This window comes from Mirounga leonina, unplaced genomic scaffold (assembly GCF_011800145.1).
Source record: "Mirounga leonina isolate KUSES-001 unplaced genomic scaffold, KU_Mleo_1.0 Mir_173, whole genome shotgun sequence".
NCBI classification, from domain to species: Eukaryota; Metazoa; Chordata; class Mammalia; order Carnivora; family Phocidae; genus Mirounga; species Mirounga leonina.
In genome coordinates, this window is record NW_023270447.1 from 48,900,281 (window position 1) to 48,971,881 (window position 71,601).

At 46.8% G+C, this 71,601-nt stretch overlaps 2 protein-coding genes across 2 annotated transcripts in view; one reads left to right on the forward strand and one right to left on the reverse strand.

Annotated features, from left to right (window-relative positions):
* Nucleotides 1-17,269: 17,269 nt before the first annotated feature.
* Nucleotides 17,270-55,337, forward strand: C8B (complement C8 beta chain). The gene is made up of 13 exons (XM_035018461.1): nucleotides 17,270-17,664; nucleotides 17,755-17,923; nucleotides 23,842-23,998; nucleotides 27,148-27,289; nucleotides 29,089-29,230; nucleotides 31,848-31,980; nucleotides 32,944-33,141; nucleotides 37,231-37,471; nucleotides 39,373-39,501; nucleotides 42,189-42,352; nucleotides 50,389-50,542; nucleotides 52,643-52,711; nucleotides 54,893-55,337. Exons 2-13 carry the CDS (start codon nucleotides 17,832-17,834, stop codon nucleotides 55,042-55,044), a joined length of 1,773 nt encoding a protein of 590 aa, XP_034874352.1. The 5' UTR covers nucleotides 17,270-17,664; nucleotides 17,755-17,831; the 3' UTR covers nucleotides 55,045-55,337.
* Nucleotides 55,338-64,908: 9,571 nt separating this feature from the next.
* The window catches only part of C8A (complement C8 alpha chain), a 62,427-nt gene continuing 55,734 nt past the window's right edge, over nucleotides 64,909-71,601 (reverse strand). Inside the window, exons 10-11 of the mRNA XM_035020157.1 lie at nucleotides 69,419-69,641; nucleotides 64,909-65,739 (exon numbers count right to left, since the gene is read on the reverse strand). Of these exons, the coding sequence (XP_034876048.1) occupies nucleotides 65,588-65,739; nucleotides 69,419-69,641 (375 nt within the window). The 3' untranslated portion in view covers nucleotides 64,909-65,587. The remainder of the gene's footprint in view (nucleotides 65,740-69,418; nucleotides 69,642-71,601) is intronic.

Here is a 71,601-nt window from a genome sequence, read left to right on the forward strand (position 1 = left end):
GGCAGCAGTGGGTGAGTTGGAAGAGGGCCCAGAGGTTCCTATTCCCAAGCAGCCACCATCTGCCTTTCCTCTCATGGCTATCCTAGTCCCACCACCACCCGCCTCCCCCCACCTCAAAAAGCCATACTATGATCAAGGGAAGCCATCTAAGTCAATCTTTGGAACCCATAAGTTATGATTTACAGTTTCTATCAACATTCTCTTTCTTTAGCATGTACTTATTTTAGTAAATATAAAAATTAAAAACACAGTAAAGATACAACATATAAATATAAAGCTTGCCTAAGTTTGCTTCTAACCCTGCACTCGCTGCTACCCTGTTTTGCCATTAGTTTTTTTAATATGACAATAATTTTAACATTATGGAGAAAACTAACTCTTGACCATGCCCTTCCGTCCTTGTTCCTTTCCCAGAGAAAACTAATTATCCATTCAGCCTACTCCTCTAGAGTCTTCTAGGTATTTATACTCACAAATGTTGACTACAGAAATACATAGTTTTATCTCATAGGTGTTTGCTTTTTAAATATGTAAACAGAATGCTATGCCTGTAACTTGTTTTTCTTCCGTGAGCCTGGATTTGGAATATCATGTAATTTCATGTGCACGTTGCTGAATATCGGTAAATGCGTATGTATGTGTGTGTATGAAGCAGAGGCACGGCGTTCCTACAGTAAAGTACGCAAGTCTTCAGTATATGAATCAAGTCCCAGCTGCTCAGTTCTGTCACCTAGTAGCTCTGTGACATTGGGTGAGTTAACTTCTCTGAGCTACCATATGGTCATCTGTAAAATAGAGATGGGAATATCCTTCTCATGAGGAATAAATGAGCTGCCATCTGTAAAGTGCCTACCATATGCAAACTCTGCATTCATGTCTGTTAAGTATTAACCAAGTGGCTGAGGTCCACAGCTGGTGAGGAGCAGAGGTAGATTTTCTCTTGCAAGCTTACCTGGCTGCTGGTGCTCCTTGGGCTCCATGAAAATCCTCTCTTGGAAGCTGGAGTGGTCACCAAGCCCACCCTTCCGATGGGAGGCAGAGAAGTGGCTTGAAAGTCAGCTATGGAGTCAGCCAGTGTGACCTCTTCTTCCCTCCTTCTGAGGCTCTGCCTGGACCACCCCACGTGGCTGGCTTCTCAGCCTCACCGTTTCTTACAACCCCAGTGGGCTTCTCCATTGCAAGGAAGAGTGAGGTGCATGTAGCAGCCCAGCCTTTCTCCTGTAGAGTCGGGTATCCTCAGCTGGCAAGGGAAGAAGTGCTACATGATCCACCATCCAACCCTCCTTCCCCAGCCTTTACAAGAGAATTCTGACAATTCCACCTTGATCACATATGTCCTTCTAACTCTTCTCCCTCCCACTACCACTGCACGATATGCCTTCTAAGTGGTCACCTTGTCTTTCCTTCTAAACAACATCTGATAAATATTAAGCACAGCTCTGCCCATTTACTCCATTCTTCTAAGAGCTTCCATGGTTCCACAGTATCTGTAGATGTAAGTCCAGATGAGTCAAATATTTCCATCCAGGATTTCAAAGAGACAGGGAAGAATTAAAATTACAATAAGTGGCAAGGTTTCTGGAATTTCACCATGAAGTTATACCCTGAGCAGTTGCTGAGTCTCCTCCTTAGATGTCCCAGAAGCCTCCTCAAAGTCAGCACCACCCTGCTCGGCACTGAGCCAGTTCTGACCACAGAGGCAGTTTATTAGCAGTCACGTGCCCGCCAGCGGGTGGGGTTTGGAGCTGGCTTTGCTGTCCTGGTCAGAATGGATCTCCTCAACCCCTTCCTGGTTAGACCCTGGCAGTGAGCCCCCAGTGCCAGCAGTCAGGTTTTAGTTCCAATATTTGATGCCTGTCCCAGTGCTGCAAGGAGACTGGGGTCCTGCCAGGGCGCCAACAAGCCTGCTTGGGGTTCTGACATACTTACCTGAGCCAAGCCTCTGATCCCCCTGTCTGTTAGTATGGAGGGCTGCTTCAGGTCTCTCCTCAGTCTCCCAGAAATCTCCCTCTGACTCATTACTGAGCTAGGGCAGACCCAGTTGTCCACATCCCCTAGACATGGTAATTTGACCTCGGCCACCAGCCCCTTCCAGTTCTTCACCCTCAAATGTCTAGCCCAGGAGTCTGTTCCTTGGCCAGCTCATTAGTCATCTCCACCATTCATGTTTCCCCCTTTACCCCAGCCCTTCTTCCCCACTACTCCTTACGATTGTGTCTTTTGCATAGACCCTGATATTTGGGATGGGGGTTAGTCTATCCACATTTTTGTTTTGTTTCCACCCAACCCTATGAGATGAGTATTCTTCACTAGCATTTTATAAAGGCAGAAACGAAATTCAGAGGCAGGAAACACCTCTCCAGATAAATAGTGCAGCCAGGATTTGGACACTGACCCACAGATTCCAGATCCTTTGCTCTTTATGCTTCCTGGGGAAAGTGAGAGTGAGGTGACTGTCTTCCCCCTTCACCCACCTGGCTTTCAGGAGGCTCTTTGGCCATGGTTGGCTATGATGCCTTTCTTCAGTTCTTTCTCATTTACCTGAACAGAGGATGGGAAGAGCTTAGCTAGTATCTGTTACAGTCATATGTGAGATTCACGACTAACAATGCCAGGTTCTCTCAGTGGAAACATCTGGCTTATGGATCATGAGGAAAAGGTTTTATCAAACTGCACATGAGCTTACTGAAAAAATAATATTCTACAAAGCCATCCATGCTCTGCACTGATGGCTTGCTTAGGTAGAGCAAGGATTGCATTTTGCAAATGGTGCTGTAATTTGCAAACCAAGTGCTGCACTGGAAACCATCATCTCAAGAAAAATGTGCTTTAGCAGATCTGTTTAGCAGAATCCTCGCAGATTTGTTCTCCAATAAAAGAAAACTGACATTGCCAGAGGCACAAAGAAAGTGGCCAATGGAAATATCTCTGTAATTGTGCCAAATTCAGGTTAATTTCATTGTGGATGCCAGCGCTAGCCCAAGGGATAGCGAGGAGTGTGGCAGTGAGGATTTGTGGGGCTGAAGACTGGGGTAGGGAGCCTTTATCAAGAAAGTGAGAGGCAGATTGAGAAGAGTCTCACGATCACACAAGAAGGCTTGGGTACAAAATGTCAGGAGGAAGAGTCAGACTCCAAAACAGGGGTGAGCAGGGGGCAGAATGTGGACAGAAGCAGCAAAGTCTGAGTACAGAGTGTTGGGTTCAGAATCAGGGGCATAAGGCAGCAGAGCACACGTGAGTTCAGAGCAGTGTTCCTGAAGGAACATCAGCCGGCATCTGTGACCCACTTTCAGGAGATGGTCAGTACATTAGTGGATCAGTGGGGCATATATTTTCATGGGTAGTTTAAACGGTGTGGGGAGATGTCTTTGCCCTTCTACTAGACTGTAAACCTAGTCTAGTGAGCCTGGGAGTGGGAACCATGGCATGTTAATTTCATTTTCCTATACATAGCACAGTGCCCAGCACGTAATGAGTGAGCAGCAAAGGATTACCGAAGAAGTGGGGCTGAGAGAAAGGCACAGGACCAAAGTAGGAGTCCTGGAGTTGGTGTGCAACTCTGTGTCTGCCTAGCTGGCTAGCCTCGGGTAAATCACTTTCCCTCCCTGAGCCCCAGGTTCTAAGTTAAGCGAAGAGGTTGAATGATAAATGTAATGTCTTTCCATGTTATACAATATTCTGAGTCTATGAATAAATCAATCAGTGAATGACAAAGGCTCTTTGACAGGTTATTACCATTCTTAACAACAAGGCAGTATCCAAACAGGACTTCGCCACAAGTGCGCAGGGTATCAAGTGAACAAAGACATGGCCCTCCCCTTGAAAGAGCGCACAGGTGGAGGAAGATGAAGGAACAGATAGCTAAGGAATTCCAATCCAGTGTCACAAATACTGTCCTAGAGATAGTGCTATGGGGCCAGAAGAGGAAGTGGTTTCTTTTCTTGGGATAGTCAGGGAAGGCTTTGCAAAGGAGGTCACCTTGGAGGTGGATCTTGAAAAAATGGACATGAGCTCTGCAGACAGAGAATGAAGGTCTGAATAGAAAGTCCATCCAGACAGAATGAATGACATGTACCAAGTAGCACCAGTCAGGACCTTTAGGGTTTATCAGTGGAGACCCAGGATTCAACCCAGAAGATAATGCATTTTCTCATAGAAGGAAAGGAAGGGAGGGGCAAGAAAATGTCCTTTGATGCTGGGGATACATTTGTTTCTGTCTTACCTACATTGCTGAGTGACCTTCAGAGCTGATACGGAAAGCTCTGAAAGAGCATGGCAGTGGATTTCAGTTCTGGAGCACTAAAGCCATAGAATGTGAGTTCCAGAAGAAACTTAGAAATCAGCCAAACTAACATTTCCTAACATGAGCATTTCTTCTTTCTTTTGTGCATCCTCTCCTGCTGCCTCCTTCTTCCCCACCCTCATCTCTGAGATTGGAAATGGGAGGCTGGGATTTAAACAGGTTTTTTTTTAGTTTCCAGCTAAATTTGGGCTGGGAAACACCAATTACAAGTGAATGCTCTCATTTTAAACATGAGAAAGCTGACGCCCAGGTAAAGGAAATTACTTTCTCAAGGCCTCAGAACAAGTGAATGGCAGGACTGGGAAGAAAGTCTCAGTCCCTCCACTTTCGTGGCTCAAGGCAATGATCCTCATAACTTCTTCAAGCTACAGTGAGAACCTCTGCATGCCCCATCAGCCTTTCACGAAGGAGGACACAGACATGGGTAAGATGTGTCTAAGGTCTGGAACCATACCATTGTGTGCCAATATCCAGACCATTGCTGGAATCCTGCTCTAGAAAGATTCAAGGGTGTTGCTGCCTATCACATGGCTCTTGTCCTTTACCCTTTGTTCTTTACCCAGCACTAACAGAAACTATCCAGGTGTTCACCTGAAGAGCCTTTGGTTTATCGTCATTCCCTGTTTTAAAAGTTAGGGAAAGAAATGAGAGAGAGGGAAAGAAAAGCCAGACTCTAATTTCCCTCCAGCAGAGGAGAACTGAGGTTTGGCATAAAGCCCTTGGCTAAAATCCTACCTTTGTTATATAATTAATATTACTATTATTTTAATGGTAATAGCTAACATTTATTGATCCTCTGCTTGGTGTCAGGTGCTATGCAGGTGGTTTACCCACATCATCTTTAATCCTTACAAAATCCCAGGAAGGTTTCATTATCTCTATTTTGTTTGTGAAGAAATAAATGGACCATAGGTTGCTTAAACCCCTCACCCAAAGTTACCCAGTGAACAACTTGGCCGCCTCAGGATTTGAGTACAGATGCCCCTGACTCCAAACCTTATTTTTAAGAGTGGTGTGACCTTGAGCGATGCAGGTTCCTCATCTGTGACACAGCGGGTAATAATAAAAATTCATGCTGTGGAAAGACTCACAGAATAAATAAAATAAATAAAATAACTCTTACCTATCAGGATTGCTGTCGGAATTAAATGAGTTGATATGGGAAAGTGCTTTGTAAACTGCCATACACCATACAAGTTTTATCGTTATTATTATTTCAAAGAAATCTGGCTGCTCCCATATGATAAAGCAGTCCGTGGCATATATTTATGACACATGCCCGAGAAACAATTTCCATTCTGATGGGTTGCCTCCCTATCATGTTATTAAAAGGTTAAGGAAAATGAACAACGGAGGATTAAGATTAGATCTTTCACACATGAAACCACAAAATCAGTAGAGCCCCAGTAATCCATCCGGTGATCAGAAGAAATATACCCGAGGCGCCTGGAACAATTACTCAGAGAAATGTCAACAGGTATCGACAAGAAATCTGGCAAGACAGTCTTGCCTCCCTCACTCTAGCGCCCTCCTGGCAAGGGGAGAATCAGACTCGAATTCCAGAAGGTGGAGCGGTGAGGGAGCTGGGGGAGAGGGGTGTTTTCCTTCTCCCAAAGTTTTGCAGAGTTGGTTTTTCTGCAACTGGGTCAGAGCTGCTTGGGGAAAATGACAACCTGAGAAGCACCGTGGGAACCCTGTGATTACACCTTTTTGTGGTCAATGTGAAGCCTAGTGTTTGAAACCTGCTGTGATTATCCTTATGCTTTGATGGTCATGATCACTATCATTCTTAGTATTTAGAGGACACCAGCGCTCTTCCCAGACACCTGTAGGATTGGGGGCCACGGCTGGAACCTCAAAGCAGGGAGTTGTCCTCAGAGGGTTTCTTCTTCTTGCTGAGCTGGAAAGGGATGCCTGGAGATCTCAGGAGAAGACTCTGGTGAGTGTTGTGGTCAGGCTTTCTGTCTACAGTCTGAGCTTTGGCTAAGTGGCCGATCCAAGTCTGGCCCTGGGGTGCCCTAGAGTAGAATGACCTGTTGACTGACCTGCATGGTTGTATGATTCCACATCCGTGTGAGCCCCCTCACACTGTCCTGGCCGTGGATAGGGCATCGTAGACAGTCATTTAGTAATAGTTGTATATGCAACAACATATACCGAATGCATCCCGTGTGTCAGACGCAGCATAGGAAATTTACGTATGTTGCCTCTAATCCTTTCAACACCCACACAAGTACTGTCCTCTCTACTTTATAATGGAGAGGGTCAGAGAGGCAAAGAAAGCTCCCCACAGTCGCATAACTAATGAGTAACATCTGAGATTCTCGTTCCTCCGACGCCCACCCTCTGCCCACCCTTTGGCACTGACTCTCAAAAGTACAAATCCTCCAAAGAGGAGCAAGTGCTGTGATTGGGCTTCAAACATAGGGCAGAACTGACCTCTCAGCAAAGGGACAGCGAAGTGTATGTGCTCATGGGTGGTGGAAGTAACAGGAGAAGATGCCAAAAAGAGCAGAGGTCCAGAGCAGGTTGGAGAGACCTGGGATGATTCTCGAGGGCTTGGAAAGAAGCCCCGCCAGCAAAGACTGCATGGGAAGGACAGGGCAGACTTGGAGGCCCACTTACTATCCCTTAGAGCCCACTTTCAGGCTGTCCTCCCAGGCTCTGAGAACACAGGCTGTTGGATATAGGGATACAAGACAACCCAGCCACTCTCTCTGCAAACCTCTGAACACGAGATAGCTGGTGGCCAGCCTCTTTACATCTTTGTGACCCCTGTGCCCCATTTCTAGTAGCTGGGCTCCAGGCCTTACTTACTTTCAGGTTTCTAGGGGAATCCAGCTGACTCTGGCTCGAATGCTGGACCCTGAGGCTTGCCCCACTTCAGTGAGTCTACCTGGATCCAAGAAGCCCAGGTGTCCTGTCCATAGAACCTGTCGTACATATTGTGCAGGTGAAAATCTGAGACTCAGAAGGGACACACACAGGTGACATGCAGGTGGCAGGAATGAGTCCTGAGCCCCATCCTCTAGTGTGAATCACAGGACTTTCCCTCCCACTCTGCTCTGCCTCATAGAAGAATCTCAAAGCTGAGGCCGGCCTCTAGGCATCGAGTGGAACTCCACCTTTGGAAAGGGCCCCCCTCTCTGTCCCTTTCACACGTCTCCGGGGAAGTCCTTGGAGTTCAAGGTCAGGGTCCAGACAGGGGAGGCTTGGGTCCTGGAATGAACCCCTACACTTGATGTAGAAGCTGAATAATAATTATGACTAATGCGTATAAAAGGTACTCATCACGTGCCATGAATTATTCTAGATGTTTTATGTAATGTTAACTCATTCACCCTCAGAAGGGCCCTACGAGGGAGACACAATTAGCCCCATTTTCCAGACAGGAAAACTGAATGTCAAAAGCATAGCTAGTAGGTGCAGAAGCCCACTGCCATAGACTGAATGTTCGGACCCCCAACCCCCAAAAGGTCATATGCTGAAAGTTAATCCTCAGGTGATGGTATTTGGAGCTGGAAGCTTTGGGGTGTGATTAGGTCATGAAGGTGGAGCCTTCAGGAGTGAGATTAGTGCCCTTATAAAGGAGACCCCAGAGTGTTCCCTCATCCTTCCATCGTGTGAGGACCCATGAAGCTAGAATAGGGCAGTGTAGGATCCAAGAAGGGGGCCCTCATCAGACGCTGAGCCTGCTGACACTTGATCTCAGACTTCCAGCCTCCAGAACTGGAAGAAATAAATTTCTGGTTTTTATTAGCCACCCAGCCTGTGGTATCTTAGTTTTAGCAGCCCGAAAAGACCAAGACCCCTGCCCCCCACTTTTGCCCCATGTAGCACTCTTGCAGAGTCTGTACATCCCACTGCCCCGTGGTTGCCCCTCTCAGGAGACAGCCAATGCCCCCATACCTGGCTCATGTGTGGAGACGGTGACGTCAGTGGCCAGGGTTCTGGGAGCCTCTCTGAGGAGGAGCAATTGCACAACTCAGTGAGTGTAGTTATTCAAATGTGGGTCCAGAGCTAATAGACTAATGTACTCAGGATACGTAGAAACTTGCTAAGTAGTATCTTGAATCGTAATCAAAACCGTCTATCTACATTCACATAGGACTCCTAAAAGATCTTGTTTGTACATCAAACCAACACAAAAAAAATGTCTTGGGTTAGTCAGTCCGTATGACTTAGATACCCAGATGATTCAGCCTTGACATCGACTCCGCTGTTTATCAACCCTGTGCAGGAAGCCAAGCTCATGAGGCCAGGCTTTTTCTCTTCAGTAAATGCTGCAAGGTTGCATACTGGCTGCACGTTGGCAGATATTAATGGTCCCTTCTGAAAAGAGGGCTATTATCCTGCTTTTGCCCCTCTGGGTGCCAAAATTTTCACATCAGTAGGCAGATAGAGTAGCCCATCCAAGTCAAATATCTAGCTGGAAAGATGTATAAATTGGAAATTATGACATTAACAATATGAGCAATAGCAATAATGATACTAATAGTTAACATTTATCAAAACCCTGTTATATATGGCGCTGTGCTAAGCACCTTGGCAATCCTGAACAGAAAAGGGAAGTAACTCGACACAAGTCCACTTATCCAGGGAGCAGAAGAGGCAGACTTCACCACCAGACATTCTGGCTGCAGAACCTGTGCTCTTAACATGAATAGAAGGGGAGCCTAGTGCCCCATTTTTTTTCTACCACACAGTTAAGCAAAAATAAGTAGAACCAACTATGGGGCTGCGGTGCTGGGGTTCTGATGTCAGAGCTGACATCTTCCTCAGCTAGGGGTACAGTCTCTGTCCAGGGAGGACCAGATCTCCTGCTTTGATTTGCTTTTAATCTGTTGATCCACTTCTGAATGTCCCTGCTCCTCTCTCCCATGCTCTGTCTCAGAATTGGCATCATTTCCATGGATTGGGGTCTTGAAACCCTTTGAAGAAATATCTTTACCTTCACACCTGCCAATTCTGAAAGTCCATTGTAAGTCCTGATCCCAAATGAGGCGAGAAACGGTGTTTCCCTGTGGGTAGTGTTACAGTGGTGTATCTAAATCTTGGTTCAAAAAGGTCTGCCTATCTCTGTGAGCTATATTTTTTTAGCAGCAAGATTTAAAGAAAGATACTTTCAGACTCTTTTGGGGAGAAAGAGGCTCTTCCTAATTAAGACTGTTGTTTAAAAAAAAACCCACCTCATTTTTTAAAGATTTTATTTATTTGAGAGAGAGAGAGAAGCAGAGGGAGAGGGAGAAGCAGACTCTTCGCTGAACAGGGAGCCCGATGTGGGACTTGATCCCAGGACCCCGGGATCATGACCTGAGCTGAAGGCAGATGCTTAACCGACTGAACCACCCAGATGCCCCAAAAGCCCACCTCATTAAACAGTGTCACTTCCTGAATATGGTAGCTGGTCTCCAAAATGGTTCCCAATGAGCCACACCTCCCTGTATTCATACCCTTGTACAGCTCCCCAACACTGAATCTGGGCTAGCCCTGTGGCTTACTTTAACCAGTAGATTAGGATGGACGCAGTGACACACCCAGCACCAGGCTACAGCCTCAAGAGGGTCTGTAGGCTTCTGCTGTTAAGCTCTTGAGAGCCCTGAGCTGTCATGGAGGAAGTCCAGGCAGGCTGTGGAGAGGCCTAGCCGAGCGGCCGCCTGGGAAAGCAGAGGCCCTGAGAAGGACCAAGGCCGCAGTCGCCCTGACCCAGCCAGCCCTGAGCTGTCCAGCTTCCCAGCTGAGTCAACAAACATCTGAGTGGTCATCTCGACCACTCCTGTTGTGCCCCTTCAACTTCTTGCCCTACAGAATTGTGAGTAATCGTACAGCAATTGATGTTTTCAGCCACAAGTGTTGGGGGTGTTCTTTGTGGCAACACCGGATAGCAGAAATGCTGTGTCACACTGTGGAGCATCAGCAACTCAAAAGCTTGACAGCCCAATCCACCCTTTGGTTTGGGGCTTCCAAGCGCAGGGCAGTTTGGTTTGGGGCTTCCAAGTGAAGCGTTCCTTCCCTCCACCCCAGCCACCACCCCCACCCTGTCATCTGGAAAGTCTACTACTTAAAGTTACTCAAGCCATCATTATAGGTAGAGGCGTAATTCCTTGTGCGTATTTCCTCTACGAAACCAGAAGCTGCATGTGAGCAGGGAGCCAGGAGTTGTATTTACCTCTGCATCTCCCACTTTGGCACACTCGGCAATGAAAATCTATATATTCAAATGAATACATGAATTGGTGTGAAGTTCAGAGTAGCCAAAGCATACAGATTTAGAAATCATTCATTTGCCAGGCTGAGGAGTTTGCACGTGATCCGCTAGTGAGTGAAGGAACAGATGAACAGGGTGGCTTAAATGTCCTATTTGCCGCAGTTAATCCACAATATCAATGCAACTACATAATCCATCGAGTTGTCGAAAGTCCCCAGGTAATTAGTTGCCTGGCACATTGCCAGGTGGAATCCCATTTCCCCTCCTCACACATTTCTAGCATTCCTGGAAACATCTGATGCAGAAAATGAGCACTCAACATTTTATTTTTAAAGAACTGCCTGCACTTTAATATCACAACATTTACAAAAATGGGCCGCTGTGAGTTGAACTCGAGATGTTTCCTTGCCTGTGCCAATGAGGTCGATGGGCGACGTGAGGTCAGTAAAAGATCCTAAGACACTGGGAACCAAAAGGTGTTTAATAGAAAATGCAATGTGCTGGGCTCCAGTATTAAACAGGTAGTTATGTATAGACCTGAGAACCACAGGTGACCTGTGACTGATCCACCTTGCCCACTGCAGCTTCATGGTCCATGTCTGAAAGTTTTCCCCAGTTTGGCAACTCCACTAAGAGTATGATTTTTGCCACTGTCATGGCCCACCTGTCTTCTACTGTGTCTTCTTTACCCCTCTCCTCACATATACTGTGGGGTCCTCTCTGATCAGCACTCTGGTCAGTGACCAACAGCCAAGCGACATGCATACTCTAGGTCCTCAGTCACTAGCACCAAAGCAAATGGCACCTAAAGAGCTCTCTTCCTGGTCTTCCCAATTGTATTTGGCAACTGCATCCCAAATGGTGGAGGCAAAGCCTTCAAAATCCCTTCCCTCAGCATGCTGGCCAACCCTCACCTCAGAGCACGCTGCTGGCCTCTTCTGCCTACCTCTTTACAGTGCTGGCCATCATCATCGGCGCTGCTCAGCTGTTCTTGGTACACTTCCTTGTTTTCCCTAACTGCGTGGTACATACTTAGTATCCTGTATCTATCTACTCCTCCCTACTTACAGCCAGAGAGAAGTTTGTATCTACACCATATACTGTATACATATATATATACAACAGGAGAAACAGGGCACCTGCCATATCTCCATGGAGAAATACATATCCATCCTTCCGTAGAAAGACATACATAATAGAGGACACAGAATTCCCATATCTGTCAACACAAAGGACAGACAAAACCCTGGAACAGACAGTGAGCCTCCTCCGCTAAGTAGATGCCGTCTTCCTGCTCCCACCAGCACTGCGTCATAACGTTGGCTGCTTGGATGGCAGCCTGGAACCCGCGACCCCTCCAGGGTATGCTTGCCTCTTCCTTGGGGTAGGCAGTGGTGCCCATACGCCACCCTGGGGAAGGAGGGCCAGTGCACGTAACCTCCTCCAGCGAAGAGGTCACCACAGCAATCCTGCCATGGGCTCTTTGAAATCAGGCCCCCAGGCCTAAGGAAAACCCCGGAGATCAGGGGATCCCAGACACTGACCAGGACTCTGGAACAGTAGGACCCCTCCAGGGGTCTAGGGAAGGTGAGCCTGGAAGACAAGGCACTTTAATCCACAGGACCCTGAGTGAGGAAGAAGGAAATGGGTGGCATGGGAGCAGTGTCGCCCTGAGCAGCCACCAAGCTCAGGCCTGGGGACTTCATACACCTTCCTTAACACAGAACCATAATCTCAGTCATTACGACCCCACCTTGTGCTGAGCAGCACCGTCTACAAAGCCCTTTACAAACAGTGTGTTATTTACTTCTCTGGACAACAGAACGCAGACATTAGATGCATGCCCTCCTCCCTGACTCTGTTCCCACTGCCCCAGTGGCTCCGGACCCCAGCTCCCTCGGTGGACTGTCAGAACCGCCTCCCAGCTGGGCTCTGTGCTCTAGCTCCCTCCCTCCAATCCATCCTCTGCACTGCAGCACGAGTAGTCTCCCTCCCAAAGAGAGCTGTCCCCTTGCCTCCCCTCCCGGACCCCTTCAGTAGCTGCCTGGGGCACTTAGGATACAAATCCCTATCATTAGCACAGCCCAACAGGCCCTCGGTGCCCTGACTCCTGCCGGCCTCCAGTCTCAGGTCCTCCTGCCACTTAGGCTGAGCTCTGTGCTTCTGCAACCCCGAGTGGCGGATGGTTCCCCAAACCCTTGTATCTTGAATCTGCTGGCCCCTCTCCCTGTGAGCGCACGTGCCCTCCCCCAGGTCCCTTGGTTTGCTGACTCCTCCTCACGCCTGAAGGCCCAGCTCAAACATCACTTCCGAGAAGCCTTTCTCACTGACCACACACATGCACGCACCCACACTCACGTGCACACACTCATGCGCACACCCTGTCCCACTCCCATGCCTGCATGCGTTTGTGCCCACGTTAGACACGCAGGGCTCTGGCACCGCCCCCATCACACTCGACCGCCCTGGTGAATTACTGTGTCTCTTTCTCTCGCCACATTGTCAGCTCTTATGGGGAAGGTTTATTACATACTCATCTCTCTACCCGGGCACCTAGCATTGTGCCTGACGTGTAGTAGGCTTGCAATAAGTGATTATTGAAGCATTATTTCAACAGGCCTGCATTTTAAACTAGGGAAACTACTGCTCGGAGGGCTTAAGGGATTTGTCCAGGATATAAACTCATAAGTGGGAGAAATGAAATGCTAATCTAGGTCTGGCTGATGCTTCCGACACTTCCAACTGCTCCACACTGGCTCCAAAGGGAACGCAGGATTCTGTGGGCTGAAAAAGTTGTCTCTTGGGGGAAGTTTGCCTTTTTGTTTTGTTTTGTTTTGTTTTTACTCCTTTTGAATCTCGGATTTGTTTTTTTAATCTGAGGAGACCTATGGACCTTTTCCCCAGAAAAATGTACATACACACCAAATTTGGAGTGAAATGTGGGCGTACAATCAGTCAGAATAGGGTAGCTGTTGCTGCAGTAACATACAATCTACACAATGTCATTGACGTAACACAACACAACTTTAATCCTCAGTCCTAAAGTTCTCTCTGAGTCAGCAGGGGCTCTTCTCCATCCAGCGAATCAGGGCTGTAGGCTCCCTCCACCGTAAGACGCTTGCTTCCAAATCACAAGGACAGGAGAAGAGAGAGAAAAAGGCACACTGGCTTTTAACTGCTTTAAGTTTGAAAGTGGCACCTATCTGTGGTAGACTGCAAAATACCCACAAATTCCTTCCAACCTTGTCTGCACATCCCTTTGCAAAGTGACTCTGCTCTTCCTCCTATCAACAGGTATGGTCTATGTCTCTGGCTCTTGAATGTGGATTTGGCCATTGCTTTGGCAAGTGGGACATTAAGAAACATAATTCAAGCAGAAGCTTACAAGGTCCTGTGCCTTGGATCTGTCCTTTCTTGCTGCTCTTTGGAACTATGAGATCACCATGGAGAAGCCTGAGTTAGTCTATTTGGAGACCTGTGGGCCATTGACCCCATCACTTCAGTCAACAGCCAGCACCGGGAAACAGAATAATCCTCAAGCAGGTAAGACCATTCCTATGTCAGCCAGCCCCTGCCAACGCACCAGCTGGCTGAGGTTGCATGAGTGAACCCAGCAAGACCAACAGAACCACCCAGCTTAACCCAGACCTACTTGATGACCCAAAGAATTTTAAGCTAGTAAATTACCATTGTTTTAAGGTACTAAGTGTTGGATTATTTGTTATGCAGCAAAGCTAATTAATATAAAAATGGGTACCAAGGGTGGAGTACACTACCATGCCCATGTGCCATGACGAAACCTAAAACACATGGAATTGATTATGGAAATGGAGGATAGGAAATTAGGTATCAAAGACTGAAAAAAGCAATGATCTGTTAGTGGATCCATAGACCTAAAACTTTGGGTTTCTTCATACAATTTAAGGGCCTGGAGATACATAATCATTTTTGAGAGCTCTCTCTTGGTCAAAGAAGAGAGCTGTGGCCAGAGAGTGGTGAGGTGTGGTCATTGTGCTGGACCTAATTCCATCCTGGAACTTCCTAAGAGGTGGGTAAAGCCTTGGAATTACAAACAGAAGAGTTTGGGAGTCAGGGAAAAAATTGTATCTGACCATAGATTTGCTACTTAGCAACCTTGGAATCAGTTATGGAACCCCATCTCAGAGGCATGAAAGGTGACACTTAGTTTTTAGCTTAGTGTCAAGATCAAACAAGATGATGTATGAGAAAAACTGTTAGATTCTAAGAACTGCCCGTGACAAATGTGTTTTATCACTGCAATCTGAGGCCATCATCCTCCTGGCCTGACTGCAGGTGAGTGGCACCTGAACCACCAGGGGGCGCCATGAGGTTGGACTTCCAGGAGACCTGTTGGACCTGTTGGAGCCAGCCAAGAACCAAAGAACCCCAGGGGGGTCACTGGGGAAGGCTTTCTTGAGAAAGTGGGCATGAGTATGAAACATAAGTAATGAGTCGTATTTAGCCAGGTGGCACCTATTCTGGGCAGAAGGAACAGCATGCACAAAAAAGTCTGGCAGGAGAGCGCACAAGTCATTCAAGTAACAGCTCTCCTCAGGGTGCAGGTTCCTCTATGAGCCCATCAGGTCAAGGAAGTGGAAGGGGAGCCTTATCGTGTAAGGACATGGCTTCTCTTAAATGCAGGCAGGCATGGGAGAGGACATGGATCTTTCTTGAAATGCAATTTTCTGCTTGTTTGCAAATGATTAACTACCACAATCAATTGTGGCAAAGTTCAGGTCACTGCAACCTTTGGGACAACAGCGAGATAGTGCCTTGCGCTTGGGGTAATGATAACTGGGATGCACACAGGAGGGTCTGACAGCAGAGTTTGTGTTCGGTGTTCCGGACCCAATTAATGGAAAGGCATGGCCACCCTCTGTGGCTTTGCATCCTTCCCCTCCCTGCTCTTCCTCAGCTGCATCCCAGCCCCAGCCGGGCTCCTCTGGCAGATGTGGCAGGAGGGGGGAAGCAGGCTGGCACTTGAGAGTAGTCCAGCCTGTGTCAGGAGGTAGGTTAAAGGCGTAATGCTCTACACGCTCAAAGCTCAAAACCTTATGAAGCAGATATTCATGAATTCTTATCCCTGTTTTTCAGATTAGAAGATGGTGTAAGGCTGTTGAATCACAGACCTGTACCTCTGAAACAAATAATACATTATATGTTAAAAAAAAAAAAAAAAAAGATAGTAGGAAGGTAAAAATGAAGGGGGGGGGGAATTGGAGGGGGAGATGAACCATGAGAGACTATGGACTCTGAGAAACAAACTGAGGGTTTTAGAGGGGGGGGTGATGGGTCAGACTGGTGATGGATATTAAAGAGGGCACATACTGAATGGAGCACTGGGTGTTATATGCAAACAATGAATCATGGAACACTACATCAAAAACTAATGATGTAATGTATGGTGACTAACATAGCATAATAAAATTAGATAAATAAATAACATTCTCTCTTTTTTTTTAAAAAAAAAAGAAGACAGTCTTAGAGAAATTGGGTAGCTGTGTAAGGAAATCAAATGCAGTCTTTCTCCCAGCCCATCCTCAAGCTGCCCGCTGCCTCCCCCGACCCTGAGTCCCCTCGTCTACACCTGCAAATATTAACAGCAACAGGAGGGTCATCCACCATGTTTATCCAGCCCTTTATGGGCTGCAGATTGGTTTCATAAATGCCAGGTCAGTCCAGTCTGGACTTGAAATTGTTGATTCTGAGGAGTCAGTGATGGTTATCAGGGAGCTATGTTTGAGAGCGTGGCCATTTGCACATTGCCTCCGAGTTTGGGCTGCGCTGCTCCCAACCCCACTCCCCCACGCCAGTGCGCCTCACCACCGGCAGGGCAGATGCCCAGCTGAGAGGTGGGGCTGACACTGTGTCCGCACTGGAACTGAAAATGTGAAGACATCCATCCAACATCGGGTCACAGGTCCTCTGGGAATCATTTGTAGAGGTATTGAGATGCACTTTTGCTTGGGTTAGACCATGGCAAGAGAGGCTTGGGTGACATTTTCCTTTAATCCCATTTAAGGGGAAGGAAGGCCACATAGAAATGACAGGGCAATTGGTGTCCTATTCAGAATAATGACAAGTCGAAGGCGAAACACTCGTCTAGGCTCAAATCAAACAGGTTGGTTCACCATACAGGAATGGCACCTGCCTTTGCTGTGTTCAGCCCTGACCTGTAACGCGTGAGAGGTGATCGGTGAAGAGGGGTGGTGTTTATGGAACTCTTTTCAGGTTGCTACTGCTTGTGCATGGGTGAAGTCTACCGGTACACTAGTCATCTACCACACTTCGCAGAGAGCTCGGGGAAGCTCTCTGTTTCCCCCTAATTACAGTGAAGTTCCACGTAGGTTATATAGTAACAATACCACGTGTTTGGTATTATCCTCTTCCAGTTATCATTTTTATAATGCCTACTGTGAAACATTTTCACATTTAGTATCCCATCTGACTCCCCCAACTCTGACCAGTAAGCATGGCCCTCCAAATTTTACGGGTGAGGAAAAAGAATCAGAGAGAGTCAATAAAAATGCCAGTTCACTCATAGAGAAGGCACGGAGAATGTGCCAGGCACTATCCAAAGTGTTGTAAATACTAAGATTTATTGAGTCTTAGCAACAACCTTGTGAGTTGGGTACTATTATTATTGTTTTCTCATAGATGAGGTTAAGTCAGGCTCAGAGAGGTTAAAGATTTGCCATGCATGGGTCACCCAGTTAGTGAAACACACAGAGAGAATAGGAACAGAGGTAGACAGGTTCTAGAGCTCTACAGCCTCTTGTCGGCTTGTGCCAAGTCCCAGAGCTGGGAAGAGGCAAAACTGCAGAGCTTGGCTGCCCTTCCAACCCTGCCCTCCACTTTGTAGTAATAGCTCACATATCTGAGGGTTTAACATGGGCCCCTTCTACTCACTTTACTTCTGTTACTTTACTTAAACCTCCCCACTTTGCAAGTCAGAAAACTGAAGCATAGAGGTAAAGTGACTTGCCCGTGGTGACAAAGGGAGTGGCAGAGAAAGGATTTGAACCCAGGCAGTCTGGACCTCAAGCCCATAACCCCCACTAACAGCCTGTCTCTTGGGTACTCCCCCCGCCATAAAGTTTTCCATTGTTCTCCCTGGTGTCCAGAGTCATGGGTAAGTTTCCGTCCGTGCAAAGTCTAAGGAGTTTCCGGTCACTGCTGGCTTTCTGTTGACTTTGCTGAACTGTTTGCTGTATGGGGACAGAAGCTGCCCGCCGTGCTCCTTGTGCAGACCTTTCATGGACCTAGTATCCCAGCAGAAAACTCCGTCACAGACTGAAAATGAAGACATCTGGGCTGCCGGCTTGGAGGGCCTCAGCAGAGCTGATTCTTCTCTGTGCTGCTCTGGGTTCTCTCGGTTTGCCTGGCTCCAGGTAAGTGACGGTTACAAATGATTCCCCAATCAATAATGTGACAGGGACTATAAAGCCACATAATGCTGACCGCCTCTTTGTTGTGCGCCTATTGAATAAGAAACATCTCTCGAAGCAATTTGCATGCATTTGATAAAATAATATCAACAACTGTCTTCAAATTATTGTGGAACCAAGCATATGACTTCAGCAAAAGTTCCCAGAAGAAACTGACATGTTTAAATGTATTTTGTCACGCTGAGAAGAATAGGATACTTGTTCTGTGTTCTGAACAAAGGCCCGGTGTGATTCTTTATGCAAAAGAAGGTTTGTTATGTATGGAAAAAAAGAGCCAATTCATGTCAATGATTTTAATTTATGAGAGGGACCCACTGTACCTGCTCATCAACCCAAATTCTTTGGGTTCTCAGGTGCTCTTGCTCGCTCACTGGCTCTCCCCCCGCTTCCACACACAATCAGTATGCTGCCAGCAGATAAATGCTAACTGATTTATTTCATCATGTTTCATATTGTTAATAAGATATAAAACAGGTGAAAGAAAATATCTTGAGTGGAAGCTCAAACTTGGGCTCCAGTGAAGGAAGTGCCAGTGACTTGGCAATGGGGGGATCCTCCCTGTATATGATCCTCACCAACCACAAATGCTGAAACAGTCAGGTATCCCAGCAACCCTCTGGGAAGCAACCTTGTGAGCAACCCCCTGAGAAGGACTATTAGTGCCATTCCTTTTGTTCATTCCATAAATGCTGTCTGAGCACAACCTCCCACTTAATGTGAGGAGCACTAATACCCATTGGACATGCGCCTTGGTCTCAGCTCTGCTGAGCACTCAGCTGCCATTGGGCACCGCCCCTAAGACCAGGAGGGTGAGTATTCACTACACACTGGGCACTCAACAAATAATAGCTATTATGATTATCAAGAATCTCAACTTGGCCCCAAGCTGCCAAGTCCTTCTCTATCTCTTACTCACGCTATGTAGAATAGCAAAATGATCCTCAAAGAGCAGAAGAGATTCACTAATGTTTCATCAGTCTCAAAACCCATACCTGGATCCAGGTTTGGTGCTCTGGCCTCTCCCCATGATTTCCAGTCCTGAACACAGCATGGATTTGAATTCCATGCTTGGAGTGGAAGAACAGTCTTCGGTTCTGAAACAGGAGAAGCTGAGACCTCCCTCCTGTTAGCTGAGAAGGGTTTTTGTCTTTAGTTCTTCTTATAATCAAGTCAGATGAAATCATCACATTTTCATAAGACTTGTTGTCATAAGACTGTTATTTATTGCCCCTCTGGGCCAGGCACTTAGATACATTAGCTCTAATCCCTCACAGCTATTTGAGGTAAGTGCTACTGTTTACAGTTTTACAGAGAGGGAAACTAAGATTGAGAGATAATGGAACTCACAAGGCTACTCACTTCATCTGGAAGAGAATATGGATTCAAATCCAAGTTTTTCTCTGGTTCCAGAGCTCCTGAGTATCCCTGCACCATCCTGCCTCTCACATGCCTAATCCCCTCTCGGGCTGCATGGTGTATCTGACTTGCTGGGCCCCTGTGCTGTTTTTCTATCTCTGGGCCACACATTTGCTACCTTGAGATGTTGCTTTAAATTTCATGTCTATAACCGCCGCTGCCAGAGAGAGGAGAAATTGAAAATCTGCCACCCAGAAGCTGCCCCTTCTAGCAAAGAGGAAGGATGCTGGTTGCGGAGGGGATGTAGCTGCGTAACAAATTGTGTGTGACAAGAAAGTTGTTGTGTCAGGGCATTTCTACAGAAAGCCAAAATATATTGACACACCCCATCTATATAAGCTGATAGCTTGCAATTTACTACTGACCTAAACCTGCCTTACTTGATGGATCCACCTTTATTTTGATCAGAGACTCCTGTTAGAAAGAGAGGAGACAGGGACCCTGTGAAATATGTCCGGATGTTGGCTGCAGCGTTCTATACACCTTGAGGAAAGGTGCATCCCTGCCATTCCTTCTGTAGAGGGATATGTTCCAAGGGCTTCTAGAAGGGTGTTTATTGTAACATTATTTGCAATTGCCAAACACTGGGCAAATGTAAATGTCCTTCAAAAAAAAAAAAAAAAGAATAAATCTAATGCAATTTATGTCCTTTGATGGAACATCTAGGTAAAAGAAGTGAACTAGATCTCTTTATGAATCAACAAGTATTGGGCTCAGACATAGAGTGTTGACTGACAGAAGCAGCTTGCACAATAATATGCACAGTATGAGTAAAGCACACAAAAGCAGTGCTTTTATTGTGCATATGTATATATATGTAAAAAATATTTAAAGGACTCGAGGGATACATTTAAATTCCTGACAATAGTTCCTTCTGAAAAGGAGGAGAAGGAAATGGAATTGCGGTTGGTATCACATGCAGATATGAAATGTATAGGGTTATTTTTTTACTTAAAAAATAAAAGACTAGGGGCGCCTGGTGGCGCGGTCGGTTGAGCATTGGTCATGATCTCAGGGTCGTAGGATGGAGCCTCACATCAGGCTCCATGCTCAGTGTGGAGTCTGCCTGGGATTCTCCCTCTCTCTCCCTCTGCCCATCCTCTGCTCACGGTCTTGCTTTCTCTCAGATAAATAAATAAATAAATAAGACTTGAAGGTAATATACCAAAATGTTAATAATTGGCGATCCTGGGTCGTGAGTACATGAGTGTTTATTATTTTACTTTCTGTACTTCTCTGGGCATGTTTAAGTTTTCAACATTAAAAACATACCTTTTGAATGACAGTCAATTCAGCTGGTCCAAAGGTCCATCTGGTTTGTTTCTATAAAAATCCCTAGGTGTTGGGGCGCCTGGGTGGCTCAGTCGTTAAGCATCTGCCTTCGGCTCAGGTCATGATCTCAGGGTCCTGGGATCGAGCCCCGCATCGGGCTCCCTGCTCCGCGGGAAGCCTGCTTCTCCCTCTCCCACTCCCCTTGCTTGTATTCCCTCTCGCTGTGTCTCTCTCTGTCAAATAAATAAATAAAATCTTTAAAAAAAAAATCCCTAGGTGTGAAAGGAACGTGCTGTATCCCTACACAGAGGCAAGGATTTACAGATAAAACTTAATGCCAGCCTTTCTTTCAGATTTGCATTTTGTAGTACTAATAAACCACACGCATCTTAGCCCATGTAATTGACAAACATACTATTTATGCAGCTGATTACTTCATTATATTGCCACCTCCATAATGCAAATGGGGTGCAAAAATGAGAGATCTGGTGGCTATCACCACTTTTTAACCAAGTTCCTTCTATAAACGATCATCTTACCTATTAACAGGCTTTCAAATCTTAGAGAGGAAAATAATTGTGACTCTTAAAAGTGTGTGTGTTTGCATTACTTATCCACTCAGTCTCAACTGTGGCCCAGAATTGGGTTGATGGTTGCTGAAAACACAATGTAACTGCTTCTGAGTTGAAACAGGAAGAGGGTACCCTGCTGAGCTGTCAAATATATACTTAGGAGAAGCCGAATCACAGACAATATTGTTTTGTCAAACCTGGGCAAATTAGTAGATAAGAGCACATTCTGAGCCCCCCCACTGGTGTGCAGCATCCTGCCTCAAGTAACCCTTTTAAAGTATCCACCTGTGGTTTCCAGGAGAGTCTTTGACCTTTCGTTAAAGATCCAACTTTACTAGGCGATTGATTTTTGCTGGTCTCTGGGGCAGTTGTGGAGATGGATTTCACTGTAGTTAATATTATCCTCTTTTTGGGACTTTTGCCAAGTGAGAATGTATTGTTAATGACCTTGTCTAGAGTGATGTACTATGTATTTGAGTCGGTGGAAACTATGTGATGCTCTCCCTAATGATTCAATCTCGGACATGGGGATGAAAGAAACTTTGCATAGAGAAGGAGGGCGCCAGTGGTGTAGGGGCTGGCCTGGTTCCCCTGCAGGCAGCATGGGGAAATGGTTACAGAGGCTCTAGAGTTAAACAGACCTCAGCTCAGACCCCAAGACCACCGCATACCAGCTATGTGGCTCTCGGGCATTTCCCTCATCTGTCCAAGTGGCAATGTCTTCTCACATTGCTGTGAGAACTCTAGAATGGGTTCCATCCCATGACCTCTCCCAGGGCTTGACATGTCCTGGGTGCTCAGCAAATCTGTTTCCTTTCTCATCTCTTGTGCCTTGAAAAGGAACACAGATTACAAGGAATCTTACACTGTTGTATGCTCTTTCCAGTGGAAGAAAAGTAAAATCATAATACACCCATCATGTTACGTGTGGGGAAACGGGAGGCCCAGACAGATTCACTGACATGTTCATTTATTCACCCTTCTACTGAATGTCCCACCGAGTGCCAGGAACTCAACAAAAAGTGTTGCCTTACTTTCTAGACATATTTCAGGTCTCATGTCGCTTGACTGTTTTGCAGATGTGACACTGTCTGCCTCCCTCCCTCCACCACCCCCGCCCCCGGCCTCACTGACATCCCCACTCACTGCTCTGTGCTGCCCGTGCTCAGGACTGCCAGGGCACCAGTCTTTCTTGGTCTGCTGGTGGTGTTGATGTTCCCCGAGGACTTATCTCTGGCCTGCCCCTCCTCTCAAGAACAGTCTTACCCTCTGCCATAGCTTTGCATGATCAGATCTGTATATCTGGTGAAAAATCTCTCTTCTGAGTACGAAACCCACATGGGAACTAATTGCTGAATATTCTACATAGGTGTTCCATGAGCACCTGGAACTCAGCATGTCCCAACCACATCTTCCCCAACAAGCTCTTTTGCTCCTGTGTTCCCCCCTCATGCACACAGTCAGACTGGAAACAAGCTATCCATTCCACCTGAGCAGTGCCTCATATACCTGTCCTCTCCATGTGCTCTCCCCTAGACACTGCCAGAGTTCAAGTTCACATCACTCCTCGGTGCTACTGCAGGAGCCTCCTACCTGCTTGTCCTACGTCCAGGCTCTCCCTACCCCTGCCAGTCTCCACACTATAGCCCCCAAAGCAAAGCTCTGGCCATGGAGCCTGTGTACTTAAAAACCTTGCCTACTGGATAAAGTCCCAAACAGTTAAGACATGAGATGTGTTTCTCTTTTCCTATCCTAAGACAAACTGTGAGTTCCAGAAGGCAGAACCTGTGTTCTATATTTCCCTATATCCCCTATAGCACAGTACCCTGAATGTTGTTGCTTCTCAGCAAATGTTTCATGGACTCTTAATATGAGAGGATGCCTTATAGACCATCAAGTCCAGAGGCATCTGGGTAGCTCAGTCGGTTAAGCATCTGAATCTTGATTTTGGCTCAGGTCATGATCTCAGGGTCCTGAGATTAAGCCTGGCATCAAGCCCTGTGCTGGATGACCTGCTTAAGATTCTCTCTCTCTCTCTCTCTCTCTCTCTCTCTCCCCTCGGCCCCTCCCCCTCCTCTCTCCCTAAAAATAATAATAATAATAATAATAATAATCCAGTCCAAACTCTCCTTTCCCAGGGCATAACACAGAGGCCCACGGCAGGGAGGGAGTTGTTTAAAGTCCTGTATCCAGCTGTGGTTGTATTCCCTGCATATCTATAGCAGTTTAGAGTTTATAAAGTGTTTACGTGTACTTTCTTAGTTAATCCTAGAAAGAACCTTGTGAGGTAGGTCTGATTCTCCCATTATATAGAAAAGTGAAACTCACACAGGTGGAAAAAGCAGATCAAGATCCCCCAGCTGCTGATGGACTGTCTTCTGCTCTGAGTTCAGTACTCTTTTGACCATAGCTAGCCCAACTGTAAGGCACTTATGGGTGTCAGTAACTGTTCGCTGGGTGCATTAACCTATACTTGAATGATAAACTAATAGCCTCACACAATTGAGCAAATATATATTTATTGAATGGTAGGTAAGTGGTGGTATGTATACTTAATCCTCTTCTGACACTTGCCTCTGTCCTCTCATGATGACCCTTTAGAGGTGAAAGGCCACACTCTCTTGAGTCAAACACAGTCAATGTGAGCCTTGCCAAGAGCAGACAGACGCGGAGTGTGGGTGTTATGCCGATGCCTGTTGATTGTGAAATGTCCAGCTGGTCCTCCTGGACCTCGTGTGATCCCTGTCAGAAGAAAAGGGTAAGTACTCGGACCTTGGGTGAGCTCTAAGCTTCCAGAAGCCCTCTCAGCAAGATTGGCTGAGACAGTGCTGACAGTCCCTGGCACATAGTAGGACCTCGATAAATGTTGGCTTATTTAATGAATGAATTCTTTTTCTCTGTGCTGCCAAGTAGTCGATCCTTTCTTCGGCCTTCCAGTTATTCTCCTAGCATATCTCTCCTTGCTCATGTTAATAGCTTCCTGATCGGACTTCCTGCCTCCAATGTTGCTCTTCCAATCCATCTTTGTGGTGCAAGCAGGGAAACTATCAAAAATGCACGTCTGGCTTGTCTTTTCCCAGCTTGGAATCATCCGAAGTCCACACATGGCCCTTAGGCTGAAATCCAGACTCATGGCATTCAAGGCCCCCCATGACACGGACCTGGCCGATGTCTCCATAAAACATGCCCACTCCAGCACACAGAACACTTGTCTCTCTCTGACCATTTCTCATTCTCTCTCTGCCTTTATTCATGCTGTTTTCTCAGGCTGGAGTGACCTTTCCCACTTCCATCACTGGCCAACACCTACTCATGATTTGAAACTCTTCTTATAAGCCACCTCTTTTGAGCTCTTCCCTTGACTTCTCAGCCCAGTTAGATGGGCAACCTCCCATGAGCCATAAAAGATCCCTGCTCTTCCTGTCACTCTTCTCAATTATTTACCTTTCCATGAAATGGCGAGCTGTTGAAGGTTTATTCAATTCCATATCTTCAGTGTAGTCCAATTTCTAGAACATAATAGGAGTTCCATAAATATGTGCTGTTTGATCTCGTGATATTTTCTGACCCTTCTGTAAGGAAGGGAAGACCCCTGTGACACTTTCCATGAGGCAGGTGGGTAAATAGAGACTCAAAGCAGGTGCTTTATCAGGTTCACCTGCTAGCAAATAACAACAGGCCTTGACCTCAGGCTTCTGGCTTCTTGTCTAGTGTTCTCCCACAAAAAAACACATGGTCTCTTCAGTATTCGTCCTTCAGGTTCTCTTGTCTTAAGAGGGCTGTTCCAGGATCCCAGCTCTGAGCAGAGCAGACGTGTCAGAGAAAAGAGAATGGCTGCCATTTCCCCAACTCCTTGGGACATCAAAGCAGCCATAGACTAAGACCCTAATGAGGCTGTAAAAGTGGGCCCAGGATATTTACACAGGTAACTGGATCTTTGTGGAGAGCCACACGGGATTATTCAGTTCCCGAAGTGGGCTTTATTGCTGAAGTTATCAACATCGATCCAATTATCTGTGGAATTGCTTCATCTGCACCATAAAGCATCAGCCAGCCAGCCAGCGAGCTGGACCTCTTCACTCAGAGTTCACTATGCTCTTGCCCTCACTGGGTGTCATCACTCTCAGCAGGGTCACTGGCTGGGGCTTTATCAAAACCTTTCCACCAGAATTGCGAGATATCTCTCTTCCATCATTTCCACACTCCTCACACCCATTTTGTCTTTGGAGCCTGGGGCTGGCCTTCCAGCAGTCTTCTTTGCAGACCTCATCTCTGCCCTGTCAGCCTCTGCCTTCCAGGAAGAAAGACCCTCTGGAAATGCAAAGGAGCACGGGCGAGTGATTGTCTGTATTTTTGCGGGGGGGTGGAGGGTGGATTTCCAGATGCCATACAAGTAATAACTATGGTTGGTTAACATGGCATTCTTCAGAGGGGCTGCTCTCCTGGTTTGTATCCTTTTGTTGCACCAAACTCTTACCTACAACTAAGATTTGGAAGCCACCAACTCTGATCACTCCCCACCCCACCCCCATAATTGTCTCTCATTGCCTCGTAGTAAAATACTAAATCTAACCTAACTGAGGCTTGGGAGGCCCTGCATCACCTGCCCCCGGGCTATATCTCCCTCCAGCTCTGGCCATCTGCCCTCTTATACTCTTCTCTCCAGCCACGATGAATTTCTTTTTGTTTTCTGGAACGAGGCACACTCTAATCTCTCAGGTTTGGTATAGCAATTTTCTCTACCCTGATTACTCTTCTCTACCCTCCTCACACCACTTCTTCCTGTTTGCCTGACAGCTCTACTCATCTTTTAGGTCTCAGCTTAGTTATGACTTCACCATCTCCTGAGTTTGCATCGGGGATGCCCCTATCAACTTACAGAGCGACTCTGTCCTTCCTCAATCACGGCGGCCATCACACCTTGTTGTCACTGCCTGGTGCTTACCATCACTACCACTGTCATCTGCGATGACCTCCTTGAGGGCAGGCTAGACGGCAGGACTATGATTAAAAACAAACAAATAAGCAGTTATGGAATGAATTAGTCGCAGGAATGAAAGGTAGAGCATAGGGAATATAGTCAGTGGTATTGTAATAGTATTGTAGGGTGACTGATGGTAGCTACACTTGTGATGAGCATAACATAATGTACAGAGTTGTGGAATCACTATGTTACACACTTATGGACCAACGAGTAACATTGTCAACTATACTACAATTTAAAAAAAAAAGGCAAGCATAAACACCTACCTTTTTCAACATTGGGTGGCTCAATTAATGTTCTGGAAATTCAGTATTTTTGGAATAAACAAACAGGAAGTTAGAGGAACATTGACTGCTAAAAATTATAAATAATAATAAAGAAAAGTAAGACAAGAAATTGTGTGCCAACTATGTACCGGACAACATAATGAGATTTCATATAGAAATCGTATATGTAATTGAAACTCCATAACTGTACATTTAGGTAATTCATTGCCCTTATTTTGTAGATTAACAAATTGAGATCACAGAGGTAAAGTAACTTGCCAACATCACATAACTACAAAGTATCCGAGTCAGGTGTGCCTGCTTTTTCATTTATAAGATACAGAATAAGCAAGAATACTTGAATCAGTGCATTGGAGTAATCAAGCTGAGCGATTGTGGTTTTGTGTTTTTGAACCGGCTACATCAGTCTACTTACCTTTTGACTCTGAAGCCCAGGCTTTTCTCACATTCAGCAAATCTTTATTGATCACTGCCGCTGCAGACATCAAAGGCAAGCTCTCTGCCCTCAGAGAGCTCACAGTCTAGTTCAAACAGTCACGCAAACAGCCAATTGCAACATGGACCCTTGAGTGTATCCTCAGTTCCTGAGGTCCCTGAGGCTCTGCCCTTGGTTCACCTTGCTCCTCTTTGCCATAGTACAGACATGCCTACTTGCTCCGGCCCTCTCAGTTCTATGGGGAACCGTGTAACTTCTCTGACAAGGAAGTTGAAGACTGTGTTACCAGCAGACCATGCAGAAGTCAAGTGCGATGTGAAGGCTTTGTGTGTGCACAGACAGGTATAAAGGGATGCAGGAGTGGGAGGGGAAATCTAGCAAATGGGGTGATGACGCCTGATGGTGGGCGGACTGGCCATTATCTAGTGCTCAAGGTCAGAGTCATGTGTCAGACCGGGAGGCCTCCTTGATCTCTCTTTACATGTATTATTTCACAAAAACAGCCCTATAAAGTAGGTGTTAATATTATTTCCATTTAATGAATTAGGAACTTGAGACTTGCGGAAGTTCTTGCTCAAGATCAGACAGCAGGTAAGTACAGGAGCTGTGATTAGAAATTGGGGAATGCAAATTGCATTTGCTGACATGAAGGACACCAAAAGTATGCATGCTAGAATCAGTAATCCTGAGTCAAGGCTTCCTTTGACTTTGTGACCTAGGAGAAGTCACTTAACCTTTCTGCGTGTTGGTCCTCTCAACAGAAAATTGGAAGTGACGTGAATACCTTATAAGCATGCGCTAAGCATCAAGTGACACAATGGATATGAATGCTCTTTATAGACTGTGAGCCCTGCTGGCTCTCTCAGAGGCTTGGGACTCAGTACAACACAGAGAACCTACAACGGTTACATAGGATGGTTAGATCATTTATCTCTGAACAATTTTTGCAGAGGTAGCTCTTGATTTTTGCATTTCTGCATAACCAAGTACAGCATAGCCCCTCGGGTGTGATATAGTCAGTAAAAATTTTTGATTAAGGGAAAGGAGGAGCAAAAGGACGGATGGCTGGACAGAGGGCAGGAAGGAGCATACAAATAAATAATCATCTGCTGCGGAACAAAGTAAACACTTGTCTTTCCAACTCATTCATCTCATGAATTCAAGCAAACCTATGCCTCTCTATTTCTCCAAGTCTCCGGCAAAAATATGAGTATTTTGACCCAAATTATCTAGACGGGAGTTGCAGCTCTCTACATTCACTGTACCCATGTGGACTGTGCTTCGGGATTTTTCAAGAAAGAGTTAGAGATTTTTAGAGACATTTCCAGCGCTTATTGCAAATGCAGAATTCTATGTAATAAATCTGAAAGACTTTTACAGTGTGTCCATGGACTCATTATGGCCGGTGTTCCATGATTCTGACCAAAGCCATAATGGTTATTCAGGCAGGCTTTAGTTTAAGTGCCTTGTAAGAAACATTTGAAGACCAGATTGCTATTCTTCTGCTTTTAATATTGGTTAAAAATGATCAGACACATCTAAGGAAAAAGGGTCACCTGTCTTACAGGCTTTATCTCCCAAAAATATACAAATAGGAGAGGGAGTCAAGTTGGGGGGGTGGGGGGTGGGAAGCATTTAAAGGAAGCAAAAGTTCTGCAGACCTTGAACATAGAGCCCAAATATTTTTAGAGTTTAAAAATAATCTAAATGGCTATGGTGTTGAAGGCAGTGCTGTTTAGTGGGAAGAATTTGTGATTAGAAAGTTACAGTTTCCAGTCCTGCTGCAAATATTTACCAGCCATGTGCATCTGGCCCACCGAAACACTTATAAGAGTAATAACATTTATCTAGCACTTACCATGAGCCACTACTGTTCCATTTATTCATTTAAACCCCCAACGATCCCCGGAGGGTAGGTATGATGACCTCCCCACTTTACAGATGAGCAAATTGAGGCAAGGAGGTCAGGTAACCTGTGGAAGGTCACACAGCTAGCAGGACCCACCAAACCCACCTCCCCTTGCAGCCTCAGGGAAAGAAGTCTAAACTTCCCTCCTGTGAGCACCTACGATGCGCTCACACCATGTTCATTCCCCTCTTGGCAGCCACGTGACTATAGGTAACCCCCTTTCTCCCTCCAGGGAGGTGTGTAAACCGCAGACTTCTCTGCAACGGGGACAATGACTGTGGAGACCAGTCCGACGAAGCGAACTGTAGGAGGATTTATAAAAAATGTCAGCATGAAATGGACCAATACTGGGCAATTGGCCGTCTGGCCAGTGGGTAAGTTACCGTCCTCCCGTTGTGTAGGTGAGAAGGCACAGAATTGAATGTTAAGTCTGGAGGAGAGGAAGGGGGCGGAGGATATTAACAGAGTTGCTGCTCCTTTCTTCCTTTCTGAACAGAAATTGTAGTGGAAGTGGATTCTCGTAGCTGCCCTCTGAAGAAGGCTCCAGGGAGCTCCAGGAGCACGTCCTGGGGACAGATAGAGGCCACACGGAGGGCCGGGTTAGGAACACTAGGGACAGAGCTGTGCATGGAGACCATACTGGCTTCACGCCAGGGCTGGGGGTGAACGTTTAACACCTGCTATGTGACTATTAGCTGCTTTCTAAGCATTACCTCTGAATCCTACTGACAACTTGCAGGGGAGGTGTTTTGTGTGGGTTTTTTCCCTAAGAATTATTTATTTATTTTAAAGAGAGAGAGTACATGTGGGGAAGAGGGGGAGAGAGAGAGGGAGAGAGAGAATCTTAAGCAGACACCACTTGGAGACCGATGTAGGGCTCGATCTCACGACCCTGAGATCATGACCTGAGCTAAAACTAAGAGTCAGACATTCAACTGACTGCGCCACCCAGGGGCCCTGACAACTTGCAGGGGAGGTTTTATCTCTTTCTATATCTCTAGGCCCAGCATAGGGTCTGGTCCAGAGCTTAGGCTCCTACGTAGTTAGAAATGGATTCCCGAGATGGGTCTGCAGTCAGTTTGCATTTCAAGCTTCTGGGGACCTCTGAGTTGATCAGTGCTCTGGAGAGATCAGAGGAGCAAGGTCAGAAGGGACCAAACTAGCCTGGTGTTTGCCCTGCCTTCCTGCCACATTGTGTAGCTTCTTAGCCTCCAGGAGGAAGGGTGAGAGCCTTCCCTCACATGCACTAGAAATCATTGTATATGATGCAGTATGGGGAAAACAGTAACCCTGAGTGGAATTCATTTTCTTCCTAAACAAAAATCAAATCTCACTGCTTAAAGGTTGTCACTGGAGAGAGAGAGAGAGAGAGAGAGACTCCTCATACGCGGAAGACCTGCTCTCAGGACCACCTTATAACCTAGTTATTAGAATCCCCACCTCTTCAATAAGGAAACTGAGGCCTGGAAAAGTTAAGAGAGTTCCTAGGGGTCACATGACTGAGACGGTGATGGAGTGACATTCCAAGCCAGCAGTAGAGCCAGACCGGACCATGTAGGAGGGGACGTAGTGACAGCTCACTGGCCGTGGGACCTTGGGTGAGGCACATACATCTATGTGGGGCTTCGGTTTTGTCATCTGTAGATGGAAATCAATAATACCCTTCTCTCAAGTTCTGTGAGGATCAAATAAGCTAATGTGATTGTAGCAGAGAAATGCGAGGCCGCTTGTGTGAGGGGAAGGCTGCGGGCTGGCAGTGAGACCTTGGGCAGGTCACTTACCCTCTGTGCCTTACTTTCCTCCTCTGTAAAATGGGCATCATCATCATCATCATCCCTATCTCTTAAGGATTAATCCTTATAAGGAGCCAAGATGTGTAAGTTGATTACAACTGCTGCCTCCATGAAGTAAGCACCACATTGTGCTGGTTAAATAAAATAAATGTATAGACATTATTACGATACATGAAACTCTGTCACAGGAAAGAGAGCCTAAGACAATTCTGTTAGGACCAGAACCGAGGCCCGAGCACAGAGGCTGAGAGAAGACAGAGCTGGTCAGGAATGGAGGCCTGCCTTAGGAGGCAGTGAGAAATAAGGCTACAGACTGGATTTTCATCCCTTCTAACTAAACACAATGACATCTGCTGCCCCAGGTTTGGCAGGACACTTTATAAGGTGATCCATACATAGCATCACCCACTGCTGTGTCTGTTTCTAGTTAGCCCCTCAATAAATGATAACTGTTCAGTATCTTGTGATGGAGATCCTACAGAATTTAAGAAGGAAACCACCAGCCTCAAGGGCACTCAGTCTAGTGCGACAACAGACACACTAATAATATCAAACATTTGTCACAGACCGAGCCATGTTTGAACACTTAATAAACATGGGCATATATAATCCTCACAACAACTTGTGCTCATTTTACAGAGGAGGAGACCAAGGCACAGAGAGGGTAGCTGGTTTGCCTGAGGTCACATTACTAGGAAATGATAGAACAGGGATTTGAACCAGGCATCTGGCCCCAGAGTCCCTGTTCCTACCTATTTTGCTAAACCATTCTCGTAAGGTAACTACAAGTACAGAGTGGTAACTGCTTGGGGGGCAGGCATGGGGTCTTAGGAAGGTCTCTAGCTTAGCACAGCAAGTGTTGGTCGAGGCTTCCCTTGAGGCAACAACAGAGCTCAATCTTAAAAGACAAGTAAGAGATTAAACAGTGAGCAGCTGGAAGGGCATTCTGGGCACAGGGAACAGCACCTTGGCAACAGAGAAGGAGCAGAGCAGATTGGAGGAAGTAAAGCGTCTCCCAATGGCTGGGACTAGGGTCTGGAAGGGCCACAGATGGAGCCGGAAAGCTGGTTTGGACCACATACCGAGGACCTTGAATGCTGTACCCGGGAGTTTGGGTTTCCTTCATTAGGGTCTGCCAGGGAAGATGACACAGACTGATGACCCTAACCTCTCCCCCCTTTCCATGCCTTCCGTGCAGGATAAATCTGTTCACCAACAGTTTTGAGGGCCCGGTGCTCGATCACAGGTATTACGCCGGGGGATGCTCCCCCCATTACATACTGAACACGAGATTTAGGAAGCCCTACAATGTGGACAGCTACACCCCACAGGTATGTGAGAGCCAGGAAGCCCCTGGACTGTCCCTTCCTCAGGACAGAGCAGCGAGGCTGGCATGCCCCGTGCAATCACAGCAAGAGTCGTAGGAGCAGAATTAGGTGAGCAACAGCATCAAAGCTGGCATGGAAGACCGAAATAGGGCTGTGGATTTGGCGTCCAGAGTGACTCTGCTCCCTTCCTCAGCAGTTGAGCGTTATGGGACCTATAGGCGACCAGAAGCCGAAATGTGGGAGTGGGGACCCTGGGGGACGGGTCCCTCCAAGGCCATCAGGGCAGTATCTTTGGCAGCCCCCCTATGCACAGAACAATGAGCACTGAGTTTTGAGCAAACGGCTCTTCTAATTTCTCTGGAAGGCACTTGCCCTCCACATCACTTCATCCCCACTGCACCACCTTTGACCAGACCTCGTCAGCTGTCAGCTGCTCTCCCCTTATAGCCTCCTCACTGGCCTGTCTCTCTGACCCCAGATTCATCCCTTCCAGGCCAACCCCTGTGCTATGCCCAAAGTGATCTTCTAGAGGCTCATCTTTGGATTAAGTCCAAACTTCAGGGCAAGTAATGCAGACACCTCAACATTGTGAGGCCCGCACACTCCCTCACAACGCCTGTCCCTTCCCCTCACTGTGACATCTTCTGGGTCAACCACACTAGAATCCCCACACTTTGTAGAATAATTCCTGTTCTTTTCCACCTATGTGCCTTTGCCTAAGCCGAGTCCCCGAGTCCCCAGGTGAACCCAAGTCAAGCCCCCACCACTGAGTTTCACCCATGTCTGTCTGTCCTCCTGGATTGGGAGCTGTGGGGCTGGGGAACACAGTCGGCCCTCTGGTTTCTGCATCCAGAGCCTCTAGTCGGGAGCCTCACACACCATAAGAATACAATGGCTATCTGTTGACTTGTATAGAACTGATGTGACTCAAATAGAGTAAGAAACATTTTTTTTTTCCTCCTTTAGACCCAAGGCAAATACGAATTTGCGCTGACAGAATATGAATCGTACTCGGATTTCGAACATAACATCACAGAGACAAGGACAAGCCTGTCTAGTTTCAGCTTTGGTTTTAAAATACCTGGAATTGTTGAACTTGGTTTCAATACGGCAAGTGGTAATAGCAAACATTTTATTAGCAGAACCAAACGATTCTCTCACACTGTAAGTACAATTTCTGTGTATCCATTTGAATTTTCATGTCCAGATATGTCTATATTCCCCATTACTACCAGGCCTAGCAACCAGTTATATTTCTGTTGTCTTGAAAATCTTCTTACAAAAAAGCAGCATGGTCTTAGGTGAACTTACTTTTTAGAAAGGCCAGGCAGTGGTATATAATTATTTTCTTCTTCTATATTTATGTTCTCTCACTTTCTAATGAGCTTTATCCCATGGTTTTCTTTTTTTAAAGATTTTTTTAAAGATTTATTTATTTAAAAGAGAGAGAGCACACAGAGGGGCAGAGGGAGAGGGATAAGCAGACTCCTCACTGAGCGCGGAGCCCAACACGGGGCTCAATCCCACGACCCCAGAGATCATGACCTGAGCCCAATTGACTGAGCCACCCAGGCATGCCTCCCCTGGTTTTCATTGAGCTTGAATGAAAAATAGCTTTTCCAGACCAAATCAACTCCAGGGGCATTTCAGTCCTCAGCCATTTAACTTCCTGTCCTAAACATTCAGCTGAAGTTCTCCTCCAGAATGTCACCCAAGACCTCTTCTTCTCCGACTTCTTGGGGCCTCTGGTGGAGTCGACCACACCGTCACTGCTCCTCATCATTTCCCCTTCTGGGTTCTAATCTCCCCACCTGCTCTTTATTTAATTCGTGGCCATCTTCTGTTCTTATCCCTCAGCCACTCAGGATGACCTCTTCTGTTCACCCCCCCACCCCACCCCACCACCGGGGCAAGCCGTGCCCCTTCATCACTGCTCCTGACTTTCCTGTTACGCTCTGACCTGCACCGCACAGTCTTATGGGCATCGTTACCTCAATGTCTCGCCGACACTCCAAAGCAAGCTCTTCCTCCCCAGTTTTCTGTGTTAAATAGCATTTGTTTCCTTCTACTTTTCCAGGCGAAGCATTTCAGAAGCCTATTTTGCTCTCTCTCTTCTCTTCATTTCCACATTATTTGGCCACAAATCCTTTAGTGTCACTCTCCAGTATTTCTTTTTTTTTTTTTGAAAGATTTTATTTATTTATTTGACAGAGAAAGACACAGCGAGAGAGGGAACACAAACGGGGAGTGGGAGAGGGAGAAGCAGACTCCCTGCCGAGCAGGGAGCCCGATGCGGGACTCGATCCCGGGACTCCAGGATCATGACCTGAGCCGAAGGCAGTCACTTAACCAACTGAGCCACCCAGGCGCCCTCTCCAGTATTTCTTAATCTAACTCTGATTATACCTTAACTAGCCCAGACCCTTGCACCTCTTGCTTGGCCCCCCTGAGGGGTCTCCTGTCTCCCGACTTGCCCCTTCAGATTTATGTGCTGCCAGAAAGACGTTTCTACGATACCAGTCACGTCACCTGCCCCCCTTGCCGTGTAAGATGAAGGTCACAACCCATGAGTTGGTGGAAGAGGAGTAATTGGACCGGGAAGTAATGGGATATGATGTTGGAGAAGCAGGTGACAGGCAGCCTTGAGGAACCTCAAATTCCTGAGCAAGGAAGGCGCATTTTATTCTCTAGTCCCTGAGCATTTTCAACAGGAGTGTGATATGTTAGAAAATGGATCTGAGTGGAACATGGAGGAGATCAAGTCACCTATAATGATTCGTATGAGGAAAAAGTGGTGAGGGGGACTCAGAAAGGTCTCTGCTGCTGAAATGCCGACCGGCAGAAAATGAGTAGTAAATGTTAACAAGATTGTTATGGTCTTTGCGTGTTTTTCCTTATCTTCTAGGCTCTGAGCCACTTGAGGGCAGAGGCTGTTCCTTTCATCTTTAGACTTAGGATGGCACTTAGTAGGTGCTTAAGACTGAAATATAGTGATGAAGGGTGGGACTGATAAGAAGGAATATACTTTGTTGGGGAGCAAACGAAGGGTGCCATCTATTTACTCCTTCCCTTTCTCCTGCTCCCCACCCCCCATCCCACCCCCACCAAATAGCCAGTGATAGCATGCTTATGGTGTTCTGGGCACTATAGTAGACTTGGGGTCTAGAGATAAATACATCCTGATTCTTGCCTTCAAGCTCACAGTCTAGGAGGAGAGGCAAATGTGTATGCAGGTAACTAATGCTTAATTTTTTAAATCAGTTGTAATACAGCATGGTATGTGCTCTAAAGGAAATATAAGCAAAGTGCAGAGCCGTCCTGGAGAGTGGAGTGTGTGTCTGGGAAATTCAGGGTTGGTGTCACATAGGCAAAAGCAGCTAAGCAGGTGATTAAAAATATAAGTAGATGTGCATCTGGCAGAAAAGGGAGGGAAGAGCATTTAAGGCAGAAGGAAGAGCATGTGCAAAATTGCGTTATGAAGAGAATGGCCAATTTGGGGAACAGTGAGAAGTTGGACTGATGCTGATATCTGGTGTGGGTGGTAGGAAATAGGAAGGTATGGGGAGGAACACTTCACTACCAGGGGACAGAGTGTGAGTTCTTAACGTTCACAGTAAGAGAATGGATTTTATTCTGGAGGCAACAGAGAGTCAATGCAGGGTTTTGTTTTAAGCCCAGATGGGGCATATTATAACACAGGTATGCCTCGGAGATATTGCCGGCTTGGTTCCAAACCACTGCAATGAAGTAAATGTCACAATAAAGTGAGTTAAGGGAATTTTTTGGTTTCCCAGTGCACACACAAGTTATGTTTACACTACACTGAAGTCTCTTAAATGAGCAAAAGCATTATGTCTAAAATAACAATGCACATACCTCAATGAAAAATACTAAAAATGCTAACCATCATCTGACCTTTCAGCAAGTCATCGTCACTGATGACCATAACAAAAATAATAATTAAGAAAATGTTGAAGTATTGCAAGAATTACCAACATGGGACACAGAGACACGGAGTGAGCTAATGCCACTGGGAAATGGTGCCCAAAGCCTTGCTTGACGCAGGTTGTCACAAACCTTCAACTTATAAAAAAACCCAGTATCTATGAAGCACAATGAGACAAGGCATGCGTGTAGTACTCTCAGCATTTTCAGAGGTCAACTCTGATTGGAGCAGTGAAGGCAGGCTAGAGAAAGAAGGAGGATCAGTGGGAAGGCTTTTATCAACATCCAAGCAAGAGAGGAAACCTACAGTATTTAGAAAAATCACAAACAGAGCACTGCTCCGCTTGGAAGGGTAAGGAAGAAGGGAGAGTTGTGAGTCTCTGGGACAGGACTAGAGTGAGGTGAGCATAAGTCAGGGAGCAATGAGGGGCCCGAGCGGTTGGCACCATGGGCCTGGCATGGTCTTCTAAAACTGATAGGTCAAACTGGCTGTAAGTCTTAAGCTTGGGGCAGAGGGTGCCTTGTGAACATTACCCACCCTCTTACCTTTTCCTCTACCTACACGCCAGCATAGGAGCCTCTCACCTCAGATTATACTAATATCGCCTGGATGCTTGCACTTCACCTAACATCACCCTCTTGCAGTCTGGCCCCCACACCAGGGGTCACCCAACATTTCCTGTAAAGGGCCAGCTGGTAAATATTTTAGGCTTTGTAGGACCCTAGGGTCTGTCACAACGACTCCGCTCTGCCACTGTAGGGTGATGGCAGCTATGGGGAGTGCATGAACGAGAAAGGGCATGGCTGCATGCCAGTAGGACTCCATCTGTAACACCAGGCACCTGATCCAGGGTGCAGGCTGTAGTTTGTTGACTTGTCATACGCTACAGTGTCTTGCCTTCCTAAAGCACCACTTTGACTCTTTCTTGGGTGGCCTTTCTTCAGAATTTGAAAAGCACAAACAAAGAGGCTGCCTTGGCAGGTATCCCACCAGCGTGGCCCCGTGGTGCACCTACCTGCTGCTCCCCTCCACGTCTGCCTCTGCCTCTGGCCACCTACCCTTCTCATTCCCACTTTGCCGCCCTGAGGAGCTAAGTTAAGAAGCTCTCCCAAGCTGAAAGGACACCGGAATATTTATGAGAAATGAAAGCTTGTCAAAGAGGCCCGTCTTCCCTCCAGTATCCTCAAGGAATCATAAGAATGATGACCCCAGGCCAAGAACGTCGGATGGTATTTGTAAAGTTCATCTTTTCGTTCTAGATTCCTAACTTTAAAGGTCTGGTTTTCCCATGTCGGTATTTCATTTAGAAAAGCACATTTCTGCACGCGCGCTCTGACCTTGAAGTAGCACGTTACAAGCTGAAACCCAGAAGCCTTATGCTCCATTACGAGCTCCTTCAGAGAGTCAAGCTGCTGCCCCTGGAGTATAGTTATGGGGAGTACAGAGATCTCTTCCGTGATTTCGGGACCCACTACATCACAGAGGCTGTGCTGGGGGGTGTTTACGAATACACGCTCATCATGAACAAAGAGGCCATGGAGAGAGCAGGTACACGGCCCAGGGGACTGTGGCTTTCCTGCCAGGGCCCACGTGAGCTCTGTGAGGTAGTGGAGAGAGGCTTCTCTTAGTTGGTGGGAGAAGAGTTATAAGCTCGGCTCCTAGTTCTCTTCACCTTCCCTGGCTATAGATTTACTTGCACATCTTACTTTTTCATAACCTGTTCCTGTGGGTCCTCCTCCACTCAACCCTCTGTCTGGGTGGTCCTCTTTTCTACAACTACTATCTCTAGACAACAGCCCCCAAGCTCGTGGCTTTAAATGCCTCCAATGTGTGGAGAACTCTCCATGTCTATTTCCACCCTGGCTCTCTTCCCTGCACCCCAGAGCTTATGTCCATATGGTTCCTTGACATCATCACTGGGGTGTCCAACATCCAGCCCCACCTTAGCATGCCCTGAAAGTCAACTTTCGCTTTTCTTTCCCAAATGTGTCTTCCATAGCCACCCACATCTCAGAATGGTTTCACCCTCCAACCAGTGGCTCAAGCCTAAAACCTAGGAGTCAGCCTTGACTGTATTTCTTTCCTTCTAGTCGATTAGCAAGTCTCAGCAGTAAGTTTGAGGTGAAACCCAGGATTCTGCCTTCTGAGCAAGCTTTGACGTGATGTCAGTGTTGCGGATCCATAAACCACATTTTAAGTAGCAAGGTCACAGATTATTACACTAGCCTCCAAACTAACATTCACCTCCCATTGCCCCTCCACAGTCTCTTCTCCTTACACATATAATTACAGGACTTTTGGCCAGGCCTAAGGCACGGCTCCTGCTTCCCAATCTTGTGTTCTTTCCTCCAACATGCCACCTCCCAGCTGACCTGCCCTGGGTCCCACAGTTCACAGGGGCAGAACCAGGGTTTCATTATAAGTCTGTTGTACTTGCAAGAGGACACGTGGTATGTGATGTACGTAAATTTAAGCCAGCGTAGCCTCAGTCTCACGAAGGTCGAGGAGAGCTTCCTCCATCCCACTGGCTTCAAACGCACTTTTCATATTTCCTCAAGCTGTTTCCTGCAGAGGGACTCTACTGTCAAATAAATTGGGGAAACATTAACGGATCCCACTTTTAGCCTAGCCACGAGCCTGCTGCCATAAAATGACCTCTCCACCTCCTCTGATACAACATTGGTCACACTTGCTTGACCACAGAAGCACTTTCTCTTGTAATACTTACTAGTACAAAAATTATGAGGGATATTATCATGAGATTTGTATTTCAAGGTACATGTTTGGGGGAATACTGACGTACACTAACACCACTGGGACAGCCCAGGAGGCAGAACTGCTCTCCTCTCCTTGCCTGGCCTCAAAGTGCCAACAAGTCACACTCGAGTTTTCAGCAAGCCCAGGGTGGGAGGGTGCCTTGCAGAGAATTAGGGAGGAACAGGTGGGAAATGAGTCAAAAAAAAAATGAAGAAATAAGAGGAATTGGCCCCTTCTCTTTGCCAGGTCCTAGGCTGACACTTTAAATGCATCACCTTAATTAATTAATGAGCAAGCTATCTCTTCTATAGCCAAGATTAAAGAAGAGTGGGTCAGGGGAAGGGGGACACATATCAGCAACCTTGACTCACGGGATCAATCCCTAGATGTTTGATAAGGAGCCACATTTTTAAAAGCGACCCTGAGCACTTCTGCTCTTTGGGAGGTAGCAAAGAGCCTCAGAGCCTCTGAGGACCCTGAAGGGAAGTTGCTGTCAGTCTCTCATGAGGTCTCCACACTGATGTCAGTGGCTGCCCACATTGTGGTCACCAGGCTGGCCACCCTTTTATCTGATCCTGAGTCCCTGGGGCCCCCATGACATCCAGAAAGGGCAAGGCCTTTGGAATCAACAACCAGAAAAGGGACAGGGTGAATTACCTCTAGGTCATGGGCCTCTTTCTTGCTTCCTTCAGATTACTCCCTTAAGGATGTCCGAGCCTGTGCCCAGAATGGTTTTAGAATCGGCATCGGCATTGAGGTGGTCTACATCAAGCTGGGTGTGTCGGCGGACATATGCCGGGGTATTCTGAATGAAATAGGAGGTGAGTGGCGGGAGCATGTGACTTCTGTGCTCATCATCTTTCCCTCCCTAGGATCCCCAAAACTGAGTCTCTCTTCAAGCCAAAGACCGGATATTCTAAGGTATTTCAATTAAAATAATAATTCATTCAATAAACACTTATTTAGCTCCTACGATATGCTGGACATACGAAAGTGAATAAAATTGTATTCCTATCCTCATGGTGCTCACACAAAGCAGGCAAACAATTAAAGAAGCAATGACAAGGCGGCAGTAAGCACAAAACCAGGTCTGGAGCATCAGGACAGGCTTCCTAAGGGAGGGAGCATTGGGATTGCTGCTCGAGGAGTAAAGCAGCAAGGTTGTTTTTAAGGCAGGAGGAAAATGACAATGGAAATTGACTCTGGGGGCTGAGAGTTGGCCTGGCTGGAGGTAGGAGGCAGGGGTCGGGCACAGGTGGAGGAAGTGGGGGAGGCAGGTGAGGAGACTAGTCCTTACCTGAGATAATGGGTGGGACAGATATTAGAAGAGCAGTCAAAGCCGTAAGTCATGCAGCAGAGCCCACATGGCAGGGGAGACCAGATCGGAGGTGGGTATCGAAGCCAGGATGTAGCACCAAGTGTCTGGGAGCAGGAAACCTGGAGGTCATTCAAGGGAACTGGAATCAATGCAGCAGGTGGAGTAGGAAAGAGAGGCCAATCAGCAGGGACCCAGTCCCTGACCTCTGCGGCAGCCCGAACAGCAAGCCTCTACCTGCTCCACTTACTGAGCTTGCATCTGGGATGGTATGTGGAGAAAGAGTTCCCCAGCTGAAACAAAACAAAATAAAACAACAAAAATGTAACTGCTGGTCTAGAAAAATCTCTTGCCCTTGTGACTGATGTGTGGTTGATATTGTTTATTTGTTCATTCTGGTGGGGCTGGGTTAGAAGATACGTCCTACAAGAGAGGCATGCATAGAACATAGGTGCTCTTGAAAGAAGACTCGTAGGGGCACCTGGCTGGCTCAGTCAGTGAGAGGAGCATGAGACTCTTATTCTTGGGGTTGTAAGTTCGAGCCCCACATTGGATGGAGAGATGACTTAAAAATAAAATCTTTAAAAAAATTTTTTTAAATTAAGAAGACTTGTAAAGTACCTCCCCCCCACCCCGTGCAGGTCACTAGATGGAACATTGCCCAGGACGCCGGAACCCTTGCTAACTACAACTCCTCCCTCCCTTTTGGAGAAAACACCATCCTTACTTCTGTGTTAAACACATCCTTCCTTTCTTAATAGTTTTACCACCGTATATATCATTAACCAATACAGCTTGGTGTTGCTTGTTTTTGGTTTTGTTTTGTTTTGTTTTAAAGATTTTATTTATTTATTTGACAGAGAGAGAGAGAGAGAGCACAAGCAGGGGGAGCAGCAGAGGGAGCAGCAGAGGCAGAGGGAGAAAGAGGTTCCCTGCTGAGCAGGGAGCCCGATGTGGGGTTCGATCCCAGGACCCCGGGATCATGACCTGAGCGGAAGGCAGATGCTTAACTGACTGAGCCACCCAGGTGCCCCTGTTGCTTGTTTTTGAACTTTATATGGATAGAATGTAATCTTTTTGGTTCTGGGTATTGGTTGTTTTTTTTTTCCATCCAACATCATGTTTTTGTGTATAACTATAGTTAGTTTCCATTGCTGCATAGTATTTTATTGTATGAATATAATATTGTGTCTTTGTCCATGCCGCTGTTGAATTTGGGTCACTTCCTGTTGCGAGCAAGTACAATCACTGGGGCTGTGACCATTCTTATGAAGCCATCTGGTACCCACGTGCAAGGGTTTCTCAGGGGATGCACCAAGAGTGGGACTGTTGGGTTGTAGACTCTGTGTTTTTTCTGGACTAGTTCCTGCAAAGCTGTTTTTCTGAGACGCTTGTACCACTCACTGTTCACCCCTACCAGCAGCGTACAATCTCCCTCTCCATGGTCCTCAGGTGTTGCAGGCTCAGGGCTGAATGGTCACCCGACACCACCTCGTTTGGCATTGGGTACGTGGACAGATTAGAATGGGAAGGACTCAAGGATATGATTGAGGGCTTTCCCAGAAACTCCACGAGAAGTCAAAATAATAATCATTTCCTAGTAGACACTCTTTAATGGGTATCTATCACATGTGAAGCCCAGACTTTACAAATATTCCCGCCTCTGTTACCCTATACAAAGAAGCACCATAGCTTAGAGCTTCACAGCACTACCTGGATAAACCTTTTCACCCCTAATGCCTAAGATTTCTTATCTGCAAAAAGTGAGTTACTACATGTATGACAATTAGATTACTGGCTGGCACATTAATGATCAATAACTCATCTCCCTATCAACCTACTTACCCTATCTATGATCTATCTATCTATCTATCTATCTATCTATCATCTATCTGTCTATCATCTATCTATCTATATCTGTCCATCAGCTCTCTGTCTTCCATAGACTCAGTGACTGGCATCTATAGATGTCCCTTCCTTGTCCTGCCCCCGACTTGGGTCCCATATGACTGAGAGCTGCATTCCGCCCCTTGCGCCATGACTTCCTCGCTGGCGGGAAACCATCCCGTCCACCGGCACCTCCAGGATGAGTTTAATAAATATTGTGGTAATTAGGTTGTTGGTTGGGTGGCAGTAAATTCCAAGGTGTGGAAGTGGATCCCTTGACATGCCAGGTCTCTGGGTCCATTCCAGACAGAAACAAGAGAAACACCATGGTGGATGACTTGGTGGTCCTTGTGCGAGGAGGAGCCAGTGAGCACATCACCACCCTGGCCTATAAGGAGCTGCCGACGGCAGACCTGATGCAGGAGTGGGGAGATGCGGTGCAGTACAACCCAGACATCATCAAAATTAAGGTACAGCTGGGGGGCGCCTGGGGGTGCTCAGTCGGTTAAGCGTCTGCCTTCAGCTCAGGTCATGATCTCAGGGTCCTGGGATCGAGCCCCACATTGGGCTCCCTGCCCCACAGGGAGACTGCTTCTCCTTCTCTCTCTGCCACTCCCCCTGCTTGTGCCCTATCTCTCTCTCTCCCTCCCCTCTGTGACAAATAAATAAAATCTTTAAAAAATACTAAGGTACAGCTAGGCAGCTGCTCCACCCACCCTTTCCTCTCTTCAGAAAACAGCTTATGAGGGGCCACTGGGAGCCGGGGTGTGGGAAACAGAGCTCATTAAGACCCACGCCTCAATCTTGAGGCACACACATTATAGTGGATAATCTATCTGGAATGGACTGATTACAATATACTGTTCAGCACCAGCTAGAGACCCTTGTGTCCCTCCCATTCAGGCCCCCCAAGTTGCTAAAGGAAATTCACCATCAGCTTCTAATTCCAGCCTTCTTAAATTGGTACGGTTTCCATTTCATCAGAGAATCGCTCTTTCCATCATTTCTTTATTTTAGTTTTCATTCATTCAACCAACAAATAGTTATTAAGTTCCTGCGATGTGACAGGAATTAAGACACTGGAGGAAAACACAGGAGGTGGTAAGGATGAAGCATATGGTGTGTGCCGAGCGGTAAGACACATCCAGGCACGACCATCTACAGGACAGGGTGGTAACCTCACAATGATCACTGACGTTATGAGCACCTATTATATTCATGACACTCTGCCCAGGGCTTTAGGAGCGTTATTTCATCTAATCCTCACGAGTCTGCAGATCGCATATGCTGATCTCCATTATGTGGCTGATGAAAATCAAGGTCACAGAGGTTGCATCCTTCTGTGGCTGCTCAAGAGTCTCCATGAGGTCTGGACCCGGGAGTTTGACCTCTTCCCTCCCCTCTAGATATTCCTGTGGGTTTAGTGAATAACAACTGATGATCCCAACCATCTGTCACCCACACAAGAGCAGTTTTGCAACCTTAAACTAAGAAGACGTTTGCTCGAACAGGACTGTCATACACATCAGCAGTAGTGGGTCCTTGTCTGTGGGGACTTCTGCACGGTGTCCACGTTCCATCCTCAGCCATCCTCTTCTCGCCATTGTCTGTATAGCCATTGGTTGTCCGGCATCCACCCCCCACCCCGCTGCCCCCAGAGATTTAGTCTTGCTGCCCAGGAGGGGCAATGAGAGACTGGAGCTCTTGATGGGAGGCTCTACAGTTCCCAACCCTGGCAGCCTCCCACAGTGTCTCTACTTGTATGTCAAATGCATAGTTTCTGCAGAACAAGAAGGCTGCCATTCAGATCCTCTCCTCTGCTGTGTGTTCAGTAGTGACATTTAGGGTACAGCCGTTGACAGGCCGAGGAGGATAAAGTCAGCCATAGGTTGTAGGCAGCTCCAGAGAAATCTGGGATTGGCTGATGGTGTGGTGACGTTGCTTGGTATCACAGATGGGCATGGGAGTAAACAGAGCTCAAGGGAAAAATAGATCCCCGGCCTTTACTTGTCACTTATATTTGTGCCTGCATCTTTGTTTCTAAAACTGAGAATTAGTGGAGTTTTCTTTGGTTACCCACCTGAAGCGGTTGGATGTGCCAGACTGGGCATTGGGAATGTCAGGTGCCAAGCATGTGATGTGATATGGGGGGGGGGGGGAGTTTGTGTGTGCGTGAAAGAGAGAGAGAGAGAGGGAGGGAAGAAGAGAGGTAGGGCACGTTAGCATGTTAAACATCTCAGTCAGGCCTGCAAATAACCTCAGAGGTGTAGTGCTCTACCAAAGGCTAGTGGCTTCCCAGCCTGTGTGTGATACAGTGGAAAGTATCCACTTTAAGTGTAGTTCTGTGAAGGGCTGTGTGGGCTGACAGGGGGAAAAGATGAAAGAGTCAGAGATGTGTTCAGGAGCTGAGGAGGGGAGATTACTGAAGGCTCTTTTTTTCTTTTTTTTTTTTATGTTATGTTAGTCACCATACAATACATCACAAGTTTTCGATGCAGTGATCCACGATTCGTTGATTTCATACAACACCCAGTGCTCCACGCAGTACATGCCCTCCTTAGTACCCATCACCGGGCTAACCCATCCCCCCAGCACCCTCCCCTATAAAACCCTCAGTTTGTTTCTCAGAGTCCATAGCTGTTCCTCTGTAAGTCCTGGACCTGAGTTGGAAACATACATTCTGGGCATCCCGCTCTTGCACGCACTCTTTCTGGCAAGAGAAAACTGCAGACAGCTTCACATTAGCTCACCATAATTCTCTGCAGAGCCAGCTCACCAGGTAGTTGGAGCAATGATTACCTTCCAGGACAGCAGAGGCCACTGGATCAGCAATTCCTAGACACAGAGTGTTGGCTGGGGGTTACACCCATAAACCACTCTTGAAGATCGAGACCTGAAACATGATTCCTATAGGAGCCAGGTGTGCAGGGAAGAAGAACACTGAAGAGCCCACTCCCACTCTTTACTGGTAAAATCCAGACTCAGAGAAATGGCTCTTTGCTCAAAGAGCTAAGAAATAGCAGTGACATGTAAAGAGAGTCCCAAAGACAAAAGGATGAAATTACATTCAAGATGCAGAAGACAAGCCTCCATCAAAAAGTAGAAAAATAGAAGTAAATTTTAGAATGTGTTTGCTTTGTGATTATAAGAAGATTTAAGAAAATGAAGAATTTAGGAAGTCAAAAACAGGGGCTGAGCTATTGAGAACTCATCACATGAGAAAGGAAGTAGCTGACTCTAGGAGATGAAAGCCTACATTGGAAACAGTAAAGAACAGAATTGACACTGCAGAAAATTGAGTCAGTGATATGGAAGGTGCCATAAAAATGTTCTTACCATGTAGAAGCAAAAGACCAAGAGATTAAAACAATGACATAAAAGAAATATGATGGAAATAGAGTAGAGGAGAAATCGAAAATTCAAAGACTTCTTCCTGAGAAAGAGACAAGATTAAATTTGAAGATGCATTAATCGTGGACATAATAAGAGATACTTCCCTGAGCTGATAACGCAAAATGGAGAACTCATTGAAAAGTAAGCAAAAGTACTGAAAACAAAACAATACTGAAACACATCCTAGTAATTTTTTTTTTTTACTTTTAGAAACAAACATATCTTACAAAAATAAAAGTTGTCCTGGTCTTAGAATTCTTTGCAACACTAAATGACTTAAAGACAGTGGAATGACAACCATGATGTCATGAAGGCAAAGCTCAGGGACCAATGAAAAGGTCACTGATAGAGGAAAAATCCCAAAGACATTCTGAATGGTTAAAGGAATCACAAAAAGAGTTTGCTAGGTTTGGCAAGTGAAGATGCAGGATGTCCAGTTAAATTTGAATTTCAGACAAATAATGGATAACTTTTTAGTATGAGCATCCCCCAAATATTTCATGGGACATCCTCATACTACACAATTATTTGTTGTTTATCTAAAATTCAACTTTAGCTGGGCATTCTGTATTTGACTGGCAATCCTAGTCACTTCCTCTACCATCCACATACATTTCTATCAGTAGTCAGGGTGGCTGGGTTGTGGTCTGACGTCCAGGCTGATGGAGATGCTATTATACAGAGCTTAGGCATTGCCCAGGGTAGAAGGAAAAGATATAGTTGTGAATGGTGCTCACGTAGAGGTCAGGAAGGACTTGGTTATGCTTCAGTTAAAAAAAAAAAAAAAGTCCCAAATCTTAGTGGCTTAGTACACCAAAAGTTTATTTCTCAATCACACAACATGTCCAAAGCATATTAAGGAGGGGACTATTGGTGGTGCTCTTCAGGGACCCAGGTGATGGAGGCTTTATGTGGTAATGTGCTCCCAAGATCACCACAGCAGTGGTAAGGGAAGGGGAAATGTGACCTCACTCTGTCCTGAAAGCTTCACCCCGGAAAGGACTCTCCCTCTGCTCACTGCTCAAAACAGGTCACACTGCAAACCTACCCTTAAGGATGTCAGGGGACTGCAGCCCTGCTATGTACCCAGAAAGAAAAGCAGCTGATCAGTTGGTAAGCAGTGATAATCACACCTTTCTAATGGTGTGGCCATCATACCTTTCTAAAGCAACATACTCAAAGATTCTGGAAAGGCAAATGACTCTGACCAAGAGAAGGTTTAAGATACAGAGGTTGTGGTAACATTACCTGGTAAGATAATGTCAGACTTGGGCTGTTGGATCTCACCCACCAAAATAAATTCTGAATTTCAAATAAGGAAACCATGAATATAATTAAATGACAGATAACACACCAACAAAATAATTTTGCCACAGATGAAATCCTTAATGTACAAGGAATGATAGAATTTGTAAGAAAGGCACATCTCAAAGGAAAGAGACAACTTACAGAACTATGATGGTGAATATATATGCAAAATGTTGCACTTTTCTAGGAATAAAAAATGAAAATCAAAGTAACAACATCAAATTGACAATGTTTAAAAATCTGTAATGCTCAATGTCAGTGAGAGAGATGAGATGGACATTGTATAAAATGAGATGAGAAGAGAAGTTGATACAACAGTTTAGGAAAAGAATGTAACCATCTATATCCAGAACATTAGAAACATTTGTAGCTTTTGATCCAAGAACTTCAGCCGCAATAATCAACTAAAGGAATCATTTTAAAAGTTGGTAAGGATGTATGCATAAAACGATGCCTTCTTTCACGTTATTTGTAATAGCAAAAGAAAAGAAAAAAGGAAACAAAGACATAATAACAAGAGAAGAGGTGAATACCTTGTCATTCATCCGTACAACAGGGTTCTATGCAGCCCTAAAATATCATTTTATTAGAGAATATTGAACGGCATGGGAAAATACTCATAATAGGATATTAAGTGAGGTTAAGTGGAAAACACAACTGCACTTTTCTTATGCCACCAACTTGGTATAAATATCTGCCCGTTTAACTATCCAAAAACATACACTGAAAGGACACAAACCACAATGCTAACAGTTCAAATCCTTTTCTGCCACTTACTGACTGTGTGACTCTGGTCTCTCCATTTAAATTTTCTGTGCCTCAGCATTTTCATCTGTAAAATGGGGCTACAGAGGACCACCTGCCTCATAGGATTGTTGTATAGATTAAGTTAGATCGTGTATGTATTTAGTTTGGCACCTAACCACTGCTGCTAGTGCAATAATTATTTGTTATCATTAAGAATGGTGATCACCGGGCGCCTGGGTGGCTCAGTTGGTTGGGCGACTGCCTTCGGCTCAGGTCATGATCCTGGAGTCCCGGGATCGAGTCCCGCATCGGGCTCCTTGCTCGGCAGGGAGTCTGCTTCTCCCTCTGACCCTCCTCCCTCTCATGCTTTCTGTCTCTCATTCTCTCTCTCGCAAAAAAAAAAAAAAAAGAATGGTGATCACCTGGGGCGCCTGGGTGGCTCCGTCAGTTCAGCGTCCGACTCTTGATTTTGGCTCAGGTCATGATCTCAGAGCTGTGAGGTCGAGCCCTGCATCGAGTTCCATGCTGGGTGTGGAATCTGCTTGAGAATACTCTCTCCCTCTCCCTCTGCCACTTGCCCCCCTGCTCTCTCTCTCTCTAAAAAAAAAAAAGAAGAAGAAGAATAAATAAATAAAATAAAATAAAGGAGAAGAAGAAGAATGGTGATTACCAGGGTCCATTACAGGGAACTGCATGGACTTTAATAAGTAGTGAGTCCAACAGCCCAAGTCTGACATTATCTTACCAGGTAATGTTACCACAACCTCTGTATCTTAAACCTTCTCTTGGTCAGAGTCATTTGCCTTTCCAGAATCTTTGAGTATGTTGCTTTAGAAAGGTATGATGGTCACACCATTAGAAAGGTGTGATTATCACTGCTTACCAACTGATCAGCTGCAAATGCAGCAAATTTATCATTTGCCGAAAATGATAAATAAAATTTTCTCATGGGCAAGTGTGCTTAGGACCCGGTGGTCAATATGAGTAGGTAAGACTGTGTATTTGGGGGAGAAATAAGGAAGAAAGAGGGAGGGAGAGAGGAAGAAGAGGAGAAAAGAGAGAGAAAGAAAGATGGGGGGCAGCAAATGAAAGAAGGGACAATGATGCCCTACTACCATAGAATTAAAAGGGAGCTGTGGGGTCTAGGAGTTGCTGCTCGGTCCCAAGGCAAACCGCAGTCTGCAAACTTTGGAGAACACTGGCACAGAAATTGGAAATGGGAAGAGTCAAGCCATTTTTATCAATAATTATCATGACCTAGTTGGAAAAGCAAAAGCTTTGGGTCAGAATCCTGGCAATACTAGTTAACGAGTTCTTTGACGTTGTTCAAGTCACTTAACCTCATCTGAAAGCAGGGCTAACAGTTGCTACCTTGTGAGGATGGAGTGGAATCACGTTTGTCAACCACCAGCCCCAGCTTCTGGCGCACAATACACGTCTCCGACATTTATTCCAGATCTGCCACTGACTTGCTCTCTCTCCTGGAGCCAATCTCAGTGCTGGTAGGAGAATGCCTGGGGGGTTAAAGGCAGCCTTTCAAGGTGCTCCAGCAGGGAATGCAGATTGTCTGAGAAGCTCATACTCGTGAACAGCAACCCCCCCCCCCCACTTCCCTCCCATTCCTCCCCCACGTGTGGCCAGCAGGCTGGACCGTTCCGTAAACCGCCTCTGGATCAATTCATTGACCGCAAAACGGTGAGACAATGGGGCCACCAAGGGGCCTTGCTTTGCCCACTGGAGTGAAGGTCAGCAGCAGATGCATTAAGAAATGGAAGCAATTTTCTTCCCACTGGAGGCTTCTATTAGGCATGATTGCCTGCATTTAGACCCTAAACTGTCCAGCACTGGATTAGGGCAGGATCACAGACAAAACCTGGAGAGGAACCTGGCCCTGGAGCTGAAACTAGGGCCAAGAGGCTCTGAACATTTTTAACTACTTCTTTGCACTTTACCTCAGACTTTTCCTAGCCTGTCAGCACCACCACACTCGTCTGTGGCTTCCTCTTGTGAAAACACGCCCTGCCCACGGGAGACCAGCAGCGCTCTGTCTGCGTCTAGGTCTCTGCTGTCCACCCCCTCTCCTCTGGGCCAGCTGCTATGGCCCTGATGAGGCCTCCCATCCCCCATTCATTTGCCCATCCACTTTTTTTTTTTTAGATTTTATTTATTTGAGAGAGAGAGCACACGCGCATGAGCAAGGGGAGCCCAACGTGGGACTTGATCCCAGGGATCATGACCTGAGCCGAAGGCAGACGCTTAACTGACTGAGCCACCCAGGCGCCTTGCCCATACACTTTTAATAGCTGTTCTCACGACACTTGGGGCTAGACCCCAGAGACTCAGAGCTGACAGTATATAGCCCTGATCTCCAGCAGCTTACCTTCTAACTCAAGAAGGAAAAAAGGAGATTTCAACTCATGAAAAAAAAAATGAATGACTGCAAATAGAATTTGTATCGGATGAGCACTGGATTGTATGCTGAGCACTTCCTGGTGGGAAGGGGTTCTGTGAACTTTGGAGCTCGGGGAAAGGCTTCATGATGGTGGCTCTTGCGTGATGTGAATGATTTTGCCAACTACTGGGTGGAGGGGGGAGGCAATGTTGGGACAAAGCTCCTATAATAGTTTCAAAGAGTGGCTTGGAAACCACCTCCTCTCCCCCACCAAAGATAGATTAACCGCCTGCTCCTTTGCCCCCATTCCAAGTTTGCACACATGCCTATAACTGCTGTGCGCTAAGTACCTGTTACTAGGTCTCTCGCTCTCTCTCTCTGGATTCCTGTGGATTTTATCTTACTCATTACCTGTGCTTAATGCTTGGCACTTAGGAGGTATTCAGTAAGAGTTGACCTGAACTCAAATGAGCTTATTTGTGGATATTGGGTGGGGTGGGACAGACTGAGGATGGGGCATCCATCTACATACTGGGTGTCCATCCAGTGCCAGATGAATCCACTTGTCTCCATGCCCCGGCCCCTTGTTCATTCCTGTGAAACCTTGCTTCGCCCTTCTGTTTGATGACTGTCTTCTGTTGAAATGCATGCCTTTCTGCTCCCCAGGCAGAGCCTCTGTATGAACTGGTGACGGCCACGGACTTTGCCTACTCCAGCACAATAAGGCAGAACATGAAGCGGGCTCTGGAGGAGTTCCAGAAGGAAGTCAGCCCCTGCCACTGTGCTCCCTGTCAAGGGAATGGAGTCCCTGTCCTGAAAGGTACCGTTTCCAGGCAGTTGGCGTCCCTGTGGAAGACATCATCTGGAGGGGCTGGTGCTGGGGCCGGAACACGTCATCGAACCCACATACCCTCCAGGGTATCTCGAGAAGAGTTCTACGTCAATCCCTAGTCCTTTTCTGGAGGCCCCAAGGACTGTCATAAAGCCCTCTTCATTTTGTCAGAGGGGAAAAAAGAACCCCCTAGGCAATTGGAGCCTCTTAAACTGAGCTTCTCCACCCTGATCAGACATTAGAACTACCTGAGACCTTCAGAGCTACTGATGCTCGAGCCCCCACCTGGATTATGTGACTCTCAAGAAGGCCCCTCACCAGGACGGGTGAACCCTCTCCAGGTAGTTCTAATCTGCAGCCCGGCTGAGACTCATAACTGCTTAAGTCCCCACCTCCCTGGAGCACAATGAGGTGGGATTGGACAAAGGGCCCCCCCCCCCCCCCCCAGTGCTCAGGTGCAACTCCTGGGCAAAGAGCATGATGTTCCTCCACGGCAAATCTCAGCCTGGGCTGCAGGGGAGAATCCTGGGCCTCACCCAGAACAATTAAAGTGAATCACTGGGATTGGCCTTTGAAAAAGCCTACCAGATGATTGCACTGTGGAGTCAGGGCTGAGAAGCTGATCTACAGCTGAATTCACTGGCACATGGGAGCCATGATTTCACTAGCTTATAAACTAGTGGGAGGGCTAGACCTGACCAAAGAGTTACACTGAAGCGTACCGAGCATTAGAACAAGTATCAGTCTATTTCCCAAGAAGTCAGAATGTAGGCAACTAGGTCATGCTACTCTGGCCGCCCGAATACCTAGGTTCCAGCAGCATAAAACCAGAGGAGCAGGCTGAGAATGTGCCGTCTGCAACAAGGGGTGGGAATGGACTTGGGAAACCTCTCTGGGCCGAATAAGAGGCCCTGGGCTCTGCACGTCCTGACCAGTACATGGTGAGAAGATTGGGGGATGGGGGATGGGGGGCGGTTGGAGGGAGTGGCAGCAAGGATGGGCCACTTGAACTTGATTCCTAACTTTAAGGGCCATATCTGGGGTCACTGCAATGGGCAGAGCAAATCTGGGGTTGTCTGAGGCCTGGGATCTTACACTTTAGTGGTGATGACTGAGGAAAGGTCCAGTCCAGCAGGAAGCCAAAATAAGGTATCAGGAGCAATTGGGTACAGCAGATCCCCACCCAGGGAGGGAGCCACCTGGAGTTAGGGCAGAACCTATGTGGATAGAGCAGCTCAACAGAGGGGACACAGGAGAAACCCCATTCCCAACAGAGACTGAGGAGTATGTGTCTAGCTTCTTGGACAGGGTGGGTGGGAGCAAAGCAGAGATCAGTGAGAGCCCAAGGCTGGGAAGTTCTGCCATCAGAATGGGGGCACCTAAGTGGGGATGTGGTCAGCAAGAAGTGGGGTCAGCCCATCAGCTCAAGGTCTTGATCGAGGGTTGCTGAAATCCCCTTGCCTCTGTGTGAAATTTGGACCTGGGAACTGGAGCCCATCTGAGGATGTGCACTGGTGTGAAGGAGAATATGAAGCCAGAGACTGGGGTGTTCCTGGGCCCGCCTTAGAAAAGATAATCTTGTGAAGGGATTCTGTGTGATCCAGATGAGAGTAACTCTTGGGTGAGAAGTTACGGGTTAACATAAATAACTTCCAAAGGGTCAGAACTGGCCAAAGATGGGATGAAACTTATGAGGACAGTGAGTTCCCCATTACTAGGAAGGCTGGACAATTAAATGCCCCAGGGTGAAACTGAGCACCGATGACCAGTGACCTCAGTGACCAGTAATGTATCTTCTTAAAACTGGAAACTTACAAGGCTGGGTCAAATGTCAGCTCACGAGTAATTTTCCTCAGCAACACCGTGTGATTCCCCATGATGGCAATAAACACCCTTCATAAGCAGAAGGCCCTCAAGGAAGGAGTAGGTATTTTTGGCCCTGAACCTTCTTCTCTTAAACTGTTCAACTAAATGTTTCTCCTATTTTAATCTAATAGCAAAGTGTCACCACTTTGATGTGGAGGGCTGAACTCGGGGGTTCTGTTTCACATGGTATGATTCACACTCTCTCTGAATTTGTCTTTCCAGAATCACGCTGTGACTGCATCTGTCCTATTGGATTCCAGGGAACAGCCTGCGAGGTCACCCATGAGAAAAGTAAGGAGTCTTTGAGAGTTGGTCAGAAAAGGGAAATCTAGGGAATTCCAGAGGATAATTCAAAAGGGCAAGAAGAGCATTGGAGATGTTGGGTTGGGAGATGGGTACGACGAAATTTGAGGTCCATCCTGGCTCCTGATTTTATATTTCATTGTTTTCATACCTAAGAGTGTTTCGAGTCACAAGACTATTAGTGCATGGCATTTGCAAGTCGTTTCTTTGAATCATTCTGGAATGCTTACCTTCTTTTTTTTTTAACTGAGCTTTTATTCAGCCCTCAAAATCCAGCATAGATGCCCCTCTTTTGTAAAAAAAAAAAAAAAAAAAAAAAGTTCTAACCCTCCCCCCCTGAGTAAAATTAGTTAATTCCTCCTATGCGCTCCTATAGCACTTTGAACATATGCCTATTATAGCTCTTAGCATATTATATTTTGGATATTGTGTATGTCTGTCTCCCCTATGTGTATAAGCAGAGATCATGTTCCATTTATCTCTGTGTCCCTGTGGCCCAGCATAGTTGCTGCTCAGTGGTAGGGGCTGAATTAAGAAACAAAAGACTAGGCTATCATTAAGATCCTTTCCAGCTCTCAAATTCTTTGTCCAGTTTATTATCTGAGTTCTCAATATCCCCCACCCCTGACTCCTTCCCTTCCCTTTCTTTTCGTTTTGGTGATACCGCTAAAAAAGGAAAACAACACATCCAGTAAAAACAATGTACTACTATGTATCGGGCACCTTGCTGAGTGCTCAGACTCAGTGGGTTTGAGTTTCATCTCTATCATTCAGTAACTGTGACCTTAACAACTTACGTGACCTCTTGGTGCCTCAGTTCCCTCATCTGTAAAATGGAGATGAGGATATTAACTACCTCCTAGAGCTGTCTTGAGTTTCTCATGAAACATATATAAAGCCCTTAGAATAATGCCTAACACATTGTAAGAGCAAAATAAATGTTGGTTTGTTTTAAAGCAAAATGAACAGTGTTACTTTGTATTTTACAACATTAGATCCTTTGGTCCTCACCACAACATCACAAAGTAGGTACTATCAATATCTCCATTTTATTGATGAAGAAACTGAGATGCTGGGGGTCACTAATGAACTTGCCCAGTGGTTACAGAATAGGTGTAGGACCACAGGTTTGGGTCCAGTGTGTCTGCCACAGCCTTTGCTTTTGACTCCTGCCCGCACTGTTCTCCCCAGTGAAATGCTCAGGGTTGTTCTTACTCACCCATCCCACCCCCTGCCACATCGCCACCGGGCCCCCCACAGTGCTATACCTCCAGAGTGTAGTGCACAACCATAGGATTTTTCTCCTGGTTGGAGGAGACCCTGGACACCTCCTACTGGAGCCTTCTCATTTTATGAGTGGGCAGGCCCAGAGATACTAAGAAATGCATGTGGAATTATACTGTCCATCAGAGGCTCAGCCAGACACCTGATATATCATAGTGGATGGAATCAATTACTTGTCAATCTCATCAACGACCAAAAAATCCTCAAGGGAAAGGCAAGTGTCAGGGAGGGGAGAGTGCATTGTTCGTTACTATTTCATATAACACACGATGCTCACAGTAGGTCACAGAGAGCTCCTAGGTTATACACCGACAAGAAGTAAACTACCCAGCATCCTGTAGCTGGGAAGTGACGAAGCTGAGAGCCAGTCATTCAACAGATGTTTACCAAAGGCCTCCTATGTGCCGGCTTATGTGCTAGGGTTCAGTGGTGAGCAAATCAGGTATAGATCCTGTCATCATGGGGACTGCTGTTTAGCAAGAAAGACCTATATCATTTGAATTTGTCCCATAAATACTTTTAAACTTTTAGTTGTAACTGCTATAAAATGCCCCCAAGAGCTTAAAATATGAAGAATTGGTGGGGAGTTAGAGGTCAGGGAGGTTTCCCTGCAGAAACAATACTTAAATGGGGATCTGAAGGGTGAAGGGGATTGACCAGATGAATAGAGGAGGAAAGTGTATTCTCGGCCAGGGAAACAGCATCTGCAAAGGCCCTGTGGTAGAAGGGAGCATGGCAAGTACAATGGTGTGCAAGAAGGACAGGTGACTAGAGGGAGGAGATGAGAGCAGACTCCCAAAGCGTTTGGCTTATATGCCCCACCCCTCCATAGGGCACCAGGTGTAACAAGGGCTAATTAATGTCCACTGACCTTCTTTCTTCTAGATGTCCCCATTGATGGGAGGTGGAGTTGCTGGTCAGACTGGTCTCCGTGTTCTGGAGGACATAAAACAAGACAAAGGCAGTGCAAAAATCCACCTCCTCAAAATGGAGGCAGTCCCTGCTTGGGCCCTGCTTCAGAAACACTTAATTGCTAAGGAAGAAGTGCTCCTAGTAGATACTGCTGTAGGCTACACACCGCAAGAGCTCTGAGCCCTTAGGAGCTAAGGCCCAGTTACCGCATACCAGCTCCCACCTGGGGCCAGCCCGAGGGTAGAGGGCTATGCCCTTCAGGGTGTTTGAAATAAAGATGTTATTTGCAAAATGCATATTGATTTGAACGAAGAGTGAGTTAAACATAAACTATGGGTTCCTTAAGGGCTTAAGAATCTTGGTAATGCTCACTTGGCTCATCTGTCTAGCTTTATTCCACTCACATGTACTCCTAGCCAGGAACTGTTACAAGTTGTTCACACTGACGTCCTACTGTCTAGCAGTGATTGGCACAGAGTAGGTGCCCAGTAGTGAATCAGTGCGTAGTTATTAAGTTGTTCCTCCCTTGAAGACTGCATGGTCTCATTCACTGACAATGACGGTGAATATGTATTGAATGATGACGATGCTCGCCACGGTGCTCAGTGTGTTAATTCATTCCAGCCTCATGATAGCCTTACAAGCTGTGTATCCAACAGCCACGGGAGCTGGGACTTAGAACAGTTAGGTGGCTTGTCCAGGGTTGTGCAGTTAGGAAGTGGCAGATCTGAGCTGCAGACCCGGGCACTTGGGCTCCAGGGGTTTAGACTCTTAACTGTCATGTTCCCTTCCTCTCGGTAAATGGGCTGACTGACAAGAATTTTTTATGAAATAAAATGTAGAAGAACGTGTGTGCATGTGTGCGTGTGTGTGTGTGTGCGTGTGTGTGTTTGGTGTTGACAGCCTCCACCCGTTGCATCCTGAGGAGAGTGGATCCTGGTTCCTCAGCTCCCTTTGATGCTGAGCAAAGGAAGGGTGAAGTTGTGCGTGTCCAAAGCAGGAGTTCTGGGGCAGAGCTGAATTACTGTGACATGAGTGGGTGCCCAGAGAAGGTCCTGAGCTGGAGAAAAGAGCAAGGGAAAGGAAGGAAGGAAGGAAGGAAGGAAGGAAGGAAGGAAGGAAGGAAGGAAGGAAGGAAGGAAGGAAGGAAGGGGAGGGAGGAAGGGGAGGGAGGAAGGAAGAGGAGGAAGGAAGAGGAGGAAGGAAGGAATGGAAGAGGAGGAGGGAGGGGGGAGGGAGGAAAGAATGGAAGGGGAGAAGGAAAGAGGAAGGGAGGAAGGAAGGGGGAAAGTAAGGAAGGAAAATGTTGTAGTGGCTGGAAGAGGAAACATATCAAGGAGAAGTTCAAGTTGGCGGCTCTGGGGCAGCGTGCAATGTGTACCTTCCCCTACCTCTGTACGTTCCTCTTGGCTCACTCGTGCTTTCATCCAAATCTTACCCGGGTGAGGGAGGTGCTTGAGGAGGGAGCATAAGAGGGCAGTTAGTTGATCTTTAGGTTACTAAAAACCAAAATATTTCGATTTTTTAGATTGAGCCAAGTGATCATTCAGGCTTTACGGCTCTCATTCGTTCCATCACCTTGAAACAGTCCTTCGGATTTTGTTTGCTCTTGGACGCTCCCTGTCTGGTTGCAGAACTTCACGTGAATTTGTGGAAATCAAATTGGTGGGGGGAGAAAATGGTTGAAGGTGAACTGGTTAATCCTGTTCGTTTTCCACCAGTTTGTTCTCAGCCGCATCATCTGCTTCAGTTTGCCTCTGGGCTAGGTGCTGGGGCCTAAGACCTTCACACATCCATGACGCATCGGCGTGGGTCACCGCCACCCACCAGTGTGGCCCGCCCAGCCACCTGGAATGGAGTCAGTGGCACAACCCAGGGGAGGAGCCGATTCGGACGGCCGGGGGCGGTGGCAGCAAGCGGGCGGGCTGGCCTGGCCTCTCTCATCCCCGTGGCCCTCCCACTGAGCGGACGGGCCCGGGCCCTTGTTTGCCTTGATATTATTGCTTTGCCGTCTGCTGTTATTTCAACAGGCTAATCCAATAATGTTTTATCTCTTTCATTATACCGAAGCTGTATAATTCTCTTGAGTTATAATCTATCTTCTTTTAAGGTTCCCCAGAGACGGGAAAGAGTGGTTCTGTCTTTGGTTGATGGGAGGCTCCCAGGAAGCCCGCCCGAGCGCGTCGAAGCCGGCCCCGCCAAATTAAATTCCGAATCTCAATCACAGCCACTGCTTCTAATGGGGAATTTAAGTTGATTATGGAGATGACAGCCCAGGTTCACATTTATTGCATTTAGCAGAAATTGTTTATCCTATTAAATACTGTCTTGAAGGAGAAACAATTGAGTTTCGGAGCACTGGTGAATACCCGGGTGACGCCCAGGTACCGCTAAACCGTGTAATAATTATATTCTTATTTGTGGGCTGAACTTCCCCTCGTGGCTCTTTTTGCAAACAAGTGCCTTTAGGAAGAGGCTGAAACATAGTGTAAGAATTAAACAAAATAAATGCAGGCTGTGTTTTTGGCACACCTCGGCGACGGTAGCTCAGGCTGGCGTACCTGGGAAGGAGCTGCGGTGTCCATGGGGCGCAGTCCAGGCAGTGTCGTTTGGCAGTGGTCCTGGAAGCTCGAGCACGCCACTAGATACCGGATGTGGGAGAGTTCTGCATCCAAGAGCATGGGTCTCTGAAATGCTGGGAGCTCCGCCGTGTGCTTGATGTGGGGGGGGGGGGTCTCTGCATCTCCGCTTCCTCCCCGTGTGACCTTGGGCTAATCACATAACTTCTATGGGAATAATAATTATTATAGTGATTTTAACAATAGTAATAATAATATCAGCTGCCAATTAGAGTACTGCTCAGTTTATGGAGTCTTTTAACTGACATGATCTCAGTTCCTCTTTATCTGAATGTGATGGAGTAGAGATACTCATACAGTCATCTGGTGACATATAGAGAGAGCTTCTTAGGGAAACAGGATCCTTACTGCAAATGGGCTCACTGTGGAAATCAGGTGGGATGCTGAGGCTGGGAAAAAGAGAATATGCTGGCGCAGAATCCAGAGGAAAATGCCATCTTTGTTTTAAAGAAGAGAACTTTGGCCTGTTTCCAGGCATTTATTTGAAAAGCTCTTGGGAAAGAGTGGGCCTGCAGCAGAAAGCCCTTGGGACACCAGCCGGGTCTCCCTGGGGACTTTCTGATTAGCGTCTTGGTGGAGAAATACTTTGTTTTACAGATTGAAGATGTCCTTAATGACATTATGTCTACTTGCCAGCATCTCTAGGCTTTGAAGACATTGTGTTATAATCTACTCATTTACCATCTCCTCTTCCTTCCCACACATCATGTCCACGAAGGAGGGAGAGTGTCTACTACACTTTTGTATCTCAAGGACCCAGCGCAGTGCCTGGCACAGCAGGCAACAATAAATCATTGTTGTGTGAATTCATTACCTAACGGAAAGGGATGTGAGTGGGCCAAGGGCAGAACCTTCCCAGGCCGGTGAGAAACTCAAGTGAATTAGTGGCACATGATAGTAGCGTCATGAAATTTGGGGTACAGCAACCCTGAGTAGGGGGCAACCCCCATAGCAGGGGCTGGGGTAGGCACCTTCAGCCAGCTTTGTGGGTAGCATTGCAAACGAGAGTGAAAGAAAAGAGAGAGAAAAACAGCCAGTGTCAGATGGGGGCTGACGGTACTCGGGGAGGGGTATTGGTGACACCCACTGGGGACCACCAGAAATCTTCAGGGAAACTTGGCAGAGGAAGAGAGCAGAAAACTCTGCAACATGGGGTGGGGGTGAACCTGAGAAGCACATTTACGAGTGGACACCCAAGCCAAGGCTCCAGAGGGTTAAAGGCCAGCCCAGTCTGTGGCAGAGGTAGGAAAGGAACAAAGAGGAACCCCCTCCCCCCCCAAATATTGTCTTCTGGCATTCTGCCTCCACCTCATTTTTTTCATCTGTGGATTCATTTGAAACCTGGAATGCCCACCTAAGAACCTACCAGCAACACACGGGAATAATACACCAAAAGTCTTTGAGATTCCCTGTTTATTCAATGTTGCCATCACGAAATCAGATTGTTCCGTAGAGCATTTTCCTCTTCGAGTTCTCATTCTTGAACACACCAGACTCCATACTGAGGTATTCAGAAATGTAGGTTTTACTGAGCCACCCCGGGAAATTCACCACCCCCTAAGCTGACCTGGAAACACGGATGAAGAGAAGCCGAGTGGTGTAGTTCTTAGAAGTGTGTGCCCTGGGGCCACACGGCCTATGTCTGTGACCTTGTCTGGCTCTGTGGCTTATTAGCTTTGTGGTTTTACGCAAGCGCCATACCCAGCTGTGCCTTCATTTCTTCATCTGTAAGATGGGGATGGTTACAGTAGCAGCCTCCTGGGGTTTGGGGAGCACGTCATAGCTGTATCACTGATGTTTCTGGGGATTCTCAAAACATCAAGAGGAGAGATTTGTTGGTTTGTTTTTTAAAAGTCATTTAAGACTACTTTAAAAATATTTCAGTGCTGGGCACCTGGGTGGCTCAGCTGGTTAAGCGACTGCCTTTGGCTCAGGTCATGATCCTGGAGTCCCGGGATCGAGTCCCACATCGGGCTCCCTGCTTAGCAGGGAGTCTGCTTCTCCCTCTGACTCTCCCCCCTCTTGTGCTCTCTCTCTCATTCTCTCTCCCTCAAATAAACAAATAAAATCTTAAAAAAAAAAAAATATTTCAGTGCTGAACCCACTATAACCACGAGAACAAGAAAGACATAAAATAGGTTAGCTCCTAGGAGATGTCTTCATAAAGGACATGGAAGGCTTTTATATCCCAAGCTCTGGGTTATTAAGGGAAAATGTAACAGCATAATAACTAATATTTGCAGAGGGCATTACCAGCTACAAAGAACTTCCACATACCTAATCCAGCTTAATCCTCTCAATGGCTGCAAGAGGAAAGATTTATTATCTGCCTTTGACAGGTGATGAGAAGGCACCTCGGAGACACTGGGCCTTTTGCCCAGGACCACGCAGCTGGAAAGGGGCAGAACCGCCTCAGGCCCAGGGCTGCACCCCAGTTTCCTGCTACAGCAGATGCAGATCCAGCAGCATCACACAGCAGGTGCCTGCCCGCCTGCCCACCTGCATAGAAGAGGCAGAGAGACACCCCTGGTCTGGCATCTCTGCAGCGGGAAAGCAGAGCTCTTTCAAGGGCTTGCAGGCAGATGGATAGAGGTAGAAGACCCAAGGCCACCACCTCCTAGCTCAGTGGTCTTGATCAAGTCACTGGTCCTCTCTGTGCCTTGGTGTCCTCATCAGAATATGGGGCTAATCATTCTAGTGGCACAGTGTGAGGATCGAATGGCATGACATATGCCGAGGGACTGCTGTCACCCCGAGTGCCTGACACATGGCCACTTCTCAACTGCCTTTCCACTCTGGGTGCTACACGAACCAACCCTGTCTACCGTCTGCCTCTTCTCTCCCTGCCTAGCGTCTGTCTCTTTCGGGGCGTGTAGATTGCATTTTACAGAAAGCAAAAGGAGAAGAGACGGGGATTGCATTTGCAGTGGGAAATTCTTGGAGGATTGTCAAAGAGAGGCAAGTGGCTGGTCTGACCTTCACCTCTGTGCAGGAACCGCCCCAGAGCCTGGGCACTGCCATTATCCGTGGAGGCACTCACCAGTTATCTCACGTCTCCACCTTGCAACCCCAGGTGTTCCTTCATCCATCACTGGCCCTCGTCCGGTCTCCACTCCTCCTCCCCCCCCAACCCCCGCCGCCGCCTCCTGCCTGACGGTCCTCCTTGTTAATAAGCCAGTTTGTTCGTATCCTGAAAAGTATCTGATTCTGGTCCCTTTTATCCCAAACACCATCCATCCATCAACCATTTGCTCTACATACTTGGTTAGGAAAATGGGAATGGGGGAGGGAGACAAATAATAGATAAAACTTCTTAGCTGCTATCTCTAAAGAAATAGAATGGATAAATAGATCCATCAGACATGTATCACGCCACTGGACAGCGAAGTCCATTTGTTACAAACTGGTTAGGCAGGAGGATTTATCTCACATTTTAAGCTGCTAATATGGAAGGGAAACTGTTTTCTTTATCTCTCCCAGAGGAGGAGGGGGGAAACCCCAAGGCCACTAATGCAGACTTTTTAACTCGATTTGATGGGCTTCCCTTCACAAAGGTGGAAAAGGTGGTCTCTCCCTCTTAAGTTTACACAGCCTCTTGGAAGCGTGTGGGCTCTCCTCTGATGCTCCAGGAAGGTTGCAGGATCTGGAAGTCCTGTGAAAACATCTTCTGTGAGGTTCTCACTCACGAATTCCTGACCGTACATGCTAAGGCCATTTCAGAGCCTTTGCTTCTAGCATGGAGGGACCCAGAGAGAGAACAGCATCCAACAAACTTTTACCAGGAAGCTCCTATGTCCGGGTGCTATGCTAAGTACTAAGGCTCCAAAGGTGAAGATGAGTTTTTACCTGCTCTGCAAAAGTCACTAGGTGAGGGAGACAGACAAGTAAGCTACAGTGATAGACTGGAAAGTGCTGGGATACAGAGCCCTATGAAGGAGTGGCACCTGACGAAGTGTGGGCTAACGGGAGGGGTCAGGGCTGACACCTAACCTCTCGCCTGAAGATCACTGGCAAAGAGCTAGGAGAAGAGGGAGCTGGGGGGCAGGGTGCTTCTGGGTAGTATATGCAAAGGCCTGGAGGGGACAAAAAGCCTGGCCTATTTGAGGAACTCAATTGGAAATCACTCATTCAACAAATATTTGTTGACCCCATATTAAGGCCAAATACTATTCTAGCACTGGGGATCTAGCCATGAAAAAGTTTGCATATTAATGGGGGGAGGCATATACCAAGAAAAATAGGAGAATAAATGAATCTATCTAATCTCAGGTCATGCTAAGTACCATACAAGAAAGCTAAATGGGAGTAAGGTCCTTGGAGGGATCATATTTGAGCAGAGACTTGAATGAAACAAGGGCGTGAGGCTCGGACGAGCTCATTTAGTGGATGAGCATTTCAGGCAGAGGGGATAGTAGATGCGAAGTCCTGAGGCATGGGAGAGCTTGACATGTATGAGGAACCACAGACAGCCTTTCGTGGCTAGAGCAACATGATTGAGGGAAGGAGTGAATGGAAGGAAATGAAGTCACAGAGCCAAAGGCTAGACATATAGGGCTTTGTACATCCTGTAAGGGCAACAGATTTTTAGTACAAGTGGCTATTAGAACCTAAAAAAGGAGCTGAAGACGGAGTGGCATATTGGCATTGGATCCTAGAGAACCTTGTGAATCCAGTTAAAAACGCTTGGACTTTCTAACAATGGCTGTGGGGTGTTGAACCACCAGCAGCGCCTGAGGTGAGCAGGGAAGTGGCAGCTACAGAAACTTCCCCAGGACCAAGCACAAGCTGCCCTGAGGAAAGGCTCAGGGACCAGACCAAAAGTCTGAACTCAGCAGTCTCCAGCCTCACAAGGACCAGCACCCAAACCAAGGAGCTGAGCAGTGAATTGTCACCCTCAGCACCCCACCTCATGGGGTCCCACCCCGGTGACTTTTTGCATGCTGCTTCCTCTGCGTTATCCTGCCCCTTCTCCGCCTTTCCTTGCTTGTCTAACTCCCACTCATTTCCTAGACTCCACTCCATCCTCTCCTCCTCTGGGCTGTCCTTCATGCTCCCCCAGCTGGGCTAGCCCCCACAGCCCTCTGGGCTTCCTGCTGGCATGGGACCTCTTGCATCCCCGGCCCCCGCATTCTCGCAGGGCCAGAACCACGTCTGATTCATCTCTGTATCTCTGGCACCTGGCACGGGGCCTGGCACAGGAGCTCCCTGGGGGCTTCGTCCATTTCCCAAGTGAAGGGGTAGCAGCCCTGATTGCCTTCATGGAAGAGAGGTGTCCTTCTGCTAATCTGCATCGCATCCCCTGCCTGTCACGACCCCCAATAACTGCGTTCTGCCATCTCTCATTTCTGCGGTGTGGTTTTTGAAACCTACCCTTTCTCTCCGTCCATTCTCTTCACCCTAAAGGCACGTATAGTTCAGAAGAGATTCATTGAGTGAACTCTTTAGATCTTCCTCCATCTCAAGGAAGAGAAAAAGCAAAAAAAGCCTCTCCTTATTGCTTTCCATTCTGTCATTAATTTACTTTCCGAAGACACCTTGTCAAGCTGAAGATTATATCTTCAAGCCATGTTTTTACATCCACTACCTATAAAGCCTTAGATTATAGGTCTCGTGAAAGGACCTGAGGGAGAATACATTTGACGAGCTTTATGCCCTTTGCTTGGCAAGAGCCAGGCGTTCTTGAAGAAGGAAAGGCGCTGATCTGGGGAAGGGTTGCTGCTTCTGAAACTGCCCCTGCCACTGTACTGTGATTTCTGAAACTGCTGGGGAGGCAGCTGGGAGGCGGCGTCCTCGGGGGAGCTGGGGCAGACGCTGGCCTTGGTTCCCTGGCTCCGGGGACAGGAAGACAACGGCATGGCTCAGCTGGTCGTTTGGGCTCACAGGTGATCCGGGCAGTTGCTTAACCCCAACGTTCTCACCTCCCGCCTAGAGGACTAGATTCACCCCTAAAGGATAAGGCTGAATGCGATAGCACAGGTAAACCCTAGTGTGGCTGCCCTTTTGTTTTATTACACACCTGTTCCCATGAACCCGTGATGACTCTCCTCACTCAAGGGTTCTCAGCCTTGGCTGCCTTCTTCTTTCTTGTTTTATTGAAGTATAGTTGGTAACAGCTTTAAAACTCCTGCTGTCTGGCTTGTACCTCCAGACATTTGGATTTCACGGGTCTGGGGTGCAGCCTCTGGACGTCAAGGTTTTCAAAACCCTCCAACCGATTCTACTCTGCAACTGAGTTTGAGAATTACCACTTCCATGAAGACCAAGCTAGAATGTCCTCTGTAAATTGCGCACTCGGCCTCCGTCAGTTACGAGCATGTAACTGTTGCTCTCTAGTAAATAATGAATGGAAATTAATTACTAACGTAAATTAACTTCAAAAGGAAAAAGCAAATAAATGACAGGATAAAAGCAATAAAGGAGTCTTCTTCTTTCAGATGGTAGATCTAATGAGTTCAGAAATGAAACTTCCAAACTATGTTTTAATTAATAACAGTAACAATAGTAATAATAAGGGTGATGCTAATAATTCCATGTGCAACAAGGCACTGTGCTGTTTTATATGACATATTTACTTTCACCTTCTTCCCCACTCTCCATTCCCAACATGTGCACTTGCACATGCCTCCAAGGTTCTTTCTCACCTTCAAATTCTGTTACATGCTGAATTTCTGTCTTAAAGGCTTCCTCCCTCTGTGCCTAGTTTATGATCCTTCGAGGTCTGGGTCAAGCCCCATTCCACATATGAAATACACACACACAAGGTAAGGTAAATCTCTCTCCCACCTGGTCTCCTTTGGCACTTACTTCGGCATTAACTCAGCAATTAATTCCCTGTGTCCCTAAAACCCCTTCTAATTGTTTCATGTATATATGTCTTATGATTACCATAAAAAGATTGAGGATTCTGGAAAGATAGGGAACACCAATATATATCAATCAACAGATTTTTTTTTTGTCCCTACTGGAAAGGCACATTCCACCACCAAGGAGTCACCAACCTATAGGAGAAACTTAGAGGTAAACAGAAAAGTCAGTGCAACATAACACATTCTCTATTTGAGGCATGACTGGAGTGCTGTGGGGATACTGAGGCAGGCTGGTGTGATTGGCTCTCCCACAGGTGGCAGGGAAGGTACACTGATCAGCATTGGTTGGCCCCTCCAGATCCATGCTCCAGTCTGGAGAGCTGACCAATCTGGACCACATGTTTGAACTGACTCTTGAGTTTGGTCCCTCACTTCATCCAAGGATGCTTGTTAGGTCCCTCCCAGTTCCAGGCACAGCGCTGGCCTCTTCAGATACAGTGCTGAACCAAACAAAGCTGATCTCTCACGATTACCATCTCAGGGGAGACAGGTCATAAATAGTCACAGGACGTATGGCAGCAAATATAGAATTATTAACTGTGAAAAATGCAACAAAGGAAAAGGATAGTGTGAGATGGTAACTGGGGGAAATGTGTTATTTGTGGTAAGAACTTAGCCAAGGGAGATTAAGTGAAGGAATAAAGGAAAATACTGTTGAATCCAGGTGAAGGAAAATTGAAGGAATTCAAGTCAGTCTTCATTTTTTCTCATTATTTCAGTGTGCCTGCTTATTTTACCGTCTAGTAATGGTTCTATGAATGAACAAATATTGTACTCAAAGAACTGAAATAATTCGCATCATGGTTTGTTTTATTGGCCATTGACTGTTTCAACAGCATCTGCTTGCCTCATACCTCTAACATCCTATAAATCCCTCTAGGGCATGGATTGAGATTTCTCTCTTGGTTTTTTGGTTTTTTGGATGATCTGAGATGCTGTAAGCAGGACCGAGCCCCTAGTTAATGCCCTGCACCCAGTTGTTGAACGTCTAGAATAATAGGACAGTTAGTTCGTTGTAGATGGCGCAGGCCAGTCCTGGGCCCAGGAGTTGGCAGGACAGAGAAGAAGTCCATGTCGATTTGCATTTTCCCTCAGCTGAGAGAAGTCTTTAGCCAGTGGTCGGTGCAGGGGGTGACATCCACGGCATCGGTGCCCAGAGGCCGTCAGCAAGCCCGGGTCTGCACTTTAGACCCTGGACATGAGGCGCCTCCGTTCTGGGGTGCAGGGTTATTGCACTCTCTCCTCCTTTCCTGGGTGCCTGCTCTGCAAGCAGACCAGGAGCTCCAGCAGCTCCAGCGACCATCTGCCTTGGCTCCTGCACAGATAATTTCCCAAGGGAGGAGAAGGTTAACATACAAGAAGCAGCTCAGACTAGCAGGAGGGAGGCCCATCCCATTGCCCTGGAGTGGTCCACAATCTCTCCTTGAGGAAATGCCTGGTGTAGCCAACCAAGACCTCTGTGCTCGCCACCTTGCTCTTAATTTGAAATTCTGGATGGAGTGAGAAGAGGCCACTGAGAGCCCATCTCATGAGATTGGAATGCGCAGTTCCATGGAAGAGAGATAGCAGAGTAATGCGGGAAGGCACGCTCCTCTGGAAGAATGACACAGAGCCACTGGAGGGTGTGAAGAGCAGGGAGCATGACCCAGCCCAGGATTCACAGACAAGGGCCAGCCTGACAGCCCTGTCGAGAGGCTTGCTGGGCTTTTGTGAGGGTTTGCAAATCAGACCCCTCCGACTCTGACAGTGGGGCCACAGTGAGTGACAGAGTCTCTGCACAGAGCATGAAAACATAGGCACTGATCACAGGTTGCTTCTGGAAAGCCAACTCATGCAGCCCCCTGGCCTGGGGCTGCTGCATCCTACTGGCTCTGTGCCTTGGGCCCGACCCTCTCTCAGCCTGAGTTTTCACCTCTGTAAATGAAGTGGCTGGACTAATCTGGTGGGGTTTTTCCATCATTTTTTTTCCCCCTTAAATGAAATTTTATACGAACCTCAATATGGCAGCCAGATGAAAGTCAGGCTGTTTTATTTGAAGCTAGGGTGTCTGTCACGTTTGCCCTGCTCCCCTGGGGCAGCTCCTAAGACCACAAGTTTCTTCAGATCCCAGTGTGAATATCATTGGATTAGATTATCTTCAGGTCCCTTTGAGCTCTGTAATTATACTCCCTGGTGGGACAACCACAGCGGCCTTCCCTGTCTCTATTTTTCTCACTTCCATGACTTGGTCCCCATAGGCAAAGGTTTGCAGGGAAAATCCTTAGGGATCAATGTCAGTGGGTCTCCATGGTAGCTGACTGCCCAGTCTTAGATTTCCTTACCAAATTAATCTTTGTCAGGCTGAACTTCAGTCTGATGTCCCCAAGGCTACCTGATGTCCACACGGTGCTTGTAACAAGGTTAATGGAATACCTGTGTGCTGCCTGCAATTGACTGATGTAATCTTGCAGGAGAAATGGGCTGTGAGGAGGAGGACCCATTCTCTGTGCCCTGCCACCCCCCCCCCCCAGATCCTTGGCATCATGTCCCCCTTCCCCAGGGCCCATTGTTGTGTACATCCGACTCAGCATGGCTGCAACTGAACCTAGCATTGGACCATTGAAGAGGCATAACTAGGTAACCCACACTCCCTATTCCTTTCTACCTCTGTAGTTTTGTCCAGGGATCCAAGGGATCCAAGCAAGTCACTGGTACTGCGGGCCCATGCCATAAGTATAGTTAGTAAGGCAGGGCTCTTTAAGTCAGGTTGGCTGATAAGCATGGACTGGGACATACCTTCCCTTCCCACTCCCCAAAATAATAGTCAATGCAATCATCTCAGACTCTCTGCCCTCATTTCTGAAATTTCCTGACTCTTAGGATGTACATCAGTAGAATGTAAGTTAAGAGCTTGGGTCCTACCATGGGTCCAACCCCCTGGGTCCAATCCTGGCTCTGACACTCCGCAGCTGGATGACTTTGAGCAAAGGTGTGTCACCTTCCTCCTATCCCAATTCCTCATCTGTGAATTGGGGCTAATAACAGTGCTTACAACATTCTTGGGGGAAAAGATGAGTTCATGCCCAGGGGGTGTTGAGATAGTGCCTGGCACAGAATAAGGGTTAGTTATTCTTTCTGTTCAATGACCTTTGGTCCCTTTGGAAAAGCTGCCTAGCCGATGAGGTGCATGAGGGCTGAAACCCAGTCCACACTCTGCTTGAAAGTCAAGAAAACCCAGGGCCCAGGAGCTGGCCTGTATTAGCCCCGAGAAGTCTCTTTGTTTCTCCCCGTTTACCCACCCATCAGGCAGTGTCTTTTTTCAATTTCCATGAGGAAACTGTGCCAATCTTTGACCTGGAAATGAGTCTACTTGTTTTTTATTCTCTGCATCCTCATTCATAAGGATCCTGGGATTCACTCACCATCTTGGCTCAGCCCTCTCAGAATTCCTCCTATAGGATACAAGGCAGCTTGTCAGGATTTAATTTGCACTCCCTTCAGCCAGCAAAGGAGGGATTTAGATGAGGCACCAAACCAAGATTGACCCTCTACCAGGAGAGCAATCTCTTCCTCTTACATATTATAATAGAGCCTGCCACGTGTGTTAGCTAGGGTCACATCAACACAACCTGTGAGGAAGTTACTGATACTATCCCTATTTTCAGGGGATTCTCAGATGAAAATTGGCAACACTGGTATTCAGAGGCCTATCTGCCACCAGAGCTCTGCCATCTTGCTTCCCGTCGAGAACTACTCCCCCAGTGAGGAAATTATAACCTGCCATCAGCTCATTTTCAAACCAGGCTCCCACCCCATCTACCATGGGCATCCACAGTTCGTTTTATGGACCTAAGAGTAGTACCTTAGATGTACCTATCCAGACTTTCTTTTTTTTCCCTTTACATTATCTTCTTTGCACTGGCCTGTTGAGACCGATTTATACATTGATTTGGCAGCCCATGTGTTTTTGCCATCATTCCATGTACAATATAAGCTTTGTATGGGCAGAAAACTGAAATCATAAGGATTTGGGCTAAATTCTTGGGCTAGAGATTCTCGAAGTTCAGAGGAAACTTAAATGAGCAAGATGAGCCCCAGAAAAAAGAAATGGTTCACCAGTGTCTCACAGGAAGTTAGTGAAGTAGTTGGGACTCACGTCCAGGTCCTCATCTGTGAGGGATATGGATTTCTAATCCTTGTTTGAGAGCTTTCTTCCCCGGGACCAGTTAGTTCATGCTGTACCACGATACACTGAAACCTGACTTGCCCCAGCCCTTTTGAGTTTTGGCCATAGCTCCTTGCACTATAATGCCACCTATTTAACTCTTGTCATGAGTTGAATTGTGTGCCCCCAAAGATACGTTCAAGTCCAAACTCCCATCACCTCTAAATGTGACCTTGTTTGGAAATAGGGTCTTTGCAGTTTATATCATATCAAAATGAGGTCATGATGGATTAGGGTGGGTCCTAATCCAACGACTAGCTTTCTTATAAGAAGAGAAATCAGAGATGTATAGTGGGGAACACCATGTGAAAATAGAGATTGGAATGACACATCTACATACAAGCCAAGGAATGCCAGGGATCACCAACAACCACCAGAAGCTAGGAGAGAGGCATAGAACAGATCTATCTTCAGAGCCTCTGGAAGAAACCAACCTGGCCAATACACCTGAATTTTGGACTTCTAACTTACAGAAGTGTCAGACAATACATTTCTGTTGCTTTAAGCCACCCAACTTGTGGTAATTTGTTATGGTAACCCTAGGAAACTAACATATCCCTCCAGAAATGAATCCTACTGTCCATACACACCTTGGCAAACAACAGATCTCATTCGAGAGAGGGTCTTGATAGCAGGGAGAAAGCAGAAGAACCATTACAGTGGGGGGAGGGCATCAGCCATAAAGCAAGAGGTCACAGGAAGAAAAGGCAGGGAACCCAAAGGTCCTTTCTGTGCTGGCCCCTCTAGGGGGGGCCGGGCTTGCAACTGAGTAAGGATGCATGGGCCTTACCATCTTGCTCCATTTGCTCACAGGCAAGGCCCTTGCGACCCAGGGGGCACTGACACCTGCAGCTGGTGCCCTCGAGGATGGGCTCCCCATTGTTGAAGCAGGGCCCACAGCGGCAGGCATTGAATTCCATCAGGTACTGGTCCAAGGCCCGGTGCAGGTTCTGGCGTTTGGTCTCCAGGGGCCCCAGGGTCGTATGCCTCAACACCTCATGGATGGGCTGCATCTGTGGGTGCAGAAAGAACAGAGAACACCTCCCTGGGCCTCCAGCTTCCCAGAGCCCAAAAACTGGCCATCAAGCCTCTGGAAGGCCTGCTACGTGCCCGGCACAGAACTAGACACTCAACTCTACCCCACTCCATCAGATCCTCACCACCATTCAACTCCGGAGTGGCTACCCACAGCCACTCGACTCCAGAGACTGCGAGTGTTTGAGTGACTCAGTCAGGATCACATAATTAAGTGAAAGAGCCACTCTGTACGCGGGCCTGCTTAGCTCTGAAAGCTGTGGTCCCCCAATCCCAGAGGAAGAGAGCTCAGTAGCAATCTATGTCAACTCATCTGCCCCCCTCCAGCCCTTTTAGGAGGCAGGAAGAGGGTAAAGTATTATGGGTATTTATGTGTGGTTTTGGGGGGGTTGTTTTTTTTGATTGCTAAGCTTCAGTGCAGGAATTATTAAAGACCTTATAGGTGGTCATGTCAGCAGGTGTTGAACACTCCTATTGGTATCAGTGTGGACAGGTGTGGGGGGGTCATTTGCATTTGAGGCCACGGCCCATTCCAGGAATGACTATAACCCAGGGTTTCCCAACCTCAGCATGACTGCATTTCCAGCTGGAGAATTCTTTGTTGGTGGGGGAGGGCAGTCCTGTGCATTATAGGATGTTTAGAAGTATCTCTGGCCTCTACCCACTAGATGCTGATAAGAACTTCTGGTTGGGAAAACCGAAACTGTCTCCTGACATTGCCACATGTCCCCCGGGGGGCGAAATCGATCCTTGGTTGGGAAATAGTAGACGTGGTAGAGAGCACTGAATCTGGAACCAGAAAATCTGGCTTCGGATCTCAGCCCTACTAGTTCCAGCTGTGTCATCTGTCAGGTTAGACGGGGAGCCTGCCTTCTTCGTCTCTAAAATGAGAACAATCCTCTTACCTTACTGTGAGGATGAAAGCTGATAGATGGGAGAGGCCTATCACGGAGTAAAAGTTCAGTAAATGCTGCTCCCGTCCTAGTTCTGTGGTCTTTCCTGTCTGTCTCTAAACCTCAGCCTCATTTTCTATAAGATGGGAATAATAACCTACTTCCTAGAATTCTTATGAGGATCTAAAGAAGGAATGAATGAGAGCTCCCATTGCAGAAGGGAAGAACAATATAAAGTAAAGCACCATTTTTATTAGTTAGATGTGATGATAGGGGGAAAAAGCCGAAATTCTTCAAATTGCATGTACATATGGTTGTGGTTGGCATGCTTTTAACACTATATATTTTAACACACAATTGTCACAGGGCAATTCAGAGATAGGACTGAGCCTCACTTCTCCAGAATCATAAGTCAATAGAGGGCACTCACAGTAGCCTTGAGTGGGTTCCTGGAAATGTGTACAGAAAGACCTATGACAGACAGACCTTGGTTTGTGGTCACAGGTTGCAACGGAGGTCACCAGCCTGGTCATTTCAGGACTGGCTGGGCTGCCAGACAGGGGCAGATGACCACTTACTGGAAGTTCAGAAAATTTGGCCCCACTGTTAGGAAGTCAGTGCAGGATGCGCTGCCCTGTGACCCTGGTTAAAGATGACTCTTAATTCCAGGGAAGGTTGGGACTATTGGGCAACTTCCCTGTGACCTTCCGGTGGGCTCAGCACTCAGTCCCCTGCCTCTCACTCCTCACTCCCAGAATCCACAGCAAGTGGAAAGGGAGCATTCCTTGGGAAGGGCAGATGGGGACTTAAGGAGGGGGGAGGGGTGGAGAAAAAGAATCTTAGAGCTTGAAAAGATGTTGGCCATGGTTTTGTTCCCATTTTATAGATAAGAAAACAGATTCAGAGAAGGCAAGTGGTATGATATTAGCAACATGATATAACCTAACACATAATAATATATAACATAGCACAGCATCAGAACATAACATGATTCCTATATTAACTCTGTCTAAGTACCTGCCATAAATCAGTACTGCTAAGCTAT

Bases quoted from the DNA above. Each gene is read 5' to 3' on its own strand.
- C8B (XM_035018461.1), top strand. From the start codon at position 17,832: ATGAAGACATCTGGGCTGCCGGCTTGGAGGGCCTCAGCAGAGCTGATT. The intron at 17,924-23,841 runs GTAAGTGACGGT...ATGACCCTTTAG, and splicing joins CTCGGTTTGCCTGGCTCCAG to AGGTGAAAGGCCACACTCTC. The intron at 39,502-42,188 runs GTGAGTGGCGGG...GGTCCATTCCAG, and splicing joins TATTCTGAATGAAATAGGAG to ACAGAAACAAGAGAAACACC.